The sequence below is a fragment of the Epargyreus clarus genome, unplaced genomic scaffold (genome assembly GCF_041222505.1).
Source record: "Epargyreus clarus isolate Ecla_fem2 unplaced genomic scaffold, WU_Ecla_fem_2.2 ptg000013l, whole genome shotgun sequence".
NCBI lineage: Eukaryota > Metazoa > Arthropoda > Insecta > Lepidoptera > Hesperiidae > Epargyreus > Epargyreus clarus.
In genome coordinates, this window is record NW_027332221.1 from 6,018,009 (window position 1) to 6,090,097 (window position 72,089).

Here is a 72,089-nt window from a genome sequence, read left to right on the forward strand (position 1 = left end):
TGACTCCGAGGCGATGGGCTATGAGGTGCTTGGGCCAGAGGCACCCACGCACATCCCCTCGGCCGAGTCCCATCGTCCCGATGTCCTGGACATAGTGCTCCACAGGAATCTCCAATGCCCGGTGAGTGTGGAGGTGCTGTACGACTTGGACGGGCAGCACCTCCCCATTCTAATCACGCTTGGTCTGGGGGCAGAGTGCGTAGCGCCCCCCCGGTTCCGCCGCGTGACGAACTGGGAGAAGTACCAGTCCAGCGTGGAAAACCTTAAGTTCAGTGGCTCGCTCTCCACCCCGGAAGGGGTGGAAGCCGCCGCCCATCTATTAACAAACACCCTTAAGGATGCTTTGGCGGCGTCCACCGACCACAAACCGGTGGAGAGCCACAAAACCGACCTCCCAGTTCGTCTTAAGGCCAAGCTTTTCAAAAAGCGTTTGCTGCGCAAGCTTTGGGCCCGCACCCGCTGTCCCCGGATCAAGCGAGAGCTCAACGCACTGGCGGAGGAGCTGTCTGGCGAGATGAGTGCCTACCGTGGCGCCGCCTGGGACGCGTATGTGGACCAGGCGGGCGAACACGAGAGGTCTCTGCACCACCTCAACAGACAGCTCACTCGCACTAGGGCGGCCGTCTGCCCGCTCCTAGACGGAGAGGGCAGGCGACGCTTCGCGCCTAGAGAACGGGCGGAGATACTTGCGGAGCACTTGTTCGAGCAATTCTCAAACCCCGTAGGCGCTGTCGAAGAACACCACGAGGTAGTGGAGGCGTGGGTTGAGGACTTCGTCGGACGCCCGACACCGCCACCCCAGGGATTGGAGTTCATCTCGCCCTCGGAGACGCGGAAGGTCGCCGCGCGCTTACATAAGCGCAAGGCGCCAGGCCCCGACGGGATCCCCAACTTAGCGCTGAGGATGCTGCCCAGGGGAGCCTTGGTCGCTATGACCAGGCTCTTTAACGGTGTCCTCCGCACGGGCCACTTCCCTACCATCTGGAAGTTGGGGAAGGTCATAGTCCTCCCGAAGCCGGGGAAAGACAGACGTCTCCCGGAAAGCTACCGACCCATCACGCTACTACCTACCATAGCAAAGCTCTTCGAGAGGCTCGCATTGAAACGACTGTCGCGGTCACTTGCTGTAAGGGACGAACAGTTCGGTTTCCGTGCGGGCCACTCGACTACGCTGCAACTGACACGGGTACTCCACCACTTGGCAGACGAGACCAATCGCGGGCGATGCACTGTCGGGGTCTTCCTCGATATCGAGAAGGCCTTCGACCGTGTATGGCATGCTGGCCTCGTCTTCAAATTGTTGGAGTCGCCGGTGTCGGCGCTATTGTGTAGGCTAGTAGCGTCGTTTCTTGATGGGCGGCAGTTCTTCGTGTCGGTAGAGGGCTACGATTCCGACCCCCGCCCCATTCGTGCAGGAGTCCCGCAGGGCAGCTGCCTCTCGCCGCTCCTCTACTCCCTCTACACCAACGACATCCCCACTCTAGAGGGTCACCTCAAAGAGTGGGAACACGATGCCGTTCTTGCGCTGTTTGCGGACGACAGCGCCTACTTCACCACTTCGCGCAGTCCCGAGTTGGCGGTCGCGAGGATGCAGCGGCTGCTCGACTTGCTACCCGAGTGGCTGGACAAGTGGAAGCTGACCGTCAACGTCGGTAAGACGGTCGCAACACTGTTCAGCCGACACCGTGCTATGCCGTCGCCGCTACGTTTCCGTGATCGGGAAGTAGCTTGGCAGCCCACGGTTAGGTACCTGGGATGTCACATCGATCGCTCGCTGCACATGGTGCCTCAGGTGAACCACGTCATTCACCAGGCCCGTGCTGCACGGGCGATGCTCCGACCGGTGTTGTCATCTCAGCTGCCGACATCCACCAAACTAAGGGTGTACAAGACGTACATCCGATCCCGGTTAACCTACGCGGCGCCTGCATGGTACGCGTTGGTGGCAAAGTCGAACCGCAAACGCATCCAAGCGCAGCAGAACCAGGCCCTACGTGCTATCGTGGGCGCCGGTCGCTACGTGCGGAACGATGTGGTGGCGCGTGACCTCAGGGTTCCGACCGTAGAGGAGTTCGTGAGGACGATGTCGGTGCGAATGTTCGCGAAAGCCGACAACGGCCCACACTCCCACCTGAGGGGCATCGCGCCGCTTCACGCTCGTCCTCCTGACGGGCGCCCGCTCCCTAGGGAGCTAATGGGCTAGGATCCCCAGACCATCCAGGGGAGTCCGTCAACCCTCACTCGGGGCAGCGCGAAGACACTCCACCCCCCCCCCCACACAATTATTTCCGAAAGTTCGCCTAACGGCGGAACATAGCACCGGGGGCAGTCGACCCCTTGAGAATTGCCCGGGTAAAGAGGGAGACCTCGAGACCCGTATACCCCACTCCTGGAGGCCCCCCTCAGGCCACAGAGTAGGACGCCCACTTTGCTTAAGCATGGTCTCAGCAGAGAAGAATACGAAGAAGACTCCTGAAGAAGAAGAAGACTCCCGAAGAAGAAGAAGACTCCTGAAGAAGAAGAAGACTCCCGCGGAAAAGAAGGAAGATCTGAAGACGGAAGCGTTCCTGTTCAAGAAGAGGAAGTAGGGGTTAGGTCGGGATAGGGAAGAGGCTTTGGCTGGCCTACACTCTTGTTTCTATTGCACGTCAATTATTGTTTCTATTGCACGTCACCCCTTCCCCGCACCTACCCTCTCTACGGCACGGGACAGGCGCAACTCCCCGACGCGACGACTACCACTACGAGCGGGCTTCCAGCGCCGGAGGGAAGAAGGCCGTCCGTACAACATCACGCCCGCACCCCTATACGGTCGCAGGTTAGGTGGCGGCGTGGCATACCACCACACCGCCGAACACAGCGCCCCGCGACAAACAGCTGGTCCTTCGAGCCGGATCATCATCGTGCTAGTCGTCACATCGTCGGGTTACTGACGCCGCCATGCCAATCACACGGAGCCAGAGGGGAACCTCGCCGCCGAACCAGTCGACTGCGCCCCGCGCCACGGAAAGCGCGCAGGGGACAACTGACTCTTCGGGGACATCGGGCACCGTAACTGAGGGTACGCTTACAACATATGAGTCTAGAGTCACTTCAGGCACCTTGGCGACTGTTCCAGCTGCTCCAGGTGCTCCAACTGCTGCAACAGCTGGAACCCGGAAAACGCGGTCGGTGAAGTCGACGAAACGTCGGGAGATGGAAGCCAAGCTGGAATTGGCGCGCCGACAGCTGGAAGAAGCAAAGGCAGCTGCAGAACTTGCCAAGGCGCAGTGGGAGCTGGTCCAGGTGGAGAATGAAGAGTCCGAGGTTGAGGGTGAAGACTGGTCGCATAACGCGAACATCCACACATGGGTGCAGTCGACGGTGGAGAGGATGTCCGGGGAGGGGCATCAGGGGGAGGTGTCCGGGGAGGGGCACCGATTGGGGGCGTCCGGGGAGGGGCGAGCCAGTCAACCTCCAGTCACTATCGTCAAGCCTGAAGACCAAGCGGAACCTTCAAGCAACGGGACCAAGGAATTGGCTGAGGCCATCATGAAGGCCATTAGTGTTGCTCCGAGGAATGCATCGCAACCTAATTACGTACATGAATTACCCGACTTCGATGGAAGAAGCGAAGAATGGATCGCCTTCAGGACGGTATACGAGGACACCGCACCGCTGTTTACGGATGCACAGAATATGGCGCGGCTGCGGCGGTCAATTAAGGGCACGGCAAGGGAGGCTATCAAGAGCCTATTATATTCAGAGTGCCCTCCTGAAGAAGTAATAGAAGCTCTTCGTCGAAGGTTTGGAAGACCAGAAGCCCTGATCCTGATGGAACTGGAAAAGGTAAAGAATCTTCCTAGGATCAACGAAAATGCGCGCGACATCTGCGTGTTCGGCGGTATTGCAGTATCAGCAGAAGTTCCTCAACAGGGAAACGGACCGGTGTGGACCATACGCGACGCAGGAGACTACGCAGCAGCCGCGCCAGCCTCCCAGACGTCAATTCACAAACACCACGTCCGAACAAGTAGAAAAAAAGAAGACCTGTCCACATTGCCAGTACGAGCATCACCTCTTCGAATGTCGCAAATTTCTACAGCTGCCAATGAAGGAACGGTGGGACGTCGCTACCAAGTCGAAGATGTGTTTCAAGTGTCTTCAAGGACGACATCGGAAGGAAACATGTCGGCGTCCACCGTGCAAAACATGTAAGCGGTGGCATCACTTCGTGCTTCATGAACAACGATGGGATCACCCGAAGCCCGAAGAGAAGAAAGAAATTGCGAATAACGTCATGCTCCCGGTGAACACTGCAAGGACAGCGAAGGCATATTTGAAGATGGTTCCTGTTGAGCTATATGGACCGAAGGGAGCTGCCCGGATCCTGGCGCTACTGGATGAGGGGTCAACTGTCACGCTTCTCGACTCTGCGGTTGCAAGACAAATCGGCCTTAAAGGACCCGTGGAAGCACTCACCTTGGAGACCGTAGGTGGGAAGACCATCTCCAAGCAAGATTCAATGAAGGTCAACGTCAGATTGAAGGGAATGCACCAGATCAAGAAGAGAACCATCTCTGGGGCCCGTACGATAGATGACCTCAACCTAACGCCTCAGAAGTTGGAAATAAGAAGGATTGAAGAATGCGCTCATCTCAAGCCAATGTCGAAACAATTGTATTATGAAGAAGAGTCACCCAAGTTGTTAATCGGACAAGATAATTGGGAGCTCATCGTGTCCAGAGCCACACGCAAGGGGAAAAGAGGTCAACCCGTAGCATCATTGACCTACTTAGGGTGGGTGCTACACGGGTCCGATGGAGCAGCATCAAGACCTGTGAACTTCGTAACCTGCGCGCACGTGTCTTCTAAAGAAGAGGATTTGGAAAAGGTCATCAAGGAACATTTCGCCGTGGAATCGTTGGGGATCCAGCCACGTCGACCGACCACAGACATAGAAGAAAGGGCTCTGGCATTTTTAGAAGAGACGACAAAGAGATTGGACAATGGGCGCTTCGAGACCGGCTTGCTATGGAAAAACAAGGAAGGGAAAATGCCCGACAATTACAAGCAAGCGGAAAACCGGTTAAGGAACATCGAAAAGAAACTGGATGGGGATCCGGCAGTGAAGCAGGAGTATGAAAGTCGGGTAAAGAATCTCGATAGTAACGACGCAACGAGGGACGTGCCCAAGGATTTCGGGAACGGACACAGATGGTTCAATGGACCTTCGTTCCTGGCACAAGAGGAGGAAGATTGGCCGAAACCACGTAACTTCAAGGCAGAGCTCACGGGAGAAGAGAAGAAGAGGTCAACTGTGGGGGCAACGAAGCCCGTTGATCGACATCCAACTCCGAACCCAGTCAAGTTCTCAAGTTGGACTCGACTGGTGAGAGCAACCGCGAGGGTACTACAGTTCGTCGACCTGTGCCGAAAGAAGAAACACGCAGTGAACGTGTCCCGCAAGTCTGAGCGTCAAGATTCTACCTGGAAAAGAAATAAGAAGAAAGCCAAGGTAGCAATGAAGCCCGTGAACAAGAACACCCAAGAAAGAAGATTCATTCCCCTCGAACCTGACCAAATAAAAGAAGCCGAAAAGATCCTATTACGAAGAAGCCAAGAAGAGAGCTTCCAAGATGAAGTACGCTGCGTCAAGAAAATGAAGCCATTCGAGAAGAATAGCAGGCTTAAGAAATTGGATGTCGTCATGGAAGATGGACTACTACGACTCCGAGGAAGAATCGACGCGGCAAGACACACTCGGCAAGATAAGATCCCTGTGGTGTTAGACAGCAAGCACCACATCACCAGACTGCTCATCGCGTACTACCATGAAGAATTCAACCATGGTAACCACGCGACGGTGATCAACGAGTTGAGGCAGCGCTACTGGATCCTGGGACTACGGTCTGCGGTGAGAGCGACGGTTCATCGGTGTCAGTGGTGCAAGGTGTATTGCGGCACGCCACGACTCCAGCCGATGGGGAATCTCCCGCTGGAACGGTTACGGCATGGGGAACCGCCGTTCACATGCACCGCCGTGGACTACTTCGGGCCCATGAGCATCACGGTGGGTCGGCGTCATGAGAAGAGGTGGGGCGCTCTATTTACGTGCCTCACAACCAGAGCCGTCCACGTGGAACTGGCAGCATCTCTGTCAACGGACTCCATGATCCTGGCGCTAAGAAGAATGGCAGCAAGAAGGGGAATGCCGAAGACGATCTTCAGCGACAACGGCACCAACTTCGTGGGGGCCAACAAGGAACTTCAAGAAGCCCTCGCCAGCCTCAACAAAGAAGACCTCATCACCACAGCCGAGCGGATGAGCATCAGGTGGAAATTCATACCACCTGGGGCTCCGAACATGGGCGGGGCATGGGAGCGCCTGGTCCGTTCCATCAAAACGGCCTTGGCGGTCACCCTCAAGGAAAGGCATCCCAAGGAAGAAGTCCTGCACACTCTGCTATTGGAGGCGGAGCACCTGGTGAACTCAAGACCTCTTAACGAAGCCGACGAAGACCACGAAGAAGGTGCCCTCACTCCCAATCACTTCTTAATTGGGAGATCCTGCGGCACAAGAATGGGAACATTTACCGACGAAGACCTCACCGGCCGACGCACATGGAGGACTGCGCAGCGACTAGCCGACCACTTCTGGAGCAGATGGGTGAAAGAGTATCTTCCAACTCTGATCCCGAGAAGAGTCGACGCGAGAGCTGCCACAAGGGACTTGCAGTGTGGAGACACGGTCCTAATAGTGGACTCCACGCTGCCACGAGGAGCCTGGCCGAGGGGTGAGGTGGTCCGAACCTTCCCTGGGCCCGACGGTCGCACCAGGGTATTGGAGGTGCGCACTACGGGGGGCGTGTTGAAACGTCCCAGCTCCAAGTTGGTGCTACTGGTACCAGCACGACGTGATGAAGAGCAAGCGGTCGACGACACAGGCGGTGGAACATCGACCAGCGAGCCAGACTGCGGGGAGGCAGTCGTCACGTCGAGCAACGAGCATGGAGTCGCCGGGCCAGGAGTTGGTGCTACGCACGAGGGGGAGGATGTCGGCGACTGACTAATGTTATTAATTAAGATATGTAATTAAGCTTGTTTTTTATGTCTATCTGAATATGTTTATAAAAGATGAGAGAAATAAATTACGTAAATTTTAAGTTTAGGATAAGACACGGTAGATGGCGCTATCGGTCGCATTTGTTGTATTTTATTAGAGTTTTTAGGTATTTTTATGAAAATTGTATTATAGGTTAAGATTTTGAGATTCACACATGTTTTATGTTTCTAAAGTTTATGTTATCTCCTAGAATATGTTTCTAGCTTCATATTGATGTAAGAATAGTAAGAATCAATTGTGATAATTTCGAGATAATTAGGAATAGTGACATGTGAAATGACGTAACTTGTAAATTTTTGGTATATTTTTACGAATAACTTCTTACCCATTTAAGATATGAATATGTAATTTATGTGGCTAAATAGGGCTAATTATAAGGATTCCAACGATGTATGATACATGTATGCAACTTTTGGGAAATTAATAAAGAATGAGTGAAAACTAGATCAGCCAAAGTGAAAATGACACGAAAATGGGCCTAAAAAAGCGCGGCTCTCTTTACGGTATTGCTCTGGGGTAGCTCAGAAAACCAGTTTTCCGGCTTAAGCATGGTATCAGCAGAGAAGAATACGAAGAAGACTCCTGAAGAAGAAGAAGACTCCTGGAGAAGAAGAAGACTCCTGGGGAAGAAGAAGGAAAATCTGAAGACGGAAGCGTTCCTGCGCAAGAAGAGGAAGTAGGGGTTAGGTCGGGATAGGGAAGAGGCTTTGGCTGGCCTACACTCTTGTTTCTATTGCACGTCAATTATTGTTTCTATTGCACGTCACCCCTTCCCCGCACCTACCCTCGCTACGGCACGGAACAGGCGCAACTCCCCGACGCGACGACTATCACCACGAGCGGGCTTCCGGCGCCGGACGGAAGAAGACCGTCCGTACAACATCACGCCCGCACCCCTATACGGTCGCAGGTTAGGTGGCGGCGTGGCATACCACCACACCGCCGAACACACAGCGCCCCGCGACAACAATAATGATAAAAATAAACTTAAAATTTAAAGTTTATTATATTATGCATATTAGGTATATTTTATTTTTTAATTTGATCAATCCGTCTAGTAGTAGTAGGCCTTTAAAGAGAGGTCTATATCGTAGTTTGGCCTATCCTTTCGCCTTAACTCCTGTCCTTTTGCATTTTTCTATAAATAGAAGCATCGTAGCAGTACTACGGCGTAGCCGATTCCACGACGAGAACCGGTTTGGATCGGGCACGGTAGGCATAGTCACAGGTAAGTTGTAAACAACATCTACAGCGTGTATCAAATCCTTATTTGTTTCTGTTACAGGTTGTGGCCAGTCATCGGGTTTATTTATTTATTTATTTATTTATTTAATTTTGTAACACATTAAACTAAGGGTAACAAGGGAGGACTTAATGCCTAATGGCATTCTCTGCCAGTCAACCCTGGGCGATGGCGACATTATGTGGTAGGCATTTAACAAAAGTAAAATAAAATTCATATATAGAAACGAAGGACCCTTAAACCATTCGCTATCCGCTGTTAATTTATATTTATTTAATTTAGTACCAACGTCAGCTATGTTCATGTGTGTAGGGATATAATGCCACTCAGAAGTCTTGCTATGTGTATCAATCTCTCCTAGCCGGTTTGCAATAAATACATTGTAATTGCGATTCTCGTTTTTTATCCAGTGTGGCACAGTAGTAGAATCGCTCCAGTAATATTTTTTACTCGTCGCAATTCGATGTTCCTTTTCAATAATGCTAGTGAGACGACACGCTAATAAAGCAGCCTGTAGCTCGAGTCTCGGGATCGAAACATTTTTTATAGGTGCGACCCGTGTTTTGCAAGCGATAAGACTTACGCACACACTGCCATCACTGTATTGTCTACGCCAGTAGGCAACAGCTGCGTATGCGGACGGAGATGCATCGCAGAATACATGTAGTTGTGTGTCTATTGTCTCTTGACCGCTTGATTCATATCCGTGGAAGTACCATCGTGGTATGCGTAGTTCTTTCACTGTATGCAGTCGAGACATCCATTCATTGAACAACGCCAGTAAATCTTCCGGTAGCTTCTCGTCCCATTTTACACCACTTTTCCATATCATTTGTAACAAAATTTTAGCTTTTATGGTAAAAGGAGCGAGAAACCCAAATACGTCATATATGGACATGGTCAGTCGTAAAATTTCCCTCTTAGTAGGCCTCTGTTTTAGGTTAATAATATCACTTGGAATTCTTTTGAACGTAAGATCAAAACAAAGTGCATCGCTTGCTAAGAACCAAAAGAGCCCTAGTGTCCTTTCTTGGTCATTTATTTTAAACTCTATTGCCACATCGATTAGGGCCTCTTTTGATCTGTCCTCTAAGACTTCAGGTACATTGCAACACCAGTTTCTTATCTCGAACCCGCCGCTTCTATGTATGCAAGTGATTTGTTCGATTAACCGTATGGCCGTCTGTGTGTCATCGACGGAGTCAATATAATCGTCCATGTAATGCGATCTTATTATGGCATTCACCGCTTCCGGCATTTCTTCTGCGAATCTTTGTGCGTTTTTATTTTTAACAAATTGTGCAATGAAAGGGGAACAATTTGCACCAAAGATTAATGAAGTCATTGCAAACTTTTTTATAGGTTCCGTATGATTATCTCGCCACAAAAATCCTATCCTTTCGCCTTAAACACTCTTGCGGCAAGAGTAAATGATAGTTATCTTGTCCGATTAATATTTTAGGTTCGTTATAACTAACACTGAATTGTTGGGCCGTGACGTTTTGATTTAGTTCATTAAAGTTTATATTTGTTACGTATTGCATTGGAAGGTGTAAATCGCTTATTTTACGCGCGTTACTTTAAATTTATCACCGTTACTATTTGCTATTTCACAGTTTATTAGTTCCGATTGGCACTCCAGCTCACTAGAATCCCACGCACTTCGTACACGCATTGTTACGCACTTGCCGTGTAGCCCGGCTTTGTTCGCGAAATCGGCGGCGATTAAACTGACTGTCGCTCCGTCGTCGAGCAGCGCGTAAGTCGAAATCGATTTATGAGGGCCGTGTATCGTAACGGGAACTACTTTTAACAACACTTTCGAGTTAAACGATGACGCGATCGCGGTTGTCACGGTTTCACTGGCATCGTTGTCCGCGTCGTCCCTCCTGTCCACGGTCTGCTTGGCTCTCCAGTGAAGTAGACGGTGATGATGTTGTCCACAGTCATGGACGTCACATGTGGCTGCAGGGCACGTCTGCCGGTCATGGCATGTTAGAAGGCACTTGTAGCACAGTTTATGAATGCGCACAAAACGCCATCGGTCGCGTGTTATAGTGATGTGACAGTGCGTATGTGTGTAGTGCAGACAAGAAGAACACTATCGGACTCGCTCTCTTACGGTCAATACATGTGAATTGTGTCAAGTTACAAGAAATACATAAGTACCACATATTCATATATCGCCTTTACATCTACGTCGAAGGACCTCAAAAATCTATACTATCTATATAACAACCATAACTGGCGCAGTCGAAACGGATTGTTGTCGTTGGAAACCGAGCTTTTCGAAAATCAAGAGACCGGATTTTTCACGTCAATTACAAGTTCCTGTGGCTTTTGACGAAGACTTTGGTGAATAAGTTTCAATCATGAAGCTATGGACCTGGACCCTCATCCAATCGTAAGTCCAGATCTATTGATATTGTGGTATTAATATTGTAGAAGTATTATTGGGAACTTCAGAAAAATATTTTATTATTTTGTGTGTGTTTAAGTATAATTATAAAAGAGAAGTAGAGTCGGAGTCAATTTCTTAATATTGAAATTTATAAAAAATATTGTGTATTGCATTTTATAACAAAAATTGTATAAAAAGTATCTGTGTTTAAAGATTATTCTTGCAAAATGGCGCAACCTAGCCAAGCAAAGGAGTGTAATCTAAGTTCTATAAAAACTGCTCTTTTAATTATACCAAAATATGATGGAAATCCAAATAGGTTAAGTCGATTTATCGAATCTTGTGAAAGCATATTAACTCAATTTTATAATGCAGAAGATGCTAATTGTTTTAACAACACTATATTATTACATAGTATTTTAAATCAATTGGAAGGAAAAGCTGAGGAAATTGTTAATATTAATGGTGTTTCATCATGGGCAGATATGAAACAAATATTATTAAAAAACTTTGGTGATCAACGCGATGAAAATTGTCTAACTAGGGATTTGGTAAACATGAAACAAGAACAGGAGTCACCTCAGGATTTTTATAATCGATGCATGCACATACTAAATACTATTATTAATTATGTAAGCCTGCATGAAACCGACGAGGGAAAAATAAAATGCAAAAGATCGTTCTTTCAGTCTCAAACTTTAAAAACATTCTTAGCCGGATTAAAAGAACCTTTAGGAGCATCAATTAGGGCAATGCGACCGGAAGATATGCCTACAGCTCTTAATTTTATTAAAGAGGAGGAGAATATTAGGTATGCTCAGAGAAACAATAGTAATAATTCTTTTAAAAATAATAATCCGAAATGTTTACCATTTGGTAACATTAATAAACCGTTGCAACCCGCCAAACATTTTAATACACAATCGTTTAAACCATTTCCGCAATATAATCGGGGCAATAATCAACTTGGGTTCGTAAAACGTAATTTTAATAATTCAAATTTTAACAATAATTCGTTTACTCAACCTCAGTACCTATCACCGCAACAAGGTTCAAGGAACCAAAACATCGGTTATAATCCGCCTAAACCGGAACCTATGAGTGGAATATCCCACCAATCCGCTTTTAAACCAAATTTTAGGCAGTTAACTAATTATCATAATACAAGTCATCCCAGTGCAACCGCATGCAATCAGTTCGACGTAGTTGAGACATACCCAAACAACGCCCACGCCGGACCGAGTTGCGAGGCATTCCACACTGATAACGATGGTCCTTGTGCATCTTATAGTTCGGATGAGAATAATTATAACGAAAGTTATAACTCGGAATATTATTACGATGAAAATTTGCAAATAAATACCGTCAATGATCAAGATGAGCAAAATTTTTGCCAGGATTTGAATGTCAAACCCGAAACTTAACAGAGATTAATGTTCATATGCAAAGGCAACTCCCTTACATTGAAATTAAACAACCACCCTTAAAATTATTGATTGATACCGGGGCTAATCAATCATTTTTGTCTCCGGAAGTAATTCAAAAACATTATGGTGACGTATTATTAAATTATGAACCGTTTACTGTTACTAATTTAAACTGTACTACGACTAATAATTACTCTATTTGCATTCCGACCTTTTCGGAATTAAAAGAGAATTCCCTTGCAAAATTTTATATTTACAAATTTCATAATGTATTTTTTTTCATATGTTTTTTTTTTCGTGGGTAGGTGTGAAAAAGTAAACAGCTGTTTTTGATCTCCTTAGTATAAAATATATTTAAAATTATTTTGAACCTAGTTAACCACAGTTTTACTTTTAAAATTAATAGTTAACATTTCTTAAATTGTGTTACCTATTGATTATGTGCTTTTAAACTGCCTTAAGTACTTACATTGCACCACCCATCAGCATAACCTAAATTTCAAGTCACAAACATTCTGTGTTAACAAACACTGTGTTCACTGAGTCACAAACTGAATCTCACTGCACTGTACACAAGATGGCACTTTTACCTGATGTGGAAAAGACCCAAAAGGAGTTGGAATCATGCTGGATGCAAAGGATGGCCGAGTTTGAGAGCCGATTAAATGCTGCTACAAGTCCAAATAACCCAACTTTGCTTCAGCTTCATGAAGAGTTTAGAGCTTTTAAGGACTTGGTAACTAAAATGCTCCATCTTCTAGGGCAACAGATCCGTGAGAATGCTAAGGCCATTGACACAATGGATATGCGAAGCCGGAAAAAAGTCCTGTTGATGAATGGTGTCCCAGAAGATCCTGATACTGACACTGAGCAGAAGGTTTTGAATCTCCTTCATAATACCCTGGGTCTCACACATATTAGCAGTTCTTCTTTAAAACGTTGTCACCGCCTGGGGGTTAAGGGTAAAGAGAATACTCGTTCTATTCTTATCCACTTCAGTGATCACCGGTGTAAATCCGAAGTGTGGAAACTGAAGTCCAAATTTAAAGGAACCCCTGTGACGTTGGCTGAGTTCCTCACCAGGTCCCGTCAAATGGTGCACAAGAGAGCCCGGAATCACTTCGGTATGCGCAATGTGTGGACCCTTGATGGCACAATTTACATAAAACTCCCAGGGGGCCGCGCTAAAATCTTCACTGAAGAAGAACTCGAGTTGCTGGTAGAAAAATACCCTGAGCAGCCGACGGGGTCCTCGGGAACACTTGGTGACAGTGCTGAGTGTAGTGGCACTGGTGTTGGGGCCAATGCAAATCGCCAAGTAGAAGTACGTCGAAAACAGGCTCCCTCGGCGGCGCAGGTCGAGGACAATAAGCGCATCAGACGTGCGGCACCAAGGAAATAGCAAGTTTTTCTTTTTATTTTACTTTATTTGTGTTGTTCAATCAGCTTTTCTTTTCTTCACTTTACTTCCTTGATTTGTTTTGTGTGTTGATTAATTGCTATTGGTGATTTGTACTTTCTTGTGTTATTTTATTTCTGGTCAATGTTTATTTTGATGTGATTTTGTAAGTTGTCAATGTCAAATTGTTGCTTGTCTAGTTTGTGACGTTTAGTGTGACGTTTTAATGTTTGGGTGCGTTCAGATTCCTACAATTTTACTTATTTATTAAACATCCAGTTAGTCGTTATTGATTACATAAATACATTATTTTATTTTATTTGCATGTAACTGAATAGGAATTTTAAACGACATTATAAAAACAATGTGATTTTTAAGTATATGTGATTTAAATACAATTTTACTGATTGTTGGTATGTTGGTATTGACCGCACCCGTTTAAATCGTTTACAATTTACTTATTTATCAATCAACTGTTTGATTATTTTAATCATGTTTGTTAATCGCTTTCACCTTTTCTTTTCTTCTTTTTTTTTTGTTTATTTTTTTGTATTGTTAGTTTTAACTGTTTATGTGTGTTTATGCAGAGTTCTGAGTTAAGTATAGACTTTTTTAACCTTTTAATTATTTTGCTGATTCTGTTCTTGTTTTGCTTATAAGTAGTTTGTTTTTTTGGTAGATTTGTTTATGTATACGTGCTTGGATAATTATTATTGTAACAGTCAGCTGATGGGTTGGTGCTTAAATGTGTTAGTACATATATATATATCTTTCTTATATATCTTTTTACAGGAAACCATTATTATTTTGTTTTACTTTTAATATAGTTATATTTTTATATATATTTATATATTTTATATAAATGTCTGACGACTCTGTATGCTCATATTACTCCGTAAATGACTCCGATGTATCTTATGCCTCCTGTGACGAGTCTCTTGACTCCGATCTGTTGAAGAACCAACTGGTATCCGTTTTTAGTAACTTTGGAAATTGTCTGAATGTGTGTCACATCAATGCTCAAAGCTTACCGTGTCACTATTCGGAACTTGAATGCGCCTTCTCTTGTGATCACATTCATGCAATCCTCATTTCAGAGAGTTGGCTTAAACCTTCGCTTCTTTCTTCTTTCTATCCATTGCCTGGCTTTTCTCTAATTCGCAATGATCGAACTGGTAAAGGTGGAGGTGGAGTGGCAATTTACTTGCGAACATCTTTAAGCTATAAAACTGTTTTAGCGTCCCCGTCTAGTTATTCCTCTTCCGCCGAATATCTTTTCCTGGAACTTGATGTTAAGGGCACCAGGGTGTTACTAGGGGTGGTGTACTGTCCTCCTTCCATTGACTATTTTTCTGAAATAGAAGGTATTTTTGATTCCTTTGGGTCTGGGTACGCGCATTATATTATAATGGGTGACTTCAACACGGATCTGTTGAGGAACTCTTCACGTACGCAAAAGTTGAGGGCCATAGTAGATTCTGTCAACCTCTCGATTGCTCCACTGTCTGCTACTCACCATAATGTTGACACAGAATCGTCGAGTACTTGGATCGACCTTATTTTAACGGCTTCTCCTGATAATGTTGTGAAGCATGGACAACTCCCGGCGCCTGGATTCTCTCGCCATGATCTCATTTATTTGTCATATAAATGCAAACCTCCCAATTATAAACCAACAACTGTCAAATTGAGGAATTATAGGAGGATGGACACCGGGGAGTTGTTGAGTGATGCTTCCGATGTCGACTTTTCTACAGTGCTTGAGGCGTCTGCAATTGACAGTAAAGTCTCTCACTTCAACAATATTATTCTGCAATTGTATGACGCCCATGCTCCTCTGTCCACAGAGTGCGTCTGAAGCGTGCTCCGGCTCCCTGGATGTCTAGAGGAATCCAAATGGCCATGAGAAGACGGAATCGGGCTTTCCGTATATTCAAGAAGGATCGTACTGATTCTAATTGGTCGTCTTTCAAGACAGCAAGGAATAGATGCAATCAGATGGTACGAACAGCTAAACGCCGCTATTTTCATGATAGTATCAGTAATTCTTCCTCCGCCGATGTGTGGAAATTTCTTCGTTCTTTTGGCTTCTGTAAACCACTTACCTATGATTGCGGTCCGACTCTTTCTTTTGATTCCATTAATAATTATTTTGTCACTACTTCATTATTGGATCCTGCAATCAGATGTAATACACTATCTTCTATTGCGGTCATGCAATCACCCTGCATTCCTTCTTTTCAGCTTTCTTCTGTGACTCAGGAAGAAGTAATGACAACTATTACATCAATTAAATCAAGGGCCATGGGATGTGATGACATTAGTAGGTCCATGATATGTCCGATAGTAACGATTCTACTGCCGATAATCACACATATCATTAACTCCTCTCTACTGTTGGGTGAATATCCAACTCTTTGGAAAAAGGCATTCGTGCGACCTCTCCCGAAGGTCTCAGCTCCCTCCCTTGTTAATCATTATCGTCCAATCTCTATACTTCCGTTCCTCTCTAAAGTTCTGGAAGCCTGTTTCCATAAGCAACTCTCTTCTTTTATTTGTAAATATAACCTACTGAGCAATTTTCAGTCTGGGTTCCGTCCAGGTCATAGCACCACAACTGCTTTAATTAAAATCACTGATGATATAAGGCTGGCTATGGATGACAGAAAAATCACAGTCGTGGTGCTAATTGACTTTTCAAACGCTTTTAACACAGTCGACCATGAAATCCTCCTCTCCATTCTCTCTCATCTGAATATGGCCCCATCTGCCCTTAAGTGGTTTACGTCATATCTTCGCGACCGTCAGCAATCAGTCCGTGTGGAGCCAAGAAGTTCCAAGTGGGCTGATCTTACTGCTGGGGTTCCGCAAGGCGGTATACTTTCACCTTTACTATTTTCGTTGTTTATCGACTCCATCACTTCACTTTTCAACTGTTCGTATCATCTTTATGCTGATGATCTCCAATTATATGTCCACTCTAGCGTTGATGATGTGCATAACGCTATACACATTATTAATAAAAACTTGGAGGCTGTTAAAGTTTGGTCCAGTCGGTATGGCGTTGCCGTCAATCCGATGAAATGTCAGGGGATAGTGATGGGTAGTCCGAGACTCGTGACTAAAGTGGACTTTGCAAATCTGCCTTCACTTGTGTATGGCAATACTGTCATACCCTTTTCTAATGCAGTGAAGAACCTTGGTCTTCTTATGGATGCAAATTTGTGCTGGCGTGTGCAAATAATTGAAATAAGCCGTAAGGTGAATGCTACGCTACAGTCCCTGTATCGTCTGAATTTTTTTTTACCTTACAGGACAAAACTCACTTTAGTGCACAGTCTCGTTCTACCCATCATTGATTATGCGGACGTGTGTTATCCGGATCTAACTGAGGAACTTCTTGATAAGCTAGAGCGCCTTCTTAATAATTGTATCAGATTTATTTTCAACTTACGCAAATATGACCATATCTCCAATTATAGACGTCAGCTTAAATGGCTAACTATTCGTCAAAGGCGTAACTCTAGAATTCTCTTGGTTCTGTATTCCATTTTACATGATCCAACTTCTCTTCCGTATCTAAAGGAAAAATTTCAGTTCCACTGTACGGATCGCGCCAGTGGGCTACGCTCTTCAAGAATTTTAAAAGTCAATATTCCACCACATAAAAGTGGTTTTTTCCAGTATTCGTTCACAGTACAGGCAATTCTACTCTGGAACGCCCTGCCCGAAAACATCAGGAAATCATCTTCTAAAACCACCTTTAAGAGACTGGTACGGGAGCATTATTTACGACAGTCTGTCGTTATTTGACAGATGAGTCTATCAATGTTTCATAGTCCACATTATTTATATATATATATATATATATATATATATATATATATATATATATATATATATATATATATTTATGTATATATACATATACAGTTGTATTATATATATACTTATATTATATACATTTTTTTTTGTATTTAGTATATTATGTCATTTTTATTGTAAGCAGTTTATTGTTTTGGTCCAGAAGCCTACCACATGCTATCGCCATCGCCCAGGGTTGACTGGCAGACAATGCCATTAGGCATTAAGTTTACCCTTTGTTACACTACTTTAAGGTGTTACAAGAAATTAAATAAATAAAAAATAAATAAATGTATTCGACGGTTTAATTGGTTATGAGATGCTACAAACATTGAAAGCGAACGTCGACCTCCACCATAAAAAATTGATCACACCCAACGCGGAAGTGCCTATTAAAATATTAAACAGTGGTATTAATAATCTTTTTGAAGCTTTGATTAGGTCAAAATCGTCAAAAACTGTAAAGATACCTGTAAATATTGAACATGGAGATATATTCATCCCAGAGACTAATATAAACAATTGTCTTATAGCGAATACGATAAGCTGGGCGGTCGCCGGATACGCATACCTAGAGATAGCGAATCCCACTAATAATGACATCATTGTGAGCTTAGTTTCTCCACTTAAGACTCAGACAGTTAATAATAACTTTGATATATTTAATTTTGAATGTTTTAGTGACAATGGAATTGATATAGATTCTTTTATTCGTACAGAACATCTAAACTCGGAGGAGAAATACAACTTGTTACAATTATGTCGCAATTATAATGATATTTTTTATAACGAAAATAGTCAGTTAACGTTCACTAACCAGATTAAACATCAAATAAATACTACGAATGAGATACCAGTTTATAATCGTACTTATCGGTATCCCCACGTACACAAAGCGGAAGTAGAGAGAAGACAAATTAAAGAAATGTTACGACAAAAGATTATAAGACCATCAAATAGTCCATGGTCTTCACCAATTTGGGTAGTGCCAAAGAAACAAGACGCATCTGGCAAAGTAAAATGGCGTCTAGTTATTGATTTTCGGAAGTTAAATGAAAAAACAATAAGTGACCGTTATCCTATTCCAAATATCAGTGATGTCTTGGACAAGTTAGGCAAAAGTCAATATTTTTCTGTATTAGACTTAAAATCTGGTTTTCATCAAATTGAAATTGATCCTAATGATATCCCTAAAACAGCGTTTAGTGTAGAAGATGGAAATAACTGCCGTGGTCATTATGAATTCTTAAGGATGTCCTTCGGGTTAAAAAATGCGCCATCTACCTTTCAAAGGGTAATGGACAATGTCTTACGTGGTCTAAAAAATGTTAGAGTATACATGGATGATATATGTGTTTACAGTTCATCTCTTCAGGAGCATATTCACGATCTGGAAGCCCTTTTTCAGCGGCTTCGAGAATCAAACTTTAAAGTTCAAGTAGATAAAACTGAATTCATGAAAAGAGAGACACCTTTTCTGGGGCATATTGTGACGTCGGAAGGTGTTAAACCCGATCCGAATAAAATTAAAGTTATACAACAATTTCCTTTACCACAAACTACCAAAGAAATTAAATCCTTCCTTGGGTTATTAGGCTACTATAGGAAATTTATACCAAATTTTGCTCATGTAGTTAAACCTTTAACATCCTGCTTAAAAAAAGGTGCCAAAATTCAACTTACACCGGAATATATAAATTGTTTTAAACTTTGTCAAAATTTACTTATAAACGATCCTATATTGCAATACCCGGATTTTGAGAAAGATTTTAATTTACGTACAGACGCATCAAATGTTGCATTGGGCGCTGTTCTATCTCAGGGTCCTCTAGGATCAGACAGACCCATTGCATATGCGTCCCGCACGCTCAATGATAGTGAAACAAAGTACAGCACAATAGAGAAAGAATTACTTGCTACTGTGTGGGCAACAAAGTACTTCCGACCATATTTATATGGCAGAAGGTTTAATATAATTACAGATCATAAGCCACTACAATATTTAATGAATATAAAAGATAGTAGCAGTCGTTTAACTAGATGGCGGCTTAGATTGGAAGAGTTTGATTACAAAATTGTTTATGAAGCAGGCAAATTTAATAAAAACGCGGATGCATTATCTAGGTTGGAAATTCGCAATAATAGTATTGAAAATAGATCTTTTAGTGATGAAGATGACTTACCTTTATCTATGTTCGTAAATCAGCCTAATAGTGAAATTAATGAGCAAACCGAAGCTCAGAGTACTGTTCATACTGCATTAGAAAACCTTGTTTTAGCAATCCCCTTTTCCGAAAAACATATTAATGTTTTTGATAATCAGTTATTTCTAAATTTTGTACATCATTCACGGACTAAGCCGAAAGTAGTTGAAATATTTCCCGGTAAAAAGAGAATTCTTGTTCAGATTAATTTAAACGATTTGGAAAATGATACTGTTAATACATTTGAAGAGCACATAAAACCGGAAATTTCTTACATTACATTAATGATGATGATGATGATGATGATGAATGATGTATAAATACATTAATGATCCTAAACTTACAATAAAAATTAACAACATTTTGCAAAAAACTTTTGTGAGTTCTAGTTATAAATTAACTTTTTGTAAAACAAAAGTGGAGGATGTTACTGACCGAGATAAACAATTTAACATAATTAAAAACGTTCATGAGGGCAAAAGTAATCACCGTGGAATACAAGAGGTTACACAAAGTATTAAAAGAAATTATTATTGGCCTAATATTAAAAATCAAGTAACTGAATATATTAATAATTGTGAAACCTGCCAAACTTGCAAATATGAAAGAAACCCAAATAAACAAAGATTTCAGTTAATGCCTATACCCAGTAAGCCTTTTGATGTGTTACATATTTAGGGACTCCCCGCTACCCGCGGAGCAGCTAAGACGTGTGACCTTTATCTCTTCACATTAAAATCGTAAAAAGTGCTTAAAAATACATTTTTTTGCGTGAAAGTTACACATATCGAAAGATTAAAAGACAATCTAAAACTTGGTGGTAAAATCTTAAACACTAGTGCAGTTTTGTGATCGTAATAACACTTACAAACCTCAAAGTTATAAGAAGCGATTAGTGCAAAACATTGTGACAGTGCAGTTTGAATAAATAATGAATGTAATGACTCATTACCCGACTCACTAAGTCTCACTACATTGCCACTAGCATGTGACTATAAATTTCGACTCAATTAAGTACGCTTACGTGGACGAATGCAAAAAGACATACTCTCAACCGGCATACCGAAGTTCAAATCCTCGACCAGCAACATTTTTTTTTTATTTATTTATTTTTTTTTCCTTTCGTCTTCAATATACTTTTTTGTTGTGTTTTTTTTTTTTGTAACTGCGTACTATTAAAAATAATTAAGAAGGTATTCGTATAATGATATAACATTTCATATAATTTTAAAGAAATTTAACATGGATAAAGGTGATCAATGCCCAGGATGCAAGATTTTTGTAAATGCGACAAGCTACGTAAAATGTTCCATGTGCAAGAGTAAATACGACCTGGTATGTGCTGGCGTCACACAAGCGAGCTTTAAAAAGATGAAGATAACTCAAAAGAATTCCTGGATATGTCCTATCTGTCGAAGTAAGGTGCCACGAACTGATAATTCAAACACCCCAGTCCGCTCAACACTAGGAACCAAACCTGGACCATTACCTGATGAGAACTCACCTACCGATTACGTAACCAAGCGAACGGCACAGCGTCGAGATAATAGGGACGCCGCTGTTTCAGAGAATTATGCACCTATTAATGACATAAGAACTATTATTCGGGAAGAAATAACTTTAGCGCTCAAGGAATCTTTTGAAAGTATCACCTGCCCAATACACAGAAAATTGAAGGAAATATGTGATGAAATAGGCGAATTCAAGGGCTGCCTTACTACTCTCAACACACAACTGGAACAACTAAGACAGGAAATCGCTGACAAAGACATAGTAATTGAACGACTGGAAAAGGAGAGTGAAAATCTGCGAAGTGACATAGCTCATATTAGTCAAGAATTAAACCAAATTCAACAGCTGTCCCGCGCAAACAACTTGGAAATACAGTGTGTCCCTGACAAAAGGCAGAAAATATAATTTCATTGGTGAAACAGCTCTGCTCTACACTCAAATACGATCTGTCTGAAAACGACATTCTACATTGTACTCGCGTTGCAAAGAAAGACTCAGATTCGCTACGTCCCAGATCGATTGTAGTAAAACTAAGCTGCCAAAGAATAAGAGACACGATTTTAGCGGCCTGCATTAAATTCATTAATTAAATTCCAATCCGAAAGAAAAACTTCACTCAGGCCATCTCGGAATCTCTGGTGGGACGAACACCCCAGTATATGTAGCTGAACACCTCTCACCAGAGAGAAAAAGTCTTCACGCAGCGTCAAGAAAGAAAGCTAAGGAATTAAATTATAAATACGTTTGGGTTCGTAACGGTCACATTTTTATGAGAAAGACCGACTTCTCCGAACGTATATTCGTTAACAGTCTAGAGAAGCTAAATAAATTGAACTAATAATATTGCAAAATAATAAGTATTAAAGTCAGTCATAAAAATGCAACCTAATAAGAACCTTGTAAAAAATATTCTTTAAATATTTATTACCAGAATGTTAGAGGTTTGAACACAAAAATACTTGATTTTTACCTAAATGTATGTATGCACAATTATGATGTTTTCGTACTTACCGAGACATGGCTCCACAACAGTGTCCTAAGTTCTGAACTATTCGACGACAGATACATTGTTTACAGGCGGGATCGCTATACTTCAGGCTTTCATAATTTTAAGGCTGGAGGTGGTGTTCTTATAGCAGTAAATAAAAACCTAAACTCACGTCAGTTTAAGAATTTAGAAAGTGATTGCGAGGACTTGTGGGTCGGCGTAGATGTTTTTGATAATAAGAAAAAGGAACGACTTTTAATCTGCGCAACTTATTTACCACCACCAGTCCAAGCACATATATTAGAAAACTATATAACAAATGCAAATAAAGCTCTTGATGATGTTAAATATAAACTAATACTCGGCGACCTTAATTTAAGTAGCATAACATGGAATGACCATCACTTAGCATCTTCTTGTCCTAGTTCGCGATTAAACGACATGTTACTCGATTTTGTTAACCTACATGGCCTGAAACAGTGGAATAACATGTTAAACAATAAATCTAAAGTTTTAAATCTCGTTTTGACCAATGTATCAGCCGTTAACATGTCAAATGATCCTCATGTTCTAAGTACTATTGATCCGTTGCATCCTCCACTGGAATTCACCCTTAGTGTCGCGGGATGTAAAATGTCTACATCTGTCTCTCCCCGCCCAAACTTTTTTAAAGCTGACTACTCTGTAATAGTTAATGAACTAAAGATTATTGACTGGGATGACAAATTTAATGGTGATTTATCAGTGGATGAAATGTTGGATATTTTTTATACGATAATTGATGATCTTATTCGAATTCATGTACCTATGTCAAAACCAAAAAACAAAAAGTACCCACCATGGTTTACCAAAGAATTATTTCGACTAGTCAGAGAGAAGTATAAATGTCACATGAAAGTAAAAAAGCACAATAATCCCTTGGATAAAATTAGTTTTCAGTTGTTGAGAGATCGGTGTTTAAAACTTCAAAACAACTGCTATAAGAATTACACATCAAGGCTCGAGGCATCTCTGAAACACAACCCTAAGCTATTTTGGTCACATGTGAAGATTAAAAATAAAAATGAATGCGCTTATCCTAGCCAAATGTACCTAGAACAAAAAACAGCTTCAAATGGTAACGAAATTTGTGACTTGTTTGCCTTAAACTTTTCTACTATTTTCAATAAGCAAACAGTTAACTTAACTCAATCCAGTCAAGTACCAGAAATCAATTCCAACTGTTTAATAACTTGTACGTTCTCCAATGAGCAAATTGTTAAAGTACTTAAAGGGCTAAACACATACAAAGGTGCAGGCTGTGATAACATCCCACCTGTATTTATTGTCAAATGCGCTGAACCATTATCATATCCTCTTAAAATCATTTTTTTTTTTTTTTTTTTTTTTTTTATAATATAAGAATAGCAGACGAGCATGCAGTCCACCTGATGTGGCTACTGCCGCCCATGGACATCTGTAATCAACCCCAGATAGGATTAGATATTCCTAAGCTGGAACGCCTCGGAAAAGCCTGTCTCCCTTACCACACCCTTCAAACCGGAACACAGCAGCGCCTAACACTGCTGTTATTAGGTAGAAATAGGTGTGGCGGTGGTGCCGCCGGAGTCGAACCACAAAGGGTTCTACCACCTTTAAATTTATTACCTTTAAACTTATAATTTATAATAAATCTCTATGTAGCGGTATTTTTCCAACGCGATGGAAACAGGCACGCATAATACCAATTTATAAATCCGGTGATAGACAGATGGTGAATAACTATCGGCCTATCTCCATTTTACCCACCTTAGCTAAGGTTCTTGAAAAGTTAATATGCAAAGAACTTACATGGCACCTAAAAGAATGCATGTCTATAAATCAGCACGAGTTCCTTGCAAATAAGTCAACAGCAACTAACCTGGTCTCGTTTGTTAATAGCGCTATCGACACGGTGGGTGCTGGGTCTTCTATGGACGTAATCTACACAGACTTTAGTAAGGCGATTGATATGGTCAACCATGATGTCTTAGTCCAAAAACTTGCCTCAATGGGAGTGGAAAATTACCTCCTTAGGTGGTGTAAGTCACACTTAAGTGATAGATCCGCAACCGTTGTAATTAAGGGATATAGCTCTTCGCCATATGCAACGAAGACTGGTGTGCCTCAAGGCTCCCATTTGGGACCTATATTATTTAATGTCTTCATAAATGACATAACCAAAAATATTAAACATTCGCAATGCTTTTTGTTTGCAGATGACTTAAAAATTGCTAGATGTGTAAATAATCCTAACGAAGCGTTAAAGCTCCAAGAGGACTTGGATAGATTATCTGAATGGTGCAAGCGTAACATATATATATCTTTCTTATATATCTTTTTACAGGAAACCATTATTATTTTGTTTTACTTTTAATATAGTTATATTTTTATATATATTTATATATTTTATATAAGTGTCTGACGACTCTATATGCTCATATTACTCCGTAAATGACTCCGATGTATCTTATGCCTCCTGTGACGAGTCTCTTGACTCCGATCTGTTGAAGAACCAACTGGTATCCGTTTTTAGTAACTTTGGAAATTGTCTGAATGTGTGTCACATCAATGCTCAAAGCTTACCGTGTCACTATTCGGAACTTGAATGCGCCTTCTCTTGTGATCACATTCATGCAATCTTCATTTCAGAGAGTTGGCTTAAACCTTCGCTTCTTTCTTCTTTCTATCCATTGCCTGGCTTTTCTCTAATTCGCAATGATCGAACTGGTAAAGGTGGAGGTGGAGTGGCAATTTACTTGCGAACATCTTTAAGCTATAAAACTGTTTTAGCGTCCCCGTCTAGTTATTCCTCTTCCGCCGAATATCTTTTCCTGGAACTTGATGTTAAGGGCACCAGGGTGTTACTAGGGGTGGTGTACTGTCCTCCTTCCATTGACTATTTTTCTGAAATAGAAGGTATTTTTGATTCCTTTGGGTCTGGGTACGCGCATTATATTATAATGGGTGACTTCAACACGGATCTGTTGAGGAACTCTTCACGTACGCAAAAGTTGAGGGCCATAGTAGATTCTGTGAACCTCTCGATTGCTCCACTGTCTGCTACTCACCATAATGTTGACACAGAATCGTCGAGTACTTGGATCGACCTTATTTTAACGGCTTCTCCTGATAATGTTGTGAAGCATGGACAACTCCCGGCGCCTGGATTCTCTCGCCATGATCTCATTTATTTGTCATATAAATGCAAACCTCCCAATTATAAACCAACAACTGTCAAATTGAGGAATTATAGGAGGATGGACACCGGGGAGTTGTTGAGTGATGCTTCCGATGTCGACTTTTCTACAGTGCTTGAGGCGTCTGCAATTGACAGTAAAGTCTCTCACTTCAACAATATTATTCTGCAATTGTATGACGCCCATGCTCCTCTGTCCACAGAGTGCGTCTGAAGCGTGCTCCGGCTCCCTGGATGTCTAGAGGAATCCAAATGGCCATGAGAAGACGGAATCGGGCTTTCCGTATATTCAAGAAGGATCGTACTGATTCTAATTGGTCGTCTTTCAAGACAGCAAGGAATAGATGCAATCAGATGGTACGAACAGCTAAACGCCGCTATTTTCATGATAGTATCAGTAATTCTTCCTCCGCCGATGTGTGGAAATTTCTTCGTTCTTTTGGCTTCTGTAAACCACTTACCTATGATTGCGGTCCGACTCTTTCTTTTGATTCCATTAATAATTATTTTGTCACTACTTCATTATTGGATCCTGCAATCAGATGTAATACACTATCTTCTATTGCGGTCATGCAATCACCCTGCATTCCTTCTTTTCAGCTTTCTTCTGTGACTCAGGAAGAAGTAATGACAACTATTACATCAATTAAATCAAGGGCCATGGGGTGTGATGACATTAGTAGGTCCATGATATGTCCGATAGTAACGATTCTACTGCCGATAATCACACATATCATTAACTCCTCTCTACTGTTGGGTGAATATCCAACTCTTTGGAAAAAGGCATTCGTGCGACCTCTCCCGAAGGTCTCAGCTCCCTCCCTTGTTAATCATTATCGTCCAATCTCTATACTTCCGTTCCTCTCTAAAGTTCTGGAAGCCTGTGTCCATAAGCAACTCTCTTCTTTTATTTGTAAATATAACCTACTGAGCAATTTTCAGTCTGGGTTCCTTCCAGGTCATAGCACCACAACTGCTTTAATTAAAATCACTGATGATATAAGGCTGGCTATGGATGACAGAAAAATCACAGTCGTGGTGCTAATTGACTTTTCAAACGCTTTTAACACAGTCGACCATGAAATCCTCCTCTCCATTCTCTCTCATCTGAATATGGCCCCATCTGCCCTTAAGTGGTTTACGTCATATCTTCGCGACCGTCAGCAATCAGTCCGTGTGGAGCCAAGAAGTTCCAAGTGGGCTGATCTTACTGCTGGGGTTCCGCAAGGCGGTATACTTTCACCTTTACTATTTTCGTTGTTTATCGACTCCATCACTTCACTTTTCAACTGTTCGTATCATCTTTATGCTGATGATCTCCAATTATATGTCCACTCTAGCGTTGATGATGTGCATAACGCTATACACATTATTAATAAAAACTTGGAGGCTGTTAAAGTTTGGTCCAGTCGGTATGGCGTTGTCGTCAATCCGATGAAATGTCAGGGGATAGTGATGGGTAGTCCGAGACTCGTGACTAAAGTGGACTTTGCAAATCTGCCTTCACTTGTGTATGGCAATACTGTCATACCCTTTTCTAATGCAGTGAAGAACCTTGGTCTTCTTATGGATGCAAATTTGTGCTGGCGTGTGCAAATAATTGAAATAAGCCGTAAGGTGAATGCTACGCTACAGTCCCTGTATCGTCTGAAAAAATTTTTACCTTACAGGACAAAACTCACTTTAGTGCACAGTCTCGTTCTACCCATCATTGATTATGCGGACGTGTGTTATCCGGATCTAACTGAGGAACTTCTTGATAAGCTAGAGCGCCTTCTTAATAATTGTATCAGATTTATTTTCAACTTACGCAAATATGACCATATCTCCAATTATAGACGTCAGCTTAAATGGCTAACTATTCGTCAAAGGCGTAACTCTAGAATTCTCTTGGTTCTGTATTCCATTTTACATGATCCAACTTCTCCTCCGTATCTAAAGGAAAAAATTCAGTTCCACTGTACGGATCGCGCCAGTGGGCTACGCTCTTCAAGAATTTTAAAAGTCAATATTCCACCACATAAAAGTGGTTTTTTCCAGTATTCGTTCACAGTACAGGCAATTCTACTCTGGAACGCCCTGCCCGAAAACATCAGGAAATCATCTTCTAAAACCACCTTTAAGAGACTGGTACGGGAGCATTATTTACGACAGTCTGTCGTTATTTGACAGATGAGTCTATCAATTTTTCATAGTCCACATTATTTATATATATATATCCTAGAACCGTTTCGGCGTCCATTATGGACTTAAAAGCATTTAAAATGGCGTCCACCTGCTTTTGGCGTCCCATATACGGACGTCAAATCGGTTACCATTGCCAAACTACATTGTTTGGTCTAAAGTACCTAGTGAACGAAATTATAAAAAATAAAAGTGGACTTCACTTTACAGCCACAATATATGAAATTGTATTTTGATTAGTTCTTGATGATTTCGTTTGAATCGAGGAGCGCTGTTGCGGCGTGGAGTATACGTTTGACAACAATGTAAAGAATGAATGCGACCGTTGATATTGTTTATTTCTAGGAATTCGGCTTATCTACATCGTGACGCGATTTAAGCTCGTGAACTATGCCTTGTGCTAATTTAATGTATGTTACATGGATTAAACCTTTTATACAGTCGATATTCAACAAGCCACACCGTTCGACGTAATATTCACCGTCCGTCAATATCATAGAATATCCTGCACATTGTGTAGTGTACGATATTCTATGATATTGACGGATTTAATAATTATTATGCTTATGGATCCGACAAATCCATAAACATGATAAATTTGTTTTTAAAAGGCAGTTAGGCAGATAAATAAAATGAGAAGCACGAGAAAAGGACAAAAAGGTAAGATTATTTTTATTACAATAAAACTTTTTTTTCCGATTGCTGGTTTGTTATCAATTCTGTTAGAATTTTGTTTTATATTTACTATCGCATAATCACAAAAATACAATAAACAATGATCATCGTAATCATCATCGTCTATTTCGGAACCCTATCATACGCGTGTCTGACACGGTCTTATCTTCTATTTAGGTTTCAATGTGCTCAAGCTTTTAAAAGTAGGCACCATTGAAATATCCGACTTAACAGTCAGTACTCAGTTGTCTTATAGTGAACCCAACATGGTTATTTTTTTAGACGTAGATGGTTTTCTAACTAGATCGGATTTTGAACAGTTGTTAAATAATGATTTGATTTGGCCTTGGGATACGGCGCATTTTATTTTACGAACGTATTGTGTAAATTGTGCATTTATTGTTGTTAATATTTTACCTACTCAACCACAACACATGGTTATTGATTTAAATTTCGGTCATAATGTACTCATATTACTTGAACAATCATGGTTCTGGTGCAGTAACTGTACCTTTGCTCTGTATGATCATTACCCAGAAGATGAGTGCGAATATTGTCATCTGCTAAACTAGGTATTAATTGTTAGATCTTAGATGAATTTAATTTGTAAATATTAAAGATACCTACTTATTATATTTTACTAAATAATAATAATATTGTCATATTTTGTAACTAAATTTAATTTATTTTTAGATCAAGTACAGGCATACAACACGAGAAGAAATAAAACAAACGCGGTTAATGTAAGCAATTATGAAGAAAATATTGACAAATCCCTGCAGTATCTAAAAGAAAAAATTAAAACAAAAAAAATATTTAAGGTATGTATCGTATAACGTAGGTATCCACGTTGTAAAAATATATAGTAGTTTTTTTTGTAATATTTTTCTGCGACCGCCGATTTTTAAAGTTGCCTTGCATGGAAAAAATATATATAATGAGTTTTGTTATTCTTGTTAGGTACTTTTTTAGCTCAGGTTAACTTCAAAACTAATAACTACTATGTAGGGGAACTAAATTAAAACATAACATACATAAGTTAATTCGATTACATTATAGTGTAAACACATTCATTTATTATTTTTATAAATTACCACGCCACACCATTTGAAAAAAAAATGGTAAAAAGATTAAAATATGTCAATGTTAATTAAATTCATATATTTTTAGGATCAATTTGGAGAAAAAGGAACAGCAATATGCGTAGCTTCAACCAGCAACACAGGTCACGTTAGCGCCGAACATCGACTTGAAAATAGTACCATAAGTAGTGCCGTTTTTGATAAAAAGATTAATCACGTAGATACCGAAAAGCGTGATATTGATACTACAAATGGTCCTGAATGTTGTGTAAACACTGAAGAAAATCAAAGAACATTTTTTAATGTGCCAGAAAGTGATGACGATGCTGACTTTTGTGATTCAAGCGATAATCTTTATGTACCAGAAACCACTGACGAATCTGATAAAGAGTCAGATTTTTATGACGCGACCTCAGTTATCAGCAACTCAAAGCAGAAACATCACGTGAGTAAAAAAAACACAAATACACTAATTTGTTCTAAATTATTAGACCTTTTAGGTGTCTACGACACAACAGGTTTAAGTTTTATTTTAATGTCACGACGGACGGTTTCCGAAAGTAATAACTACAGTATTGTCTAGTTGTAGTTTTAACGCGATTTTATTAGCTTGGCTTTTGTATGTATTTAATGGAATATTTAAGCTAGATTTTTGAGATCTTTTAAACGTCGAATTAATTATGAATTTTGCATACTTATCAAGGACCCAGAAAATTTATATTATAAAAATAAGCCATAAAAAGTTAAAGTACGCGTTCCAAATCCTCATTTAATCTTAGCCGTTAAGCTAGACATGCATAAGTGACCGATAGTTTGTAATTTTTTTTTCTTTTAGGTTTCATTTCAAATTCACGATGAAACTTCCGAAAACAAACAAACTGAAGATCTTTTATCTCAAGGAAAGGAAGAAGATGATAAGAAGAGAATACGACAGAGGGATTATTGTTTCTATTGTGAAAGTTTAATATTAAATTTCGCTAGACACGTTATAAGGAACCATTCTAATGAACCGGAAGTTCAAAAAGCGTTATCGATGCCAAAAAATAGTAAGTCTCGTAAACAAATTTTTACACTCTTGCGTAAGAAAGGAAATTATATTACTAATGTTCAAAACTCTACGTTTAAGCCAATGAAAAAAAACAAATATAGCACGAATGAAGATTATTTACCTTGTACTAAATGCTTAGGTTTTTATTCGCGAAAACAGCTATGGAAGCACAAAAAACTATGTGATAGTAATAATCTCACATCAAATGTTCAAGTAGATGCACAGAATTTTTTGCTTCGTAACATCAAAGTAAATCAAAAATTAAAAGATGATGTTTTTCCACGTATGAGGCCAGATAAAATATCTATGATTGCGAAAAAAGATCCGTTGATCTGTGCTTTTGGATTCCAATATCTTAGGACACATAGAGAAAAACATTTTATTAATGTAACTTCTAGAATAATGCGTGAGCTTGGTAAACTATTAATAGAAATAAAAAAAATTAAACCTAATATTAATAGCTTATTAGACGCCTTGAAGCCGGATAATTATGGAACACTAGTCTTGGCTACTAAAAATGCAGCTAGTTTCGATAATTCTAAAGATCGTTACGATTCACCTTCTTATGCCATGAATATTGCAACATCGCTAAAACAATGTTGCAACATAGCATTACTTGAGTCTTACAAAGCGGAAGCTGGTATTAATAGAACAGAAATTCAAATAGATCTTAAAACACTCACAAGTATAATTCAATCTAACTGGAAATTTGACATCTCGAGCCAAGCTGCTGACGACTTAAATATGAAACGATATAATAAAACAACAATTGTCCCATTAGCATCTGATTTAAAATGTTTAAAAGACCATTTAAATAAAATCGCTGCGCAAGCATTAGTAAAGCTAACGGAATCAAATAATTCATTAAATTGCAATGCATTCAATGAATTATTAGAGTCAGTGTTCTGTCGAATTCTGTTACTAAACCGACGGCGTCCCGGAGAACTTCAGAGATTACAATTGAGTTTTTACGAAAATTATGATAAAAAAGATAACGAAAATAATAAATATGAAGAATTTGATAAAGTGCTATCAGCAACGGAAAAAATACTAATAAATAGTTTGAAACGAATTGTTATTCGAGGGAAAAGAGGGAGAGGGGTTCCAGTTTTATTTAGCAAAGATGTCCAAAAAGATATAGAGACCTTAATTTCTATAAGACATAAATATGTAAACACAGATAATGATTTTTTATTCTCTAAAGCTGGGGGATCAATTATATGTGGTTATAAGACCATAGAAAAATACGCAAAAGCTTGTGGTGCAAAAAACCCAAAAGCTTTAACTTCAACTCGACTTCGCAAGCATTTAGCGACTTTAACCCAACTTTTTAATATGACCGAAAACGACATGGAACAATTGGCTTCATTTATGGGCCATACAATGTCAATTCATAAACAAAATTATAGATTACCGGATGATGTGTTTCAAACCGCTAAAATTTCTAAGCTGTTACTTTTAATGGAAACTGGAAATGCGGATATGTATAAAGGTCACACTTTAGACGAAATAGATATAAATTTAGAAGAAGAAATAGTTGGTGACGATATTCAAAATGAGGAAATTCTTGATTTTGAAATGTTAGAACCCAATCCTCCTGTAAACGAAACTTCCTTAAATCCAATTAAATGCTCTAAACAATCAACCCCATCTTGTTCTAATACATCAGTTGAGCAGAAGGTAATAAAAAAGAAGCGTGTGCTAGTTCCTTGGACACCACAACAAAAACGTGTAGTTTTAAATTTCTTTTCGGAACACATCAAATCCAGAAAACCTCCAAAACGTGACGAATGTGAAAACTTACGAAGTCAATATCAAGAACTTCTAAACAATAAAGATTGGTTAAAAATTAAAGTGTTCATACAGAATACATATACCAAACAATAAGTATGGATATATTTATTAGGGTGGCGCAAAAAAACGACTATTTTTTATTTCTGAGTCTCGCGTGAAAAAATTATATTTTTTTATGTTTTATGTTTTAAGAGCCTCCTCTTAAGGACAGCTCAAAAATCGTTTTTTTTTTTGGTTTTTATTTTTTTTTTTCTCGTTACGGTATAATTTTGTAGACAAACAAAAAATAAGATTCTGAAAGTTTCAATTCAAAATTTGAATTTTAAAAGGTCGCTCAGAATTTTTCTTTATTTATTAGTGCATGACTTTGGATTTGTTTGAGCGACATTTTAATATTCAATTTAAAATTTCATACATTATTTTGTTTTATTTAATAATATAATTGACAAAAAATTACCACGAGATGAACTGAAAATCAAACAAAATAAAAAGAAACATATTTTTTTTAAACTCAATAATTTTATTTAATCAACTACAACATTTTAACAATATTTAAATAAACTTTGTTGTAACTCTGATAACAAATCTTAAATTTATAAAAAAAATTTCGACCTTTTAAAATTCAAATTTTGAATTGAAACTTTCAGAATCTTATTTTTTGTTTGTCTACGAAATTATACCGTAACGAGACAAAAAATAAAAAAAAAAACGACTTTCGATGGATCTTGAAATTTAAAAAAAAATGGAGCGACCTCTTAAAAATTTTTTTTGAGCTGTCCTTTGGAGGAGGCTCTTAAAACATAAAAAAAATATCATTTTTTCACGCGAGACTCAGAAATAAAAAATAGTTGGTTTTTTTGTGCCACCCTAATATTTATGTATTACCACTTACTACAAATTTTATTACTTCAACAACTTTTATTCTATTAAATTATATTTGAATTTTGAATTGAATTGAAAAGATATTTAAAAATGAGCGCCAAATTTTTTATTTTTTCTATTTATTATAAAACTTACATTATTTCTCAGTTTGTATAATTATTACTAGAACCCGAAACATTTCTTAATTTTCTTGTAATTGAAATGTAATGTTCAATGTTTTTCAAAAATTCAAATTAATTTGATTGACGTCTCTATTTGGACAACTCTGCATACTTGCTGTTATTATATGTACTTACTTATATTTGTAACATTTGTATGTAAATAATAATGTCTTCTTTGTATTACACTCTTGACGGATGGTCGTGTTGTGATAGCCTGTACTTGTGATTGGTGTACCTTTTCAAAGTAATAAATGCTTTAATGTCTTATTAATGGTTTTATTTATCACTACATAAAAAAAATTAAATCAAGGGTTGAACTGCCTAACATCCCTTCCCCAAATAATATCTCATATCTCTTTTTCCAATTCTCTAATATCAACTAAGATATTGCAATATTTTCAATTACTTACTGAATAAAACGACATACATAATATAACATCACGCCTATATTACCCGAAGGTGTGTTAACACCCAATTTTCGCCTGTTATGTTATAAGTCCCATGTAAAAGGTATTATTTCCATTTTCCGGGCACAAATCCATCTCCACAAGCTCATAGCTGTGAATGAGTAACTCTTATCAGAAAAACTCACCCACAGAGATAAGCCCGACCCGGGGAATCGAACCCGGGACCTCCCACTCGCACACCGCACTGTAAACCGCGGGGCCACGGAGGCAGATATGAATAAAAGGAATCACATATTACACCACTTACAGACATTAGAACCGAGTAACACATAAATTAAAAATTTAAAAAAACCCCGCCCCAAAAATATGCAAATATAATAAATATTTTTGACTTTTTATAGGTGTTTGCATATTTTTGAACATTCGATTTTTCATTGTCACTTTCACTCCTCATATCCTTCAAATGGCTAAACCCATTTCGATGAAATTTGATGTATCGTAATGTATAAACTACGACCTTTCATTTGATACCCAACATAGGTACATATATTTGTAAACATTCACTTTTCCATACTCACTTTCACTCCTCATATCTTTCAAATGACTGAACCGATTTTGATAAAATTGTAATGTATAGACTATAAGCTTTTTTTTGATACCCAACATGGATATTTTTGCAAACATAATTTTTTCATACCCACTTTCACTCCTCATATCTTTATATCTTTCTGAATGCTAAACCGATTTTGATGAAACATAGCTAAGATCACCCGCTTCAAACAAAAAAAAAACTGCATTAAAATCGGTCTATCCGTTTGGGAGCTACAATGCCACAGACAGTTTGACACACACACACCGTCGTTTTTGCGTTGGGGGTTAAAAAAGAGGTCTCGTTGATGGATTAAGTTCGATAGTTAAAAGCATTATTGGAAACTTAGATTATAAGGATGCTTTGAGATATAACAAACTGTAACTATCATAACTGAAAACGCGAACGACGTACTAAATTAACTATTTAACATAGAGAATATGTTAGCTTTTTTACCGACTTCAAAAAGGAGGAGGTTATCAATTCGGCCGGTATCTTTTTTTTTTTTTTTTTTTTTTATGTATGTACACCAATTACTCCGCCGTTAGTGGACCGATTTTAATAATTCTTTTTTTATTGTGTAGAGACGAGCTGCGAGTTGGTCCCATTTAAATATGGTTAGGATCCATCGATTGGTTCTGGAGAAAAAGAGGGGAACTCCTCCACCCATGTAAATATAACAGCCATAACTTCGCCGTTTATGAACCTATTTTAATGCCTTTAATTTCGTGTGTGGACAATTGCTACAAGTTGGTCCCATTTAAATATGATGAGGATCAGAGTGGGTTCTGGAGACAAAATATGTAACTCCTCAACCGATGGGTATAATTGAGTTTTGTTTGAAGATATTTGGTGTAGGTTCTAATGAAATTGAAAAACCAGTTTATCTTTGACTATTTAAGGGTCTGATAATGTGGCTCGGAGTCAAAATATGTAACTCCTCAACCAATGGGAATAATTGAGTTGTGTTTGAAGATGTTTGGTGTATGTTTTAATGAAATTACAAAGCCACTTCATCATTGACTATTTAAGGACCTGATAATGTGGCTCGGAGTCAAATATGTAACTCCTCAACCGATGGGAATAATTGAGTTGTGTTTGAAGATATTTGGTGTAGGTTCTAAAGAAATTACAAAGCCAGTTCATCATTGACTATTTAGTTAGGTTAGGTTGGAACATATAAGACAATATAAAATCAAATCGGTTCCAATCAATGTAAATTCAGACCTTACCTTAATTCATGATCTCGCTTATACAATTTTATATTGTATTAATATAAATGTTATTATGTCATCACTAAAAAGGGTGAAAAAAAATTTTTAACAAAAAATACAACCGACTTCTATGTCACTACAAAGTAAAAAATAATTCAAATAAATGTTGGTTTAGTACATATTTCTGAAGTCGGCGCTCATATTAGACACGCTGTTGACATCGTTATCCAACGAAATATATTGACCGCCGACTTCAGAAATATGTACTAAACCAACATTTATTTGAATTATTTTTTACTTTGTAGTGACATAGAAGTCGGTTGTATTTTTTGTTAAAATTTTATTTACTCGTACTACTACGACTCATCATTCGATTATTAGTATCTATCATTAATTTATAATTTTATCATTAACCTAAGTACCTACTTTACTTAGGTTTATATTTAGAAATAAGGGATAACTATACTTTAATAAAATACGAAGCTTTTTTTGCTCACGTACGCTGGAGCAGCTTTAATATACATAGAAATATGTAATAATATAATATGTAATTAGCAATATCGTGCCATTTTTAGAACCACCCCAAAAAAGGGTGCCCTTACCTTACATTGTACTCGGTATTATATAAAACAAACTTATAATGTAAAAAAACGCAAATTCTTAGTTATTACATAAAACTATAAATTACATCACTATTATCTTATATAGCATTGTGGTCCTGCCTGTATAACACTGTTGTCCCACATAGTTTAATATTAACTGTAGATAGTAAAGAATTGTAAAAGGACATGTTTTACAGAGTCCCACAAAAAGTTAACAGTTCAAATCCCCTATAATATTCGTTTGCGATGTATTACATTAAATGTGTCGTACGAATATTATTATTATTAATACAAAATGTAATAGTAAGGATGTCACCGTCAAAAACACAAACAATAATATAAAACGCTGGACTTTAGCAACATTTACAGTCATAGCATTTACAGTTATAGTGCTTATAATTACATTAGCTGGGTCTAGCCCACCGCCCTCCTGCGTCACTACTGCTCTGCTATGTGGTAGATGCTGGGTTTGAATCGTCAGGGGCTGCGGTTCAGGCACTGGCATCATTTCCATGTATTGCGACCGGTGCAAATCGGTGTGTGCACTGCTTACGCTGCTTGTGCCTGTAAAACAAAATTAATAGCTGTTAATTACGATAAACTTCTAGAGCTAGTAAAGATTTTCTAATTGAAAGTATGGGGTATATTATCTATATAACCACTTGTCAGACTTGTGACTTAACCCCTTCGGGAGCAATACAAACTAAAAGCTTATTGATAACTAGAATTTCGCTCGCAGCTCCTCTCGCGTATATGCTAATAGAAACAGCCTATGTTACTCAGGGAAAATGCAGCATTATAATGATAAAAGAATTACTAACACAAACAAATACATACTGTTTAAAATATTGTTATAAATTATTCCAACGTAAAGTTATTTAAGGACTTCCAATTCTGAAAGTCGAATATGTTGGAATTCATATCGCGTGTCTTTTTACGTCTGGGGTTTGATTCCGGACGAATCAATATAATATAGATTTAAAGATAAATCTATTTCCTAGGATCTGTGTAATTTGTTACCTGCCATCTTTGATTATGCTTTCTACTTACCGTAGGATCGGAACAATGTATGTCATGTGATAAAAATAAATGTATTAAAATTAGTTTACTTACTTAGTTGTTCACTTCTCACTGAGATATTCAGTGAATTTGGAGGAGCCCAGCATCCCTCTTCATTATACGCCATATTTCGAAGCGAAAATCACAAAGCAATGATAACTTTTAACTTCTATTTTGGTAGATACTTTGGACGTTGTCTCACCAGGGCGTATTAAATAGATACTAACGGATGATGTTAGCCGTTAGGATCTGTCCTTTGATGAATTTACGAATATCATAACAAAGTATGAATGTTATAAACAGGAAATATTTAATAGGCGCCGACACGATTTAAAAAAAAAATACAACGTTTCATAACAGTACGCAACAAAGTATGCACAGCAAGGACGTCAATTGTACATAAAAGTAGGCGGAATAGTCGAGATATACGATGACGCCATATAGGAGTAGATATAAACGTGGGTCCGAATAGGTAGCAGGATAAATAGAAATTGTATATTGATAAATAACTATAATCTTGTAATTATAAACTCATCACACAATATATTATAGGATTTTAAAGCAATATATGCAAAGATATTATGACAAATGCCATTGGAACACATGGACGCAAAATTGATGTAAATTGGGAGGACGCCCAAACGGAACCGGGATGTATATACATATATTTATGTATATATACATATACAGTTGTATTATATATATACATTTTTTTTTGTATTTAGTATATTATGTCATTTTTATTGTAAGCAGTTTATTGTTTTGGTCCAGAAGCCTACCACATGCTATCGCCATCGCCCAGGGTTGACTGGCAGACAATGCCATTAGGCATTAAGTTTACCCTTTGTTACACTACTTTAAGGTGTTACAAGAAATTAAATAAATAAAAAATAAATAAATGTATTCGACGGTTTAATTGGTTATGAGATGCTACAAACATTGAAAGCGAACGTCGACCTCCACCATAAAAAATTGATCACACCCAACGCGGAAGTGCCTATAAAAATATTAAACAGTGGTATTAATAATCTTTTTGAAGCTTTGATTAGGTCAAAATCGTCAAAAACTGTAAAGATACCTGTAAATATTGAACATGGAGATATATTCATCCCAGAGACTAATATAAACAATTGTCTTATAGCGAATACGATAAGCCGGGCGGTCGCCGGATACACATACCTAGAGATAGCGAATCCCACTAATAATGACATCATTGTGAGCTTAGTTTCTCCACTTAAGACTCAGACAGTTAATAATAACTTTGATATATTTAATTTTGAATGTTGTAGTGACAATGGAATTGATATAGATTCTTTTATTCGTACAGAACATCTAAACTCGGAGGAGGAATACAACTTGTTACAATTATGTCGCAATTATAACACGTTCAGTGATGGTCTGATTTCCGTCAAAATCAGTCGTGTCGCTCGCGTGCTCTAAATAAGAGCTAAAAGTGCATACGAATCAAAACATTGTCGCCGCGCCGCCGGCCGCGCCGCGTTCGTTGCGATGACCCAGTTTAAGTAGTGCAAGGTGTTATAACCGATTGTTTTAAAATATTAAGGTGCAGCTACACTTATCGTAAGTATGGCTAAGCAATCCCCTTTAAAATTAAAAACAGAAACTGAACATATGCTCTATGACGCTTATAAAAAAGAAAAAGCTGAGCGAGAAAATCTCGAAAGCATTATTAACAACTTTAAGAGCCAAATAACTCAACTGCAACAAGAGACCACAGAGCTAAAAGCCCAGAAGAGTACAGCGAGGAACGATAGTATTCCCAATAAGCAGCCCACTTGTTCGGTAACATACTCTACCGACGAGGAGGACCTTGCTAAAGAAACGGAGTGGATAAGGCAGAAAAGCCGAAAGAAACGGAAATTAGCGACATCACCCACTTCAGTAGAGCAAGATACCTATGATAAAAACAAACCAGAAAAGACTAAGACTACTAAAAAGATACCTCAGCCACCACCCATTATAGTGGATGGTATAACAAACTACCAAATTTTTTATGATTTCCTTACTCAACATGTCGTTGGTAACACCTTCAGTGTTAAAATGATGAATAAGGAAACAGTCAAAATTAACACCGTTAACGAAGACAGCTACAGAACACTTACAAAAAGTCTGTCAGACAAAAAATTAATATGGCACTCTTATGAAAATAAACGTGAGAGGCCAATAAGAGTCGTTGCAAAAAAATTACACCACACGTGTGATCCGAGAAGAATCGTGGAAGATTTACACGAAAAAGGATTAAAAATTCTGGAAGCTACAAACAAACTAAGATGGAAGAATAAAGAGCCACTTGACATGTTTATGCTTACCTTTAATAACGAAGAAGACATTAACAAGGTATATAATATAAAATCGATTTTAGGATGTAAAGTGGAAATCCATCCACTGAAAACCCCTAAACTAATTCCTCAATGCAAAAGGTGTCAAAACTATGGTCACACGCAGAAATATTGCGCAAGAGAACCGAGATGCGTCAAATGTACTGGCAAACATCTTACTACGGAATGTCAGAAACCATCAGACGCTAAAGCTAAATGCATTCACTGTGGCGAAGCTCATCCTGCGAACTATAGAGGATGCATCGTTGCAAAAGAAATGCAAAAAATTAAAAACAAAAATAACAACAAACCAAGAAATCTCGAAAACCTGCAAACCATTCCAGAACAGCGATCAGTAAAAACTAGTGACAAAAAAAGCAGTTTTGATATAAACAATCAGACAGACAGAAAAGTCACATTTAAATCTTACGCTCAAGTAACAGCAGCTAACAAAAGGGTACAAGAAAAATCCAATCCGAATACGACTAAAGATACTGAGGATAAATTAAGTCAAATTCTTAAGTTCATGACAACATTCAATGAACGGCTAAATAAAATCGAGAAAGATATACGAGTATCACGTACTAATAAATTATAATGGGTCGCGTACTAAAAATTATGACATGGAACGCAAACGGGCTACATCAACATCAGTACGAACTTCAAGTAGTCCTAGATACAAAAAATATAGATATCTGCTTGATTTCAGAAACACACTTCACCTCACAGACACACATAAAATTTAAAGGGTATGCTGTATATCACGCGATCCATCCAGATAATTGCGCTAGAGGTGGAAGTGCTGTTATTGTTAAAGAAAGTTTGTGTCACTACGAACAATTTAAGCACCAAGAACATGATATTCAATCTGTGGCTATTGGTGTCGAAACTAAAGACTACCGCATAACTATTGCAGCAATCTATTGCCCACCTAGATATTCCATAAAGAAAGAACAGTATGTAAGATTTTTAAATCATTTAAACGAAAAATTCATCTTAGGTGGTGATTTTAATGCCAAAAATACCTACTGGGGCTCGAGATTAACAACTCCCAAAGGCAAAGAACTATTCAATGCCTTGAAAGAGACTCAGTGTGAAGTTATATCAACAGGACAACCCACATATTGGCCCACTGATCCTAACAAAGTTCCTGACTTAATAGATTTTTTTATATACAAAAATATATCAGGAGGTATTATGAGCATTGAGGGTTCGTACGATATGAACTCGGATCATTCACCAATCATACTGACACTAAATCAAAGCTTTGTGCATAAAAATAGTCAGATAGGCCTAGTAACTAAGCAAACTGATTGGGAAAGTTTCAAGATAGATCTTTCTCGTAACATAAACTTGGATGTTCCCCTTAAAACCCCGGAACAAATAGATAAAGAAGTCGACGGATTCGTCAAAATTATCCAATATACAGCCTGGGAAAATACACCACAAACTAGGTTGAGAATTACTCGTCCTACATATCCAAGAGAAATTATCTATCTCATAAGCGAAAAACGGAGACAAAGGAACAGGTGGCACCAAACTAGGTCTCCTGAAGATAAGAAACATCTGAACAACCTAACAAAAACACTTAGGAGAAAAATTAAACAATTCAATAACCATACCCTGAAAACCTATTTAACAGGCCTAACAAATGATCGCAGCACAGACTACTCACTGTGGAAAGCAACCAAAGGATTAAAACGCCCAATCAAGCAGATTTCCCCGATTAAAGATAAGGATGGAAAATGGGTAATAGATGATACGCAAAAAGCCTCACAGTTTGCCTTTCACCTAGAAAAAATCTTCCAATCCCATGATGGAGACTATAGTGATCACAATAGACTCTGTATAGAGCAGACAGAGCAAGACATTAAACTTGTGACGCCAAAAGAAGTACTAACAGAGATACAGCGCAGCATTAATCCAAAAAAAGCTCCTGGATTTGACTTGATCACAGGGGAAGTTATGAAGAACCTTCCGAGGAAAGCTGTAGTAAAATTAACTACCATAATTAATGCTTCATTTAGAATCCAATATGTTCCAGACTTATGGAAAGTTGCTGAAGTAATCATGATACCAAAACCGGGGAAACCGCCACATGACGTTGCATCATACAGACCTATCTCCCTATTACCTATAATGTCGAAGGTCTTTGAAAAGCTATTGTTAAAGCGACTCAAGCCCATATTAGAACATAAAAAAATAATACCAGACCATCAGTTTGGTTTTAGAGAAAAACACTCCACAATTGATCAGATTCATAGGATTACCAATACAATAGAGAAATCATTAGAAGAGAAGAAAGTCTGCTCTGCAGTATTCTTAGATGTAGCGCAAGCCTTCGATAAAGTCTGGCATGAAGGTTTGATATTAAAATTAAGAGAAATGTTACCAAAACAATTCTCAGAAATTTTAATATCCTATATTTCAAATAGAGCTTTCCGAGTGAGACAAGGAGAAGCATACTCTGATCTCAAGCAAATAAAAGCTGGAGTACCACAAGGTAGTGTATTAGGGCCGGTCCTGTACCTCTTATACACCTGTGACATTCCAGAAACAGAAAACAACATCTTTGCAACTTTTGCGGATGATACTGCAATCATAGCTGTTGGGAATGATCACGCTGAAGCAGCGGAGAAATGCCAATTAGCTATCAACAGAGTAGTTAACTGGACGAAGAAGTGGCGAATTAAGCTCAATGAAAGCAAATCAGTGCACGTCGACTTTACAAATAGGCTTAATAACTATCAACCTATATATATAAATAAGACACCCATACCATACGCAAATACAGCCAAATATCTTGGCATGACTCTTGATGCGAAGCTGCGCTGGAAAGCTCACGTCAAGAAAAAACGGGATGAGCTAGAGCTCAAATATAGAGCTATGCATTGGCTGCTTGGGAAACATTCCTCGCTGTCTACATACAATAAGTTATTATTATACAAACAAGTCCTAATGCCAGTATGGACATATGGTATTCAACTCTGGGGCTGTACCAAAAAAAGTAATGCAGAAATTATTCAAAGATTTCAAAATAAAGTACTTAGGGGTATTGCGAATGCACCTTGGTATGTAAGAAATGAAGATCTACATCGGGACCTTAAAGTAGACCTTGTCAAAAAAGTAATCAGTACATATGCAGAAGGTCATCAAAAAAGACTTCATCATCACGTCAATATCAAGGCGATCCAGCTCCTCGATACAACGGACCTAGTGAGAAGACTCAAACGGACTAAACCCTTTGAGCTTGTGCCATGACACAGTGTAGTGTTAGTGAAATAGTGATAAGTGAACATTATAGAACACAAGAACAATGTGTCTACTCCCTTATGTGTTAAAACAAAGAAGTGCTGTGTCAGAGGACGCCGCCTTCATTATATGATTATTTAGCAGTTTAAGTTAGCGTAGAATTACTCATTAGTCATATATTAGGCTAGATCGTAATTAATATAAAGTACCTATTAGTCACTTGGTACTTTATACAAACAAAAAAAAAAAAAAATTTTTTTATAACGAAAATAGTCAGTTAACGTTCACTAACCAGATTAAACATCAAATAAATACTACGAATGAGATACCAGTTTATAATCGTACTTATCGGTATCCCCACGTACACAAAGCGGAAGTAGAGAGACAAATTAAAGGAATGTTACGACAAAAGATTATAAGACCATCAAATAGTCCATGGTCTTCACCAATTTGGGTAGTGCCAAAGAAACAAGACGCATCTGGCAAAGTAAAATGGCGTCTAGTTATTGATTTTCGGAAGTTAAATGAAAAAACAATAAGTGACCGTTATCCTATTCCAAATATCAGTGATGTCTTGGACAAGTTAGGCAAAAGTCAACATTTTTCTGTATTAGACTTAAAATCTGGTTTTCATCAAATTAAAATTGATCCTAATGATATCCCTAAAACAGCGTTTAGTGTAGAAGATGGAAATAACTGCCGTGGTCATTATGAATTCTTAAGGATGCCCTTCGGGTTAAAAAATGCGCCATCTACCTTTCAAAGGGTAATGGACAATGTCTTACGTGGTCTAAAAAATGTTAGAGTATACATGGATGATATATGTGTTTACAGTTCATCTCTTCAGGAGCATATTCACGATCTGGAAGCCCTTTTTCAGCGGCTTCGAGAATCAAACTTTAAAGTTCAAGTAGATAAAACTGAATTCATGAAAAGAGAGACACCTTTTCTGGGGCATATTGTGACGTCGGAAGGTGTTAAACCCGATCCGAATAAAATTAAAGTTATACAACAATTTCCTTTACCACAAACTACCAAAGAAATTAAATCCTTCCTTGGGTTATTAGGCTACTATAGGAAATTTATACCAAATTTTGCTCATGTAGTTAAACCTTTAACATCTTGCTTAAAAAAAGGTGCCAAAATTCAACTTACACCGGAATATATAAATTGTTTTAAACTTTGTCAAAATTTACTTATAAACGATCCTATATTGCAATACCCGGATTTTGAGAAAGATTTTAATTTACGTACAGACGCATCAAATGTTGCATTGGGCGCTGTTCTATCTCAGGGTCCTCTAGGATCAGACAGACCCATTGCATATGCGTCCCGCACGCTCAATGATAGTGAAACAAAGTACAGCACAATAGAGAAAGAATTACTTGCTACTGTGTGGGCAACAAAGTACTTCCGACCATATTTATATGGCAGAAGGTTTAATATAATTACAGATCGTAAGCCACTACAATATTTAATGAATATAAAAGATAGTAGCAGTCGTTTAACTAGATGGCGGCTTAGATTGGAAGAGTTTGATTACAAAATTGTTTATGAAGCAGGTAAATTTAATAAAAACGCGGATACATTATCTAGGTTGGAAATTCACAATAATAGTATTGAAAATAGATCTTTTAGTGATGAAGATGACTTACCTTTATCTATGTTCGTAAATCAGCCTAATAGTGAAATTAATGAGCAAACCGAAGCTCAGAGTACTGTTCATACTGCATTAGAAAACCCTGTTTTAGCAATCCCCTTTTCCGAAAAACATATTAATGTTTTTGATAATCAGTTATTTCTAAATTTTGTACATCATTCACGGACTAAGCCGAAAGTAGTTGAAATATTTCCCGGTAAAAAGAGAATTCTTGTTCAGATTAATTTAAACGATTTGGAAAATGATACTGTTAATACATTTAAAGAGCACATAAAACCGGAAATTTCTTACATTACATTAATGATGATGATGATGATGATGATGAATGATGTATAAATACATTAATGATCCTAAACTTACAATAAAAGTTAACAACATTTTGCAAAAAACTTTTGTGAGTTCTAGTTATAAATTAACTTTTTGTAAAACAAAAGTGGAGGATGTTACTGACCGAGATAAACAATTTAACATAATTAAAAACGTTCATGAGGGCAAAAGTAATCACCGTGGAATACAAGAGGTTACACAAAGTATTAAAAGAAATTATTATTGGCCTAATATTAAAAATCAAGTAACTGAATATATTAATAATTGTGAAACCTGCCAAACTTGCAAATATGAAAGAAACCCAAATAAACAAAGATTTCAGTTAATGCCTATACCCAGTAAGCCTTTTGATGTGTTACATATTTAGGGACTCCCCGCTACCCGCGGAGCAGCTAAGACGTGTGACCTTTATCTCTTCACATTAAAATCGTAAAAAGTGCTTAAAAATACATTTTTTTGCGTGAAAGTTACACATATCGAAAGATTAAAAGACAATCTAAAACTTGGTGGTAAAATCTTAAACACTAGTGCAGTTTTGTGATCGTAATAACACTTACAAACCTCAAAGTTATAAGAAGCGATTAGTGCAAAACATTGTGACAGTGCAGTTTGAATAAATAATGAATGTAATGACTCATTACCCGACTCACTAAGTCTCACTACATTGCCACTAGCATGTGACTATAAATTTCGACTCAATTAAGTACGCTTACGTGGACGAATGCAAAAAGACATACTCTCAACCGGCATACCGAAGTTCAAATCCTCGACCAGCAACATTTTTTTTTTATTTATTTTTTTTTTTTTCCTTTCGTCTTCAATATACTTTTTTGTTGTGTTTTTTTTTTTTGTAACTGCGTACTATTAAAAATAATTAAGAAGGTATTCGTATAATGATATAACATTTCATATAATTTTAAAGAAATTTAACATGGATAAAGGTGATCAATGCCCAGGATGCAAGATTTTTGTAAATGCGACAAGCTACGTAAAATGTTCCATGTGCAAGAGTAAATACGACCTGGTATGTGCTGGCGTCACACAAGCGAGCTTTAAAAAGATGAAGATAACTCAAAAGAATTCCTGGATATGTCCTATCTGTCGAAGTAAGGTGCCACGAACTGATAATTCAAACACCCCAGTCCGCTCAACACTAGGAACCAAACCTGGACCATTACCTGATGAGAACTCACCTACCGATTACGTAACCAAGCGAACGGCACAGCGTCGAGATAATAGGGACGCCGCTGTTTCAGAGAATTATGCACCTATTAATGACATAAGAACTATTATTCGGGAAGAAATAACTTTAGCGCTCAAGGAATCTTTTGAAAGTATCACCTGCCCAATACACAGAAAATTGAAGGAAATATGTGATGAAATAGGCGAATTCAAGGGCTGCCTTACTACTCTCAACACACAACTGGAACAACTAAGACAGGAAATCGCTGACAAAGACATAGTAATTGAACGACTGGAAAAGGAGAGTGAAAATCTGCGAAGTGACATAGCTCATATTAGTCAAGAATTAAACCAAATTCAACAGCTGTCCCGCGCAAACAACTTGGAAATACAGTGTGTCCCTGACAAAAGGCAGAAAATATAATTTCATTGGTGAAACAGCTCTGCTCTACACTCAAATACGATCTGTCTGAAAACGACATTCTACATTGTACTCGCGTTGCAAAGAAAGACTCAGATTCGCTACGTCCCAGATCGATTGTAGTAAAACTAAGCTGCCAAAGAATAAGAGACACGATTTTAGCGGCCTGCATTAAATTCATTAATTAAATTCCAATCCGAAAGAAAAACTTCACTCAGGCCATCTCGGAATCTCTGGTGGGAAGAACACCCCAGTATATGTAGCTGAACACCTCTCACCAGAGAGAAAAAGTCTTCACGCAGCGTCAAGAAAGAAAGCTAAGGAATTAAATTATAAATACGTTTGGGTTCGTAACGGTCACATTTTTATGAGAAAGACCGACTTCTCCGAACGTATATTCGTTAACAGTCTAGAGAAGCTAAATAAATTGAACTAATAATATTGCAAAATAATAAGTATTAAAGTCAGTCATAAAAATGCAACCTAATAAGAACCTTGTAAAAAATATTCTTTAAATATTTATTACCAGAATGTTAGAGGTTTGAACACAAAAATACTTGATTTTTACCTAAATGTATGTATGCACAATTATGATGTTATCGTACTTACCGAGACATGGCTCCACAACAGTGTCCTAAGTTCTGAACTATTCGACGACAGATACATTGTTTACAGGCGGGATCGCTATACTTCAGGCTTTCATAATTTTAAGGCTGGAGGTGGTGTTCTTATAGCAGTAAATAAAAGCCTAAACTCACGTCAGTTTAAGAATTTAGAAAGTGATTGCGAGGACTTGTGGGTCGGCGTAGATGTTTTTGATAATAAGAAAAAGGAACGACTTTTAATCTGCGCAACTTATTTACCACCACCAGTCCAAGCACATATATTAGAAAACTATATAACAAATGCAAATAAAGCTCTTGATGATGTTAAATATAAACTAATACTCGGCGACCTTAATTTAAGTAGCATAACATGGAATGACCATCACTTAGCATCTTCTTGTCCTAGTTCGCGATTAAACGACATGTTACTCGATTTTGTTAACCTACATGGCCTGAAACAGTGGAATAACATGTTAAACAATAAATCTAAAGTTTTAAATCTCGTTTTGACCAATGTATCAGCCGTTAACATGTCAAATGATCCTCATGTTCTAAGTACTATTGATCCGTTGCATCCTCCACTGGAATTCACCCTTAGTGTCGCGGGATGTAAAATGTCTACATCTGTCTCTCCCCGCCCAAACTTTTTTAAAGCTGACTACTCTGTAATAGTTAATGAACTAAAGATTATTGACTGGGATGACAAATTTAATGGTGATTTATCAGTGGATGAAATGTTGGATATTTTTTATACGATAATTGATGATCTTATTCGAATTCATGTACCTATGTCAAAACCAAAAAACAAAAAGTACCCACCATGGTTTACCAAAGAATTATTTCGACTAGTCAGAGAGAAGTATAAATGTCACATGAAAGTAAAAAAGCACAATAATCCCTTGGATAAAATTAGTTTTCAGTTGTTGAGAGATCGGTGTTTAAAACTTCAAAACAACTGCTATAAGAATTACACATCAAGGCTCGAGGCATCTCTGAAACACAACCCTAAGCTATTTTGGTCACATGTGAAGATTAAAAATAAAAATGAATGCGCTTATCCTAGCCAAATGTACCTAGAACAAAAAACAGCTTCAAATGGTAACGAAATTTGTGACTTGTTTGCCTTAAACTTTTCTACTATTTTCAATAAGCAAACAGTTAACGCCTCGGAAAAGCCTGTCTCCCTTACCACACCCTTCAAACCGGAACACAGCAGCGCCTAACACTGCTGTTATTAGGTAGAAATAGGTGTGGGGTTGCGGGCGGCAAGATTGGGAGGTCGAGCCGTCCAGCAAGCAACTCCGGGAAGGACGGCGGTATGTGTGGTCGCATACCGTCGTAAACACCAGACGGTGTGGTGAGTCCTGAAGCTCACCTAGGAGGAGCCCGAAGGGGCAACGCGTTCAGAGGACTCCGGTTGCGTTCCGTAGGAGATCCCGGAGTCCTCTTGGCAACGCTGAGGACGGCCACCGGGGGGGTTTTAGTGCGGTAAGAATCCCACATAACCCCGTGTCGCTCCTACGACACTGGGTACCTTTTGAAGGTTTCCACCTCGTAAACAAAAAAAAAAAAAAAAAAAAGGTAGAAATAGGTGTGGCGGTGGTGCCGCCGGAGTCGAACCACAAAGGGTTCTACCACCTTTAAATTTATTACCTTTAAACTTATAATTTATAATAAATCTCTATGTAGCGGTATTTTTCCAACGCGATGGAAACAGGCACGCATAATACCAATTTATAAATCCGGTGATAGACAGATGGTGAATAACTATCGGCCTATCTCCATTTTACCCACCTTAGCTAAGGTTCTTGAAAAGTTAATATGCAAAGAACTTACATGGCACCTAAAAGAATGCATGTCTATAAATCAGCACGAGTTCCTTGCAAATAAGTCAACAGCAACTAACCTGGTCTCGTTTGTTAATAGCGCTATCGACACGGTGGGTGCTGGATCTTCTATGGACGTAATCTACACAGACTTTAGTAAGGCGATTGATATGGTCAACCATGATGTCTTAGTCCAAAAACTTGCCTCAATGGGAGTGGAAAATTACCTCCTTAGGTGGTGTAAGTCACACTTAAGTGATAGATCCGCAACCGTTGTAATTAAGGGATATAGCTCTTCGCCATATGCAACGAAGACTGGTGTGCCTCAAGGCTCCCATTTGGGACCTATATTATTTAATGTCTTCATAAATGACATAACCAAAAATATTAAACATTCGCAATGCTTTTTGTTTGCAGATGACTTAAAAATTGCTAGATGTGTAAATAATCCTAACGAAGCGTTAAAGCTCCAAGAGGACTTGGATAGATTATCTGAATGGTGCAAGCGTAACATATATATATATCTTTCTTATATATCTTTTTACAGGAAACCATTATTATTTTGTTTTACTTTTAATATAGTTATATTTTTATATATATTTATATATTTTATATAAATGTCTGACGACTCTGTATGCTCATATTACTCCGTAAATGACTCCGATGTATCTTATGCCTCCTGTGACGAGTCTCTTGACTCCGATCTGTTGAAGAACCAACTGGTATCCGTTTTTAGTAACTTTGGAAATTGTCTGAATGTGTGTCACATCAATGCTCAAAGCTTACCGTGTCACTATTCGGAACTTGAATGCGCCTTCTCTTGTGATCACATTCATGCAATCCTCATTTCAGAGAGTTGGCTTAAACCTTCGCTTCTTTCTTCTTTCTATCCATTGCCTGGCTTTTCTCTAATTCGCAATGATCGAACTGGTAAAGGTGGAGGTGGAGTGGCAATTTACTTGCGAACATCTTTAAGCTATAAAACTGTTTTAGCGTCCCCGTCTAGTTATTCCTCTTCCGCCGAATATCTTTTCCTGGAACTTGATGTTAAGGGCACCAGGGTGTTACTAGGGGTGGTGTACTGTCCTCCTTCCATTGACTATTTTTCTGAAATAGAAGGTATTTTTGATTCCTTTGGGTCTGGGTACGCGCATTATATTATAATGGGTGACTTCAACACGGATCTGTTGAGGAACTCTTCACGTACGCAAAAGTTGAGGGCCATAGTAGATTCTGTCAACCTCTCGATTGCTCCACTGTCTGCTACTCACCATAATGTTGACACAGAATCGTCGAGTACTTGGATCGACCTTATTTTAACGGCTTCTCCTGATAATGTTGTGAAGCATGGACAACTCCCGGCGCCTGGATTCTCTCGCCATGATCTCATTTATTTGTCATATAAATGCAAACCTCCCAATTATAAACCAACAACTGTCAAATTGAGGAATTATAGGAGGATGGACACCGGGGAGTTGTTGAGTGATGCTTCCGATGTCGACTTTTCTACAGTGCTTGAGGCGTCTGCAATTGACAGTAAAGTCTCTCACTTCAACAATATTATTCTGCAATTGTATGACGCCCATGCTCCTCTGTCCACAGAGTGCGTCTGAAGCGTGCTCCGGCTCCCTGGATGTCTAGAGGAATCCAAATGGCCATGAGAAGACGGAATCGGGCTTTCCGTATATTCAAGAAGGATCGTACTGATTCTAATTGGTCGTCTTTCAAGACAGCAAGGAATAGATGCAATCAGATGGTACGAACAGCTAAACGCCGCTATTTTCATGATAGTATCAGTAATTCTTCCTCCGCCGATGTGTGGAAATTTCTTCGTTCTTTTGGCTTCTGTAAACCACTTACCTATGATTGCGGTCCGACTCTTTCTTTTGATTCCATTAATAATTATTTTGTCACTACTTCATTATTGGATCCTGCAATCAGATGTAATACACTATCTTCTATTGCGGTCATGCAATCACCCTGCATTCCTTCTTTTCAGCTTTCTTCTGTGACTCAGGAAGAAGTAATGACAACTATTACATCAATTAAATCAAGGGCCATGGGATGTGATGACATTAGTAGGTCCATGATATGTCCGATAGTAACGATTCTACTGCCGATAATCACACATATCATTAACTCCTCTCTACTGTTGGGTGAATATCCAACTCTTTGGAAAAAGGCATTCGTGCGACCTCTCCCGAAGGTCTCAGCTCCCTCCCTTGTTAATCATTATCGTCCAATCTCTATACTTCCGTTCCTCTCTAAAGTTCTGGAAGCCTGTTTCCATAAGCAACTCTCTTCTTTTATTTGTAAATATAACCTACTGAGCAATTTTCAGTCTGGGTTCCGTCCAGGTCATAGCACCACAACTGCTTTAATTAAAATCACTGATGATATAAGGCTGGCTATGGATGACAGAAAAATCACAGTCGTGGTGCTAATTGACTTTTCAAACGCTTTTAACACAGTCGACCATGAAATCCTCCTCTCCATTCTCTCTCATCTGAATATGGCCCCATCTGCCCTTAAGTGGTTTACGTCATATCTTCGCGACCGTCAGCAATCAGTCCGTGTGGAGCCAAGAAGTTCCAAGTGGGCTGATCTTACTGCTGGGGTTCCGCAAGGCGGTATACTTTCACCTTTACTATTTTCGTTGTTTATCGACTCCATCACTTCACTTTTCAACTGTTCGTATCATCTTTATGCTGATGATCTCCAATTATATGTCCACTCTAGCGTTGATGATGTGCATAACGCTATACACATTATTAATAAAAACTTGGAGGCTGTTAAAGTTTGGTCCAGTCGGTATGGCGTTGTCGTCAATCCGATGAAATGTCAGGGGATAGTGATGGGTAGTCCGAGACTCGTGACTAAAGTGGACTTTGCAAATCTGCCTTCACTTGTGTATGGCAATACTGTCATACCCTTTTCTAATGCAGTGAAGAACCTTGGTCTTCTTATGGATCCCCCCCGAATGGGCTGCCACCTTGTCGTGGTGGGGGGGCTTGCGTGTTCTAATGATCCCCGAGGCTATACGGCAGAGTTACTCATACCGGAAGGCGAAGGGTGAAGGACCAGACTAAGAGCGGCCCAGGGGAGCTCACCCCTTAAAAAAGAAGCAAATATGAATAAGGCTAGTTGCGAAAACGGTCTCCAGGTGGGTACCCGAGAGGGAGAATCCCACCCCTCTGCTACGGCGGAGGGCTGCCCCACGTACTCTGGAGGGGGCAACAACTGCCTCGTAGGTCGGCAATCCGCCGACCTTCGTAAACACGACCAAAGCTTATCGATACCGGACTCTGATTTGATAAACGAGATGGATAAAATGCCCGCTGGGCCAACGACTCGAAGGAGGACGCGGCAGGTTAAGGGAAGGACAGTAGCCCCACCTACACCAGCCGTCTCGTCGGACGGGGACGAGTCATCGGACTGTTCCCTTATGTCCGGAGTGTCGGATCATTCCATAGCCACGTCGATGTGCGCCCGTAAGAGAGCGCTACCGGCTAACAATAGCGGAAGCGAGCGCCCTAAAAAGAAGACCATGAAGCTCCAGTCAGGCAAGGATGAAGACGGTTTCCTGGCCCCCCCAGTTCCAGCGGCCAAGACTAGGGCAAAGGCGGCTCTCCCGAGTGCCGAAGAGCTGAGCCGGGAGATGCTTGAGCAGCCTACAGGCGACCTAGGTTCTCGTATAATCGAGAACCTGGAGATTATCGAACAGGTCGCGGAAAAGTCCCGTAATGTGAAGGGCGATATGATGCGCACCATCCGCATGGCCGTGCGACACATTCAGGCAGCAGCAACGGAGGTAGTGCAGCGGGCGACCACTGCGCACCTAGAAAAAGAGAACGCCACGCTGCGTTCCCAGCTTACTGGCCTGCATGACAAGGTGGAGGCTCTCACTGCGGAACTAAATAAGCTGCGCCGTGAGAAGGCCTCGAGTAGACCCGAACCGACTGGAGCTGAAATGAGGAGGGCCGGAAATCGGACGGACGACTTGATGGACCAAATCGGGTCAATAATAGATCGAAAGTTGGCGTCCTTTAGGGATGAGCTCTTCCCCGGCAGAGCGATCCGGCCCCCCTTAGGGCAGAAGGCCCCACCCGTAACGCCCGCGCGTCCTACAGCGGTCAAAGCACCGGTGCGGCCTACGGTTGCGTCGACTTCGACCGCGCAAGCTGAGACGTGGGTAACAGTTGTGGGGCGCAAAGCTAGGGCGAGGGAGCGTGCCCCACCCCTGACCCAAGCGGAGCCAGCTCGGAGGCAATCTCCAAGTCGCGGGCGAGGAAAGGGTGCTCCACAACGGCGTCCTGCGGCCAAAGGCCAAAGTCCTGCGCAGGCACCGACGGCTCAGGCACCCAAAAAGGGCCGGGCTGGGAAGAGGAAGGCGGCCAAGCGGAGGCTCCCACGAGTACCGAAGTCGGCGGCAGTCACCGTAACGGTGCCCGAAGGGTCAGACGTCACCTATGCGGAGGTGATGAGGACCGCGAGGGGACAGATAAAACTGACCGATCTGGGCATCGTCGAGTTGCGCCAAAAGAAAGCCCTCAATGGTGGCTTACTACTCGAAGTGGCTGGCGAGGACAGCGCCGAGAAGGCTGACGTACTCGCAGGGAAGCTGCAAGCGGTCGTCGCAGAGATGGGCGTCAAAGTGGCGAGGCCCTCAAAACAGGGCGAGGCCAGGGTGATGGATCTAGACGATTCCGTCACCCAGGAAGATGTCGCCAGCGCCATTGCTGCGACCTGCGGGTGTGCGATCGCCGACGTTAAGGTTGGAGAGATTCGGCAGAGACCTTCGGCTTTGGGGACAGTATGGGTGCGCTGTCCCCTCACAGCCATCCGGAAGCTGGCCGCTGCGAAGCGACTTCTTGTCGGGTGGGTGTCCGCTAGGGTGGAAATACTGCCGGCTAGGTCACTCCAATGCTTCCGTTGCCTCGAGATGGGGCACGCTCGGCACCAGTGCACCAGCACCAGGGATAGGAGCGCTCTGTGCTACGTATGTGGCGAGCCCGGTCATAGGGCGAGCCAATGCAAAGCACAGACACCAAAATGCGCCCTATGCGTGGACCTCGGTCGTCCATCTGACCACCGCCTGGGTAGCAAGAGGTGCACGCCTCCGAAAAGGAGGAAAAGAGGCAACGGAGGGGATGAGAATGCGGCCAAAGCTGCCAGCTCAGCACGGACAGATGGGCCTGCGCATCCTAGCGCTTCGTCCCATTGTCCGCCAGTGGAAGCGATGGACTCTTAATGGATAGGTCTCCGTCACTTAAGATACTCCAGGGGAATCTGAACCACTGCCGCGGGGCGCAGGACTTACTCCAGCAATGCCTCGTGGACTGTTCGGTTTCCTTGGCTGTGGTGGCGGAGCCCTATAGAGTTCCGGAGCATCCGCGGTGGGCAGGAGATGATGCGCAGTCCGTCGCCGTGTACTGGGCGGGCGGTGAGGGAGATCCCCCTTTCTCCAGGCTTCACTCCGAGCGGGGCATAGTCGCAGTGGAGTGGGGTCCCTTAGCGGTGCTGGGATGCTATGTCTCCCCGAACTGCACACTGGCGGCATTCGAGACGTTCCTTGACCGTGTGGCAAACTGCGTTCGGTCCTGTCTTCCCCGACCGATACTCGTGATGGGCGATTTTAATGCCCATTCGAGGGTCTGGGGAAACAGACGAGACAGTGTCAAGGGAAGGGCAACGCTCGAATGGGCAGCTGGGCTCGACCTACGTCTGCTGAATCGTGGCTCGGTCAGCACGTGCGTGCGTTGGCAGGGAGAGTCGGTTGTAGACCTGTCGTGGGCGACTCTTTCTGCCGAGCGCTTGGTCACGGGCTGGAGAGTGGCCGACGACCTAGTCACGTTGTCTGACCATCGCCACATATTGGTGGACGTAGTGTTACAGCTTCCGGCTGTAGACGCCCGCCGTGCAAATGATCAGCCGCGTCGATGGGCATTGAAGCGGCTCAATCGAGACCTGCTCGTTGCTGCTGCCCACGTCGTTGACTGGTCTAGTGCCGCCGAAGGGGATGACCAGCTCGAACCCGAACGGGAGGCGATCCGGCTCAGGGATGACATGGCGGCCATCTGCGATACCGCGATGCCGCGTGTCAGACCTGCCTGGAGACGTCCTGTGTACTGGTGGACGGAGCGCATCGCACGGTTGCGTGCAGCCTGCCTGCGTGCCAGACGCCAGTACACTCGGGCTCGACGTCGCCGGTCAGCCGGCGCTGCGGAGAGGGAGGAGAAGTACGTGGAGTACCGGGTCGCAACGACATTGCTTCAGGGCGCAATCGCCGAAAGCAAGGCCCGGAACTGGAGCGCACTCGTGGAGGGGCTTGACCGGGACCCATGGGGACGCCCGTACAGGATGGTGCTCGGCAAGTTACGTCCATGGATGCCTCCTCTCACGGAAACTCTCGACCCGCTTTTCGTGGACACAGTGGTGGACAGCCTGTTTCCAGGAACCACTGACGAAACGGGTCCTCGCGCCGCGTCGCCGGATCTCCCTGGTTGGTCAGACGACTTGGCAGTCACTTCTTGCGAGCTCGACGGAGCCATAAGGCGCATGACGAGGCGAAAAACTGCTCCGGGGCCGGATGGAATTCCAGGCCAGGCTTGGGTCTTGGCGCTGACAGTGCTGGGGGGGAGGCTTCAAAACCTGCTCACCGCCTGCTTGCGCTATGGACGATTCCCGTCCGTGTGGAGGCAGGCGAGGTTAGTGCTGTTGCACAAATGGGGCAAGCCTCGGGACTCCCCATCAGCCTATAGACCCATCTGCCTGTTGGATGAGGCGGGTAAGCTATTCGAGAGGATAATTTCTTCTCGAATTAGCCAGCACTTAGCGTGCCACGGCCCGGACCTCTCCGAAAACCAATTCGGCTTCCGGCAGCGTCGTTCGACGGTAGACGCCATTCTCCGCGTCCGAACGCTCTCAGAGCAGGCCATATCCCAGGGTAGAGTAGTCTTGGCAGTAAGCATTGACATTGTCAACGCTTTTAATTCTCTACCCTGGAGAGCGATCATGGAGGGCCTGTCTGCGCATCAAGTGCCTTCCTATTTACAGGAGGTTTTGAAGGCCTACTTATCAGACAGGCGTATCCGCTTCCCAGGTCGCTACGGGAGCGTTCACGAGAGGAACGTCATGCGCGGGGTGCCGCAAGGTTCGGTACTGGGTCCACTACTGTGGAATATCGCATATGACGCAGTGCTGAAAACGGTGCTCCCACTAGGAGTGAGCATCGTTTGCTACGCCGATGACACCCTCGTTCTCACAGAAGGGGTGTCTTTTTCGAGAACGGCTCGGCTAGCAGAGCTCGGGGTAGCACGCGTCATAGCGAAGATCCGCGGGTTGGGCCTACAGGTAGCGTCCCAGAAAACCGAGGCGATATGGTTCCACGGCCGTAGGCTAAGAGTCGAGCCAGCTGAGACCTCAGTGCGTGTCGGCGAAGCGGATGTCCGGATAGGCAGGTTCATGAAGTACCTTGGCCTAATATTGGACAGCCGCTGGTGCTTCGACGAGCACTTCGATCGTCTCGTCCCTCGGATTCATAAGGTAGCGGGTGCCATGCACAGACTGCTGCCGAATCTCGGGGGACCAAGAGAAGAAGTCCGCCGTCTCTACGCGGGTGTGATACGCTCGATTGCGCTCTACGGTGCGCCGGTATGGTCGGACAAACTGTCTGCCAGCCGGCGTCGTGCGCGGAAACTGAATTCCGCGCAACGTACGATCGCAATCAGAGTCGCCCGAGGTTACCGTACCATTTCGTATGAGGCGGCGACAGTCCTGGGGCGGTTTCCGCCCCTGGACATTCTGGCGGATATGGACGCACGGGTCTTTCATAAGATCCGAGTCCTCCGTCAGAGGACTGAACTCTTCAACGAAGAGACGATCGGAGCGCTTCGGAGGAGAGCCAAATGGCGAGCTCTGAGGTGCTGGCGCGAACGGCTTCACGAGCCTAGGAACATACGCCAAAGGGTGGTTGACGCTATCCTACCGAACTTTCGGGCCTGGCTGAAGAGCAGGGGTAGAGTGACCTACCGCCTTACTCAGATACTCACCGGACATGGCTGTTTCGGTGAGTATCTGAAAAGGATACAAAGAGAAGAGACGGCCCGGTGTTACCATTGCGGGCACGACGAGGATTCCGCACAGCACACGCTGCAGTTCTGCCCGGCGTGGGAGTCGCAGCGGCGGATCCTCGTCGAAAAAGTGGGACCGGATCTCTCTCCGTCGGCCATCGTCGGAGCGATGGTTCAGCGCAGCGAAGCCTGGGACGGCATGATCACCTTCTGCGACATGGTCATGTGTGCGAAGGAAGACGCCGAGCGAGCAAGGGAGCGCGCTGAACCCGCTCGGAGGAGAAATCGCCGCGGCCGTACTTAGCGGTCCCCGGCGAGGTATCCCTGTAGTTCCGGGACAAGAATAGGGCTACGGTATCCCCTGCCTGTCGTAAGAGGCGACTAAAAGGGGGCTTCTGGGGTCGTGGGTGGCAAGAGTGGGAGCTCGAACCACCCAGCCAACGGCCCCGGGAAGGACGGCGGTATGTGTGGTCGCATACCGTCGTATGCACCAGACGGTGCGGTGAGCGATAAGCTCACCTGGGCGGAGCCCGACGGGGCAATGCGCTAAGAGGACTCCGGTTGCGTTCCTTTGGAGATCCCGGAGTCCTCTACGCAGCGCTGAGGACGGCCACCGGGGGGGTTTTAGTGCGGTAAGAGTCCCACATAACCCTGTGTCGCTCCCAAGGCATCGGGTACCTTTTGGAGGTTTCCCCCTCGTCAACAAAAAAAAAAAAAAAAAAAAAAAAAAAAAAAATGGTCTTCTTATGGATGCAAATTTGTGCTGGCGTGTGCAAATAATTGAAATAAGCCGTAAGGTGAATGCTACGCTACAGTCCCTGTATCGTCTGAAAAAATTTTTACCTTACAGGACAAAACTCACTTTAGTGCACAGTCTCGTTCTACCCATCATTGATTATGCGGACGTGTGTTATCCGGATCTAACTGAGGAACTTCTTGATAAGCTAGAGCGCCTTCTTAATAATTGTATCAGATTTATTTTCAACTTACGCAAATATGACCATATCTCCAATTATAGACGTCAGCTTAAATGGCTAACTATTCGTCAAAGGCGTAACTCTAGAATTTTCTTGGTTCTGTATTCCATTTTACATGATCCAACTTCTCCTCCGTATCTAAAGGAAAAAATTCAGTTCCACTGTACGGATCGCGCCAGTGGGCTACGCTCTTCAAGAATTTTAAAAGTCAATATTCCACCACATAAAAGTGGTTTTTTCCAGTATTCGTTCACAGTACAGGCAATTCTACTCTGGAACGCCCTGCCCGAAAACATCAGGAAATCATCTTCTAAAACCACCTTTAAGAGACTGGTACGGGAGCATTATTTACGACAGTCTGTCGTTATTTGACAGATGAGTCTATCAATTTTTCATAGTCCACATTATTTATATATATATATCCTAGAACCGTTTCGGCGTCCATTATGGACTTAAAAGCATTTAAAATGGCGTCCACCTGCTTTTGGCGTCCCATATACGGACGTCAAATCGGTTACCATTGCCAAACTACATTGTTTGGTCTAAAGTACCTAGTGAACGAAATTATAAAAAATAAAAGTGGACTTCACTTTACAGCCACAATATATGAAATTGTATTTTGATTAGTTCTTGATGATTTCGTTTGAATCGAGGAGCGCTGTTGCGGCGTGGAGTATACGTTTGACAACAATGTAAAGAATGAATGCGACCGTTGATATTGTTTATTTCTAGGAATTCGGCTTATCTACATCGTGACGCGATTTAAGCTCGTGAACTATGCCTTGTGCTAATTTAATGTATGTTACATGGATTAAACCTTTTATACAGTCGATATTCAACAAGCCACACCGTTCGACGTAATATTCACCGTCCGTCAATATCATAGAATATCCTGCACATTGTGTAGTGTACGATATTCTATGATATTGACGGATTTAATAATTATTATGCTTATGGATCCGACAAATCCATAAACATGATAAATTTGTTTTTAAAAGGCAGTTAGGCAGATAAATAAAATGAGAAGCACGAGAAAAGGACAAAAAGGTAAGATTATTTTTATTACAATAAAACTTTTTTTTCCGATTGCTGGTTTGTTATCAATTCTGTTAGAATTTTGTTTTATATTTACTATCGCATAATCACAAAAATACAATAAACAATGATCATCGTAATCATCATCGTCTATTTCGGAACCCTATCATACGCGTGTCTGACACGGTCTTATCTTCTATTTAGGTTTCAATGTGCTCAAGCTTTTAAAAGTAGGCACCATTGAAATATCCGACTTAACAGTCAGTACTCAGTTGTCTTATAGTGAACCCAACATGGTTATTTTTTTAGACGTAGATGGTTTTCTAACTAGATCGGATTTTGAACAGTTGTTAAATAATGATTTGATTTGGCCTTGGGATACGGCGCATTTTATTTTACGAACGTATTGTGTAAATTGTGCATTTATTGTTGTTAATATTTTACCTACTCAACCACAACACATGGTTATTGATTTAAATTTCGGTCATAATGTACTCATATTACTTGAACAATCATGGTTCTGGTGCAGTAACTGTACCTTTGCTCTGTATGATCATTACCCAGAAGATGAGTGCGAATATTGTCATCTGCTAAACTAGGTATTAATTGTTAGATCTTAGATGAATTTAATTTGTAAATATTAAAGATACCTACTTATTATATTTTACTAAATAATAATAATATTGTCATATTTTGTAACTAAATTTAATTTATTTTTAGATCAAGTACAGGCATACAACACGAGAAGAAATAAAACAAACGCGGTTAATGTAAGCAATTATGAAGAAAATATTGACAAATCCCTGCAGTATCTAAAAGAAAAAATTAAAACAAAAAAAATATTTAAGGTATGTATCGTATAACGTAGGTATCCACGTTGTAAAAATATATAGTAGTTTTTTTTGTAATATTTTTCTGCGACCGCCGATTTTTAAAGTTGCCTTGCATGGAAAAAATATATATAATGAGTTTTGTTATTCTTGTTAGGTACTTTTTTAGCTCAGGTTAACTTCAAAACTAATAACTACTATGTAGGGGAACTAAATTAAAACATAACATACATAAGTTAATTCGATTACATTATAGTGTAAACACATTCATTTATTATTTTTATAAATTACCACGCCACACCATTTGAAAAAAAAAAATGGTAAAAAGATTAAAATATGTCAATGTTAATTAAATTCATATATTTTTAGGATCAATTTGGAGAAAAAGGAACAGCAATATGCGTAGCTTCAACCAGCAACACAGGTCACGTTAGCGCCGAACATCGACTTGAAAATAGTACCATAAGTAGTGCCGTTTTTGATAAAAAGATTAATCACGTAGATACCGAAAAGCGTGATATTGATACTACAAATGGTCCTGAATGTTGTGTAAACACTGAAGAAAATCAAAGAACATTTTTTAATGTGCCAGAAAGTGATGACGATGCTGACTTTTGTGATTCAAGCGATAATCTTTATGTACCAGAAACCACTGACGAATCTGATAAAGAGTCAGATTTTTATGACGCGACCTCAGTTATCAGCAACTCAAAGCAGAAACATCACGTGAGTAAAAAAAAAACACAAATACACTAATTTGTTCTAAATTATTAGACCTTTTAGGTGTCTACGACACAACAGGTTTAAGTTTTATTTTAATGTCACGACGGACGGTTTCCGAAAGTAATAACTACAGTATTGTCTAGTTGTAGTTTTAACGCGATTTTATTAGCTTGGCTTTTGTATGTATTTAATGGAATATTTAAGCTAGATTTTTGAGATCTTTTAAACGTCGAATTAATTATGAATTTTGCATACTTATCAAGGACCCAGAAAATTTATATTATAAAAATAAGCCATAAAAAGTTAAAGTACGCGTTCCAAATCCTCATTTAATCTTAGCCGTTAAGCTAGACATGCATAAGTGACCGATAGTTTGTAATTTTTTTTTCTTTTAGGTTTCATTTCAAATTCACGATGAAACTTCCGAAAACAAACAAACTGAAGATCTTTTATCTCAAGGAAAGGAAGAAGATGATAAGAAGAGAATACGACAGAGGGATTATTGTTTCTATTGTGAAAGTTTAATATTAAATTTCGCTAGACACGTTATAAGGAACCATTCTAATGAACCGGAAGTTCAAAAAGCGTTATCGATGCCAAAAAATAGTAAGTCTCGTAAACAAATTTTTACACTCTTGCGTAAGAAAGGAAATTATATTACTAATGTTCAAAACTCTACGTTTAAGCCAATGAAAAAAAACAAATATAGCACGAATGAAGATTATTTACCTTGTACTAAATGCTTAGGTTTTTATTCGCGAAAACAGCTATGGAAGCACAAAAAACTATGTGATAGTAATAATCTCACATCAAATGTTCAAGTAGATGCACAGAATTTTTTGCTTCGTAACATCAAAGTAAATCAAAAATTAAAAGATGATGTTTTTCCACGTATGAGGCCAGATAAAATATCTATGATTGCGAAAAAAGATCCGTTGATCTGTGCTTTTGGATTCCAATATCTTAGGACACATAGAGAAAAACATTTTATTAATGTAACTTCTAGAAAATGCGTGAGCTTGGTAAACTATTAATAGAAATAAAAAAAATTAAACCTAATATTAATAGCTTATTAGACGCCTTGAAGCCGGATAATTATGGAACACTAGTCTTGGCTACTAAAAATGCAGCTAGTTTCGATAATTCTAAAGATCGTTACGATTCACCTTCTTATGCCATGAATATTGCAACATCGCTAAAACAATGTTGCAACATAGCATTACTTGAGTCTTACAAAGCGGAAGCTGGTATTAATAGAACAGAAATTCAAATAGATCTTAAAACACTCACAAGTATAATTCAATCTAACTGGAAATTTGACATCTCGAGCCAAGCTGCTGACGACTTAAATATGAAACGATATAATAAAACAACAATTGTCCCATTAGCATCTGATTTAAAATGTTTAAAAGACCATTTAAATAAAATCGCTGCGCAAGCATTAGTAAAGCTAACGGAATCAAATAATTCATTAAATTGCAATGCATTCAATGAATTATTAGAGTCAGTGTTCTGTCGAATTCTGTTACTAAACCGACGGCGTCCCGGAGAACTTCAGAGATTACAATTGAGTTTTTACGAAAATTATGATAAAAAAGATAACGAAAATAATAAATATGAAGAATTTGATAAAGTGCTATCAGCAACGGAAAAAATACTAATAAATAGTTTGAAACGAATTGTTATTCGAGGGAAAAGAGGGAGAGGGGTTCCAGTTTTATTTAGCAAAGATGTCCAAAAAGATATAGAGACCTTAATTTCTATAAGACATAAATATGTAAACACAGATAATGATTTTTTATTCTCTAAAGCTGGGGGATCAATTATATGTGGTTATAAGACCATAGAAAAATACGCAAAAGCTTGTGGTGCAAAAAACCCAAAAGCTTTAACTTCAACTCGACTTCGCAAGCATTTAGCGACTTTAACCCAACTTTTTAATATGACCGAAAACGACATGGAACAATTGGCTTCATTTATGGGCCATACAATGTCAATTCATAAACAAAATTATAGATTACCGGATGATGTGTTTCAAACCGCTAAAATTTCTAAGCTGTTACTTTTAATGGAAACTGGAAATGCGGATATGTATAAAGGTCACACTTTAGACGAAATAGATATAAATTTAGAAGAAGAAATAGTTGGTGACGATATTCAAAATGAGGAAATTCTTGATTTTGAAATGTTAGAACCCAATCCTCCTGTAAACGAAACTTCCTTAAATCCAATTAAATGCTCTAAACAATCAACCCCATCTTGTTCTAATACATCAGTTGAGCAGAAGGTAATAAAAAAGAAGCGTGTGCTAGTTCCTTGGACACCACAACAAAAACGTGTAGTTTTAAATTTCTTTTCGGAACACATCAAATCCAGAAAACCTCCAAAACGTGACGAATGTGAAAACTTACGAAGTCAATATCAAGAACTTCTAAACAATAAAGATTGGTTAAAAATTAAAGTGTTCATACAGAATACATATACCAAACAATAAGTATGGATATATTTATTAGGGTGGCGCAAAAAAACGACTATTTTTTATTTCTGAGTCTCGCGTGAAAAAATTATATTTTTTTATGTTTTATGTTTTAAGAGCCTCCTCTTAAGGACAGCTCAAAAATCGTTTTTTTTTTTGGTTTTTATTTTTTTTTTTCTCGTTACGGTATAATTTTGTAGACAAACAAAAAATAAGATTCTGAAAGTTTCAATTCAAAATTTGAATTTTAAAAGGTCGCTCAGAATTTTTCTTTATTTATTAGTGCATGACTTTGGATTTGTTTGAGCGACATTTTAATATTCAATTTAAAATTTCATACATTATTTTGTTTTATTTAATAATATAATTGACAAAAAATTACCACGAGATGAACTGAAAATCAAACAAAATAAAAAGAAACATATTTTTTTTAAACTCAATAATTTTATTTAATCAACTACAACATTTTAACAATATTTAAATAAACTTTGTTGTAACTCTGATAACAAATCTTAAATTTATAAAAAAAATTTCGACCTTTTAAAATTCAAATTTTGAATTGAAACTTTCAGAATCTTATTTTTTGTTTGTCTACAAAATTATACCGTAACGAGACAAAAAATAAAAAAAAAAACGACTTTCGATGGATCTTGAAATTTAAAAAAAAATGGAGCGACCTCTTAAAAATTTTTTTTGAGCTGTCCTTTGGAGGAGGCTCTTAAAACATAAAAAAAATATCATTTTTTCACGCGAGACTCAGAAATAAAAAATAGTTGGTTTTTTTGTGCCACCCTAATATTTATGTATTACCACTTACTACAAATTTTATTACTTCAACAACTTTTATTCTATTAAATTATATTTGAATTTTGAATTGAATTGAAAAGATATTTAAAAATGAGCGCCAAATTTTTTATTTTTTCTATTTATTATAAAACTTACATTATTTCTCAGTTTGTATAATTATTACTAGAACCCGAAACATTTCTTAATTTTCTTGTAATTGAAATGTAATGTTCAATGTTTTTCAAAAATTCAAATTAATTTGATTGACGTCTCTATTTGGACAACTCTGCATACTTGCTGTTATTATATGTACTTACTTATATTTGTAACATTTGTATGTAAATAATAATGTCTTCTTTGTATTACACTCTTGACGGATGGTCGTGTTGTGATAGCCTGTACTTGTGATTGGTGTACCTTTTCAAAGTAATAAATGCTTTAATGTCTTATTAATGGTTTTATTTATCACTACATAAAAAAAATTAAATCAAGGGTTGAACTGCCTAACATCCCTTCCCCAAATAATATCTCATATCTCTTTTTCCAATTCTCTAATATCAACTAAGATATTGCAATATTTTCAATTACTTACTGAATAAAACGACATACATAATATAACATCACGCCTATATTACCCGAAGGTGTGTTAACACCCAATTTTCGCCTGTTATGTTATAAGTCCCATGTATTAGGACAGTCCCATGTATTAGGAAAAGGTATTATTTCCATTTTCCGGGCACAAATCCATCTCCACAAGCTCATAGCTGTGAATGAGTAACTCTTATCAGAAAAACTCACCCACAGAGATATAATTCAATCTAACTGGAAATTTGACATCTCGAGCCAAGCTGCTGACGACTTAAATATGAAACGATATAATAAAACAACAATTGTCCCATTAGCATCTGATTTAAAATGTTTAAAAGACCATTTAAATAAAATCGCTGCGCAAGCATTAGTAAAGCTAACGGAATCAAATAATTCATTAAATTGCAATGCATTCAATGAATTATTAGAGTCAGTGTTCTGTCGAATTCTGTTACTAAACCGACGGCGTCCCGGAGAACTTCAGAGATTACAATTGAGTTTTTACGAAAATTATGATAAAAAAGATAACGAAAATAATAAATATGAAGAATTTGATAAAGTGCTATCAGCAACGGAAAAAATACTAATAAATAGTTTGAAACGAATTGTTATTCGAGGGAAAAGAGGGAGAGGGGTTCCAGTTTTATTTAGCAAAGATGTCCAAAAAGATATAGAGACCTTAATTTCTATAAGACATAAATATGTAAACACAGATAATGATTTTTTATTCTCTAAAGCTGGGGGATCAATTATATGTGGTTATAAGACCATAGAAAAATACGCAAAAGCTTGTGGTGCAAAAAACCCAAAAGCTTTAACTTCAACTCGACTTCGCAAGCATTTAGCGACTTTAACCCAACTTTTTAATATGACCGAAAACGACATGGAACAATTGGCTTCATTTATGGGCCATACAATGTCAATTCATAAACAAAATTATAGATTACCGGATGATGTGTTTCAAACCGCTAAAATTTCTAAGCTGTTACTTTTAATGGAAACTGGAAATGCGGATATGTATAAAGGTCACACTTTAGACGAAATAGATATAAATTTAGAAGAAGAAATAGTTGGTGACGATATTCAAAATGAGGAAATTCTTGATTTTGAAATGTTAGAACCCAATCCTCCTGTAAACGAAACTTCCTTAAATCCAATTAAATGCTCTAAACAATCAACCCCATCTTGTTCTAATACATCAGTTGAGCAGAAGGTAATAAAAAAGAAGCGTGTGCTAGTTCCTTGGACACCACAACAAAAACGTGTAGTTTTAAATTTCTTTTCGGAACACATCAAATCCAGAAAACCTCCAAAACGTGACGAATGTGAAAACTTACGAAGTCAATATCAAGAACTTCTAAACAATAAAGATTGGTTAAAAATTAAAGTGTTCATACAGAATACATATACCAAACAATAAGTATGGATATATTTATTAGGGTGGCGCAAAAAAACGACTATTTTTTATTTCTGAGTCTCGCGTGAAAAAATTATATTTTTTTATGTTTTATGTTTTAAGAGCCTCCTCTTAAGGACAGCTCAAAAATCGTTTTTTTTTTTGGTTTTTATTTTTTTTTTTCTCGTTACGGTATAATTTTGTAGACAAACAAAAAATAAGATTCTGAAAGTTTCAATTCAAAATTTGAATTTTAAAAGGTCGCTCAGAATTTTTCTTTATTTATTAGTGCATGACTTTGGATTTGTTTGAGCGACATTTTAATATTCAATTTAAAATTTCATACATTATTTTGTTTTATTTAATAATATAATTGACAAAAAATTACCACGAGATGAACTGAAAATCAAACAAAATAAAAAGAAACATATTTTTTTTAAACTCAATAATTTTATTTAATCAACTACAACATTTTAACAATATTTAAATAAACTTTGTTGTAACTCTGATAACAAATCTTAAATTTATAAAAAAAATTTCGACCTTTTAAAATTCAAATTTTGAATTGAAACTTTCAGAATCTTATTTTTTGTTTGTCTACAAAATTATACCGTAACGAGACAAAAAATAAAAAAAAAAACGACTTTCGATGGATCTTGAAATTTAAAAAAAAATGGAGCGACCTCTTAAAAATTTTTTTTGAGCTGTCCTTTGGAGGAGGCTCTTAAAACATAAAAAAAATATCATTTTTTCACGCGAGACTCAGAAATAAAAAATAGTTGGTTTTTTTGTGCCACCCTAATATTTATGTATTACCACTTACTACAAATTTTATTACTTCAACAACTTTTATTCTATTAAATTATATTTGAATTTTGAATTGAATTGAAAAGATATTTAAAAATGAGCGCCAAATTTTTTATTTTTTCTATTTATTATAAAACTTACATTATTTCTCAGTTTGTATAATTATTACTAGAACCCGAAACATTTCTTAATTTTCTTGTAATTGAAATGTAATGTTCAATGTTTTTCAAAAATTCAAATTAATTTGATTGACGTCTCTATTTGGACAACTCTGCATACTTGCTGTTATTATATGTACTTACTTATATTTGTAACATTTGTATGTAAATAATAATGTCTTCTTTGTATTACACTCTTGACGGATGGTCGTGTTGTGATAGCCTGTACTTGTGATTGGTGTACCTTTTCAAAGTAATAAATGCTTTAATGTCTTATTAATGGTTTTATTTATCACTACATAAAAAAAATTAAATCAAGGGTTGAACTGCCTAACATCCCTTCCCCAAATAATATCTCATATCTCTTTTTCCAATTCTCTAATATCAACTAAGATATTGCAATATTTTCAATTACTTACTGAATAAAACGACATACATAATATAACATCACGCCTATATTACCCGAAGGTGTGTTAACACCCAATTTTCGCCTGTTATGTTATAAGTCCCATGTATTAGGACAGTCCCATGTATTAGGAAAAGGTATTATTTCCATTTTCCGGGCACAAATCCATCTCCACAAGCTCATAGCTGTGAATGAGTAACTCTTATCAGAAAAACTCACCCACAGAGATATAATTCAATCTAACTGGAAATTTGACATCTCGAGCCAAGCTGCTGACGACTTAAATATGAAACGATATAATAAAACAACAATTGTCCCATTAGCATCTGATTTAAAATGTTTAAAAGACCATTTAAATAAAATCGCTGCGCAAGCATTAGTAAAGCTAACGGAATCAAATAATTCATTAAATTGCAATGCATTCAATGAATTATTAGAGTCAGTGTTCTGTCGAATTCTGTTACTAAACCGACGGCGTCCCGGAGAACTTCAGAGATTACAATTGAGTTTTTACGAAAATTATGATAAAAAAGATAACGAAAATAATAAATATGAAGAATTTGATAAAGTGCTATCAGCAACGGAAAAAATACTAATAAATAGTTTGAAACGAATTGTTATTCGAGGGAAAAGAGGGAGAGGGGTTCCAGTTTTATTTAGCAAAGATGTCCAAAAAGATATAGAGACCTTAATTTCTATAAGACATAAATATGTAAACACAGATAATGATTTTTTATTCTCTAAAGCTGGGGGATCAATTATATGTGGTTATAAGACCATAGAAAAATACGCAAAAGCTTGTGGTGCAAAAAACCCAAAAGCTTTAACTTCAACTCGACTTCGCAAGCATTTAGCGACTTTAACCCAACTTTTTAATATGACCGAAAACGACATGGAACAATTGGCTTCATTTATGGGCCATACAATGTCAATTCATAAACAAAATTATAGATTACCGGATGATGTGTTTCAAACCGCTAAAATTTCTAAGCTGTTACTTTTAATGGAAACTGGAAATGCGGATATGTATAAAGGTCACACTTTAGACGAAATAGATATAAATTTAGAAGAAGAAATAGTTGGTGACGATATTCAAAATGAGGAAATTCTTGATTTTGAAATGTTAGAACCCAATCCTCCTGTAAACGAAACTTCCTTAAATCCAATTAAATGCTCTAAACAATCAACCCCATCTTGTTCTAATACATCAGTTGAGCAGAAGGTAATAAAAAAGAAGCGTGTGCTAGTTCCTTGGACACCACAACAAAAACGTGTAGTTTTAAATTTCTTTTCGGAACACATCAAATCCAGAAAACCTCCAAAACGTGACGAATGTGAAAACTTACGAAGTCAATATCAAGAACTTCTAAACAATAAAGATTGGTTAAAAATTAAAGTGTTCATACAGAATACATATACCAAACAATAAGTATGGATATATTTATTAGGGTGGCGCAAAAAAACGACTATTTTTTATTTCTGAGTCTCGCGTGAAAAAATTATATTTTTTTATGTTTTATGTTTTAAGAGCCTCCTCTTAAGGACAGCTCAAAAATCGTTTTTTTTTTTGGTTTTTATTTTTTTTTTTCTCGTTACGGTATAATTTTGTAGACAAACAAAAAATAAGATTCTGAAAGTTTCAATTCAAAATTTGAATTTTAAAAGGTCGCTCAGAATTTTTCTTTATTTATTAGTGCATGACTTTGGATTTGTTTGAGCGACATTTTAATATTCAATTTAAAATTTCATACATTATTTTGTTTTATTTAATAATATAATTGACAAAAAATTACCACGAGATGAACTGAAAATCAAACAAAATAAAAAGAAACATATTTTTTTTAAACTCAATAATTTTATTTAATCAACTACAACATTTTAACAATATTTAAATAAACTTTGTTGTAACTCTGATAACAAATCTTAAATTTATAAAAAAAATTTCGACCTTTTAAAATTCAAATTTTGAATTGAAACTTTCAGAATCTTATTTTTTGTTTGTCTACAAAATTATACCGTAACGAGACAAAAAATAAAAAAAAAAACGACTTTCGATGGATCTTGAAATTTAAAAAAAAATGGAGCGACCTCTTAAAAATTTTTTTTGAGCTGTCCTTTGGAGGAGGCTCTTAAAACATAAAAAAAATATCATTTTTTCACGCGAGACTCAGAAATAAAAAATAGTTGGTTTTTTTGTGCCACCCTAATATTTATGTATTACCACTTACTACAAATTTTATTACTTCAACAACTTTTATTCTATTAAATTATATTTGAATTTTGAATTGAATTGAAAAGATATTTAAAAATGAGCGCCAAATTTTTTATTTTTTCTATTTATTATAAAACTTACATTATTTCTCAGTTTGTATAATTATTACTAGAACCCGAAACATTTCTTAATTTTCTTGTAATTGAAATGTAATGTTCAATGTTTTTCAAAAATTCAAATTAATTTGATTGACGTCTCTATTTGGACAACTCTGCATACTTGCTGTTATTATATGTACTTACTTATATTTGTAACATTTGTATGTAAATAATAATGTCTTCTTTGTATTACACTCTTGACGGATGGTCGTGTTGTGATAGCCTGTACTTGTGATTGGTGTACCTTTTCAAAGTAATAAATGCTTTAATGTCTTATTAATGGTTTTATTTATCACTACATAAAAAAAATTAAATCAAGGGTTGAACTGCCTAACATCCCTTCCCCAAATAATATCTCATATCTCTTTTTCCAATTCTCTAATATCAACTAAGATATTGCAATATTTTCAATTACTTACTGAATAAAACGACATACATAATATAACATCACGCCTATATTACCCGAAGGTGTGTTAACACCCAATTTTCGCCTGTTATGTTATAAGTCCCATGTATTAGGACATTCCCATGTATTAGGAAAAGGTATTATTTCCATTTTCCGGGCACAAATCCATCTCCACAAGCTCATAGCTGTGAATGAGTAACTCTTATCAGAAAAACTCACCCACAGAGATAAGCCCGACCCGGGGAATCGAACCCGGGACCTCCCACTCGCACACCGCACTGTAAACCGCGGGGCCACGGAGGCAGATATGAATAAAAGGAATCACATATTACACCACTTACAGACATTAGAACCGAGTAACACATAAATTAAAAATTTAAAAAAACCCCGCCCCAAAAATATGCAAATATAATAAATATTTTTGACTTTTTATAGGTGTTTGCATATTTTTGAACATTCGATTTTTCATTGTCACTTTCACTCCTCATATCCTTCAAATGGCTAAACCCATTTCGATGAAATTTGATGTATCGTAATGTATAAACTACGACCTTTCATTTGATACCCAACATAGGTACATATATTTGTAAACATTCACTTTTCCATACTCACTTTCACTCCTCATATCTTTCAAATGACTGAACCGATTTTGATAAAATTGTAATGTATAGACTATAAGCTTTTTTTTGATACCCAACATGGATATTTTTGCAAACATAATTTTTTCATACCCACTTTCACTCCTCATATCTTTCTGAATGCTAAACCGATTTTGATGAAACATAGCTAAGATCGCCCGCTTCAAACAAAAAAAAAACTGCATTAAAATCGGTCTATCCGTTTGGGAGCTACAATGCCACAGACAGTTTGACACACACACACCGTCGTTTTTGCGTTGGGGGTTAAAAAAGAGGTCTCGTTGATGGATTAAGTTCGATAGTTAAAAGCATTATTGGAAACTTAGATTATAAGGATGCTTTGAGATATAACAAACTGTAACTATCATAACTGAAAACGCGAACGACGTACTAAATTAACTATTTAACATAGAGAATATGTTAGCTTTTTTACCGACTTCAAAAAGGAGGAGGTTATCAATTCGGCCGGTATCTTTTTTTTTTTTTTTTTTTATGTATGTACACCAATTACTCCGCCGTTAGTGGACCGATTTTAATAATTCTTTTTTTATTGTGTAGAGACGAGCTGCGAGTTGGTCCCATTTAAATATGGTTAGGATCCATCGATTGGTTCTGGAGAAAAAGAGGGGAACTCCTCCACCCATGTAAATATAACAGCCATAACTTCGCCGTTTATGAACCTATTTTAATGCCTTTAATTTCGTGTGTGGACAATTGCTACAAGTTGGTCCCATTTAAATATGATGAGGATCAGAGTGGGTTCTGGAGACAAAATATGTAACTCCTCAACCGATGGGTATAATTGAGTTTTGTTTGAAGATATTTGGTGTAGGTTCTAATGAAATTGAAAAACCAGTTTATCTTTGACTATTTAAGGGTCTGATAATGTGGCTCGGAGTCAAAATATGTAACTCCTCAACCAATGGGAATAATTGAGTTGTGTTTGAAGATGTTTGGTGTATGTTTTAATGAAATTACAAAGCCACTTCATCATTGACTATTTAAGGACCTGATAATGTGGCTCGGAGTCAAATATGTAACTCCTCAACCGATGGGAATAATTGAGTTGTGTTTGAAGATATTTGGTGTAGGTTCTAAAGAAATTACAAAGCCAGTTCATCATTGACTATTTAGTTAGGTTAGGTTGGAACATATAAGACAATATAAAATCAAATCGGTTCCAATCAATGTAAATTCAGACCTTACCTTAATTCATGATCTCGCTTATACAATTTTATATTGTATTAATATAAATGTTATTATGTCATCACTAAAAAGGGTGAAAAAAAATTTTTAACAAAAAATACAACCGACTTCTATGTCACTACAAAGTAAAAAATAATTCAAATAAATGTTGGTTTAGTACATATTTCTGAAGTCGGCGCTCATATTAGACACGCTGTTGACATCGTTATCCAACGAAATATATTGACCGCCGACTTCAGAAATATGTACTAAACCAACATTTATTTGAATTATTTTTTACTTTGTAGTGACATAGAAGTCGGTTGTATTTTTTGTTAAAATTTTATTTACTCGTACTACTACGACTCATCATTCGATTATTAGTATCTATCATTAATTTATAATTTTATCATTAACCTAAGTACCTACTTTACTTAGGTTTATATTTAGAAATAAGGGATAACTATACTTTAATAAAATACGAAGCTTTTTTTGCTCACGTACGCTGGAGCAGCTTTAATATACATAGAAATATGTAATAATATAATATGTAATTAGCAATATCGT

General features: G+C 38.9%; 4 protein-coding genes across 4 annotated transcripts; all 4 read left to right on the forward strand.

Moving 5' to 3' along the window:
• Positions 1–2,940: 2,940 nt before the first annotated feature.
• On the forward strand, positions 2,941–7,048 carry LOC140746778 (uncharacterized). The gene is made up of 2 exons (XM_073078876.1): positions 2,941–3,828; positions 3,893–7,048. The coding sequence occupies exons 1-2, from the start codon at positions 2,941–2,943 to the stop codon at positions 7,046–7,048; spliced, it is 4,044 nt and encodes a 1,347-aa protein (XP_072934977.1).
• A 20,731-nt stretch (positions 7,049–27,779) lies between these two features.
• Positions 27,780–32,746, forward strand: LOC140746688 (uncharacterized). The gene is made up of 4 exons (XM_073078797.1): positions 27,780–28,204; positions 28,913–29,040; positions 29,390–29,746; positions 30,137–32,746. Exons 1-4 carry the CDS (start codon positions 28,177–28,179, stop codon positions 32,234–32,236), a joined length of 2,613 nt encoding a protein of 870 aa, XP_072934898.1. The 5' UTR covers positions 27,780–28,176; the 3' UTR covers positions 32,237–32,746.
• A 19,053-nt stretch (positions 32,747–51,799) lies between these two features.
• Positions 51,800–53,920, forward strand: LOC140746779 (uncharacterized). The gene has a single exon (XM_073078878.1). It carries the CDS (start codon positions 51,800–51,802, stop codon positions 53,918–53,920), a length of 2,121 nt encoding a protein of 706 aa, XP_072934979.1.
• Positions 53,921–58,340: 4,420 nt separating this feature from the next.
• On the forward strand, positions 58,341–64,011 carry LOC140746689 (uncharacterized). Its single transcript, XM_073078798.1, has 4 exons — positions 58,341–58,765; positions 59,474–59,601; positions 59,953–60,309; positions 60,702–64,011. The coding sequence occupies exons 1-4, from the start codon at positions 58,738–58,740 to the stop codon at positions 61,338–61,340; spliced, it is 1,152 nt and encodes a 383-aa protein (XP_072934899.1). The 5' UTR covers positions 58,341–58,737; the 3' UTR covers positions 61,341–64,011.
• The last annotated feature ends 8,078 nt before the right edge of the window (positions 64,012–72,089 follow it).

Bases quoted from the DNA above. Each gene is read 5' to 3' on its own strand.
- LOC140746779 (XM_073078878.1), top strand. From the start codon at position 51,800: ATGAATAAGGCTAGTTGCGAAAACGGTCTCCAGGTGGGTACCCGAGAG.
- LOC140746689 (XM_073078798.1), top strand. From the start codon at position 58,738: ATGAGAAGCACGAGAAAAGGACAAAAAG. The intron at 58,766-59,473 runs GTAAGATTATTT...ATTTATTTTTAG, and splicing joins CACGAGAAAAGGACAAAAAG to ATCAAGTACAGGCATACAAC. The intron at 60,310-60,701 runs GTGAGTAAAAAA...TTTTTCTTTTAG, and splicing joins ACTCAAAGCAGAAACATCAC to GTTTCATTTCAAATTCACGA.
- LOC140746688 (XM_073078797.1), top strand. From the start codon at position 28,177: ATGAGAAGCACGAGAAAAGGACAAAAAG. The intron at 28,205-28,912 runs GTAAGATTATTT...ATTTATTTTTAG, and splicing joins CACGAGAAAAGGACAAAAAG to ATCAAGTACAGGCATACAAC. The intron at 29,041-29,389 runs GTATGTATCGTA...ATATATTTTTAG, and splicing joins AAACAAAAAAAATATTTAAG to GATCAATTTGGAGAAAAAGG.
- LOC140746778 (XM_073078876.1), top strand. From the start codon at position 2,941: ATGCCAATCACACGGAGCCAGAGGGGAACCTCGCCGCCGAACCAGTCG. The intron at 3,829-3,892 runs GTAAAGAATCTT...GCGGTATTGCAG, and splicing joins TCCTGATGGAACTGGAAAAG to TATCAGCAGAAGTTCCTCAA.